This window comes from Centroberyx gerrardi, chromosome 1 (genome assembly GCF_048128805.1).
Source record: "Centroberyx gerrardi isolate f3 chromosome 1, fCenGer3.hap1.cur.20231027, whole genome shotgun sequence".
NCBI lineage: Eukaryota > Metazoa > Chordata > Actinopteri > Beryciformes > Berycidae > Centroberyx > Centroberyx gerrardi.
The window spans coordinates 13,340,106-13,392,661 of record NC_135997.1 but is presented as its reverse complement, the minus strand read 5'-3'; the positions used below and the strand labels follow the sequence as shown (position 1 = coordinate 13,392,661).

General features: G+C 40.1%; 3 protein-coding genes across 7 annotated transcripts; 2 read left to right on the top strand and 1 right to left on the bottom strand.

The window, feature by feature from the left end:
- Positions 1–6,438: 6,438 nt before the first annotated feature.
- Positions 6,439–20,515, top strand: slc39a13 (solute carrier family 39 member 13). 4 transcript variants are annotated; one of them, XM_078285047.1, is made up of 11 exons: positions 6,495–6,606; positions 7,554–7,613; positions 8,534–8,893; positions 10,215–10,322; positions 11,174–11,316; positions 14,336–14,458; positions 15,499–15,588; positions 17,564–17,614; positions 17,800–17,932; positions 18,095–18,194; positions 18,328–20,515. In XM_078285047.1, exons 3-11 carry the CDS (start codon positions 8,578–8,580, stop codon positions 18,401–18,403), a joined length of 1,140 nt encoding a protein of 379 aa, XP_078141173.1. In that variant the 5' UTR covers positions 6,495–6,606; positions 7,554–7,613; positions 8,534–8,577; the 3' UTR covers positions 18,404–20,515. The 4 variants fall into 4 exon arrangements, with proteins under 4 accessions (XP_071773291.1, XP_078141174.1, XP_078141173.1 ...); XM_071917190.2 differs by lacking the exon at positions 7,554–7,613 and having other exon boundaries at positions 6,439–6,606; XM_078285048.1 differs by lacking the exon at positions 7,554–7,613 and having other exon boundaries at positions 6,452–6,581.
- A 2,401-nt stretch (positions 20,516–22,916) lies between these two features.
- Positions 22,917–30,919, top strand: tmem276b (transmembrane protein 276b). The gene is made up of 4 exons (XM_071917208.2): positions 22,917–23,313; positions 29,117–29,230; positions 29,677–29,814; positions 30,672–30,919. Exons 1-4 carry the CDS (start codon positions 22,917–22,919, stop codon positions 30,917–30,919), a joined length of 897 nt encoding a protein of 298 aa, XP_071773309.1.
- Positions 30,920–34,474: 3,555 nt separating this feature from the next.
- Positions 34,475–52,004, bottom strand: gas2b (growth arrest-specific 2b). Of its 2 annotated transcripts, none has more exons than XM_071917193.2 (8): positions 51,866–52,004; positions 47,261–47,526; positions 45,854–45,963; positions 44,841–44,982; positions 41,768–41,831; positions 41,127–41,667; positions 40,902–41,009; positions 34,475–36,077 (listed from the first exon to the last, which is right to left on the bottom strand). In XM_071917193.2, the coding sequence occupies exons 2-8, from the start codon at positions 47,481–47,483 to the stop codon at positions 35,871–35,873; spliced, it is 1,395 nt and encodes a 464-aa protein (XP_071773294.2). In that variant the 5' UTR covers positions 47,484–47,526; positions 51,866–52,004; the 3' UTR covers positions 34,475–35,870. The 2 variants fall into 2 exon arrangements, with proteins under 2 accessions (XP_071773294.2, XP_071773295.2); XM_071917194.2 differs by having other exon boundaries at positions 40,908–41,009.
- Between the last annotated feature and the right edge of the window lie 552 nt (positions 52,005–52,556).

The following is a 52,556-nucleotide window of genomic DNA, read 5'->3' as shown; positions in this document are numbered from 1 at the left end:
GAACTCAACATACTGTGAAGACACATACTGTGCCCTGCAGTAGCTCTGACCAAGCGTTCGTGCACATATTTGGTCTTGTCCCACCACAGGGTGTGACTGAGCACTTCACAGTTTTCTATGTCTGAATGCAGTCACAAGATACATATCTCGGATGGCTAAAACCCCATGCACACCAGCAGTTGTACTGACACCTCTTACTTCACAGTCACACAGCTGGCCCCCGAGTCTCTAGGCCTACTGTTTGGAGGTGTCAGTGCTCTCACCGCTATCTCTGTACACACTTATTTAGAGAGTCTACTAATCATCTCTGTGCAGCGCAATCTACAGCATATCAAATTATACTGTAGCTACATTTGACTTTTGGCTAGATGATACTTAAAAACACAGGGATTACCTGATGTAAGAGGTCAATTGTTTATTCTAGTCAATCAACAGTTAACAGGAGACACTAGACTCACATTTTCCAAACAGACTTGTGGTACTTTTCTTGTGCTATAATACATAGTTTCTGCTGACACACAAAGTTTCCTTCTGTGACATTTTGGAGTCTCCTGTCTGAAGTCTGTGTCAGAAGCCTCGCACTGCAGGGTCACAAGATCGTGCGCCCACAGAACCTCTCAGAGGGGAATGACACGCATGACCACTGACTGTGGAAAACAGGATACAGAGTACGTCGCAACAGGAAGTGTTGCACTCCTCCTCTGCAGAACATCAGTTTGACCAGAATGACTGCAGCTCGATGTCCACACTCTGTAACTCCTTTGGCAGTGTTTTTCTTTCGTAATCGTCTTCGCTCACCATGTCTTCTTAGGTACTTGAGTAATACAGTTTAAAAAAGTTGCTTTCATCAAGGAAAATCTTACAGCCTGTAACATTATTCATGCTGGTGCATGCAAAGAATAATTTACTTGGTTTGGTTTATCCTATACAGCATGTAAAAGTGAAACATTCAAAGCAGCATGCATTAGTATTCCAAAGATTATATTAAGTAGGCTTCTATCAAATAATTTAAGCAAATGGTAACAATGATACCACCCCTAAATAACTGAAGGAAACATAGCATGGACCATTTTCTACTGATGTAATCTATTGTTACTGTATTCAACTAGATAGGCTACATTTCAGGCTTGCACATGAAAAAACCTCAAACATTTAAATAGCCTGTTTTCAAGTTACACACTTTAATGATTGTAAAAGATATAAAATATAATAATTTGAATCAACTTTACTGAATAAACTTCATGGTACAAGGTATGATAAAATTTCTAACTTTTAAGCATTTCTGGTGAATTGATATATAAATATACATATAAAGTAGCCTATTTGTCACACACACAGTAGTTAAATGCAATAGTTAACTGTATGAATTCTCAAAAAAACAACAACAAAAAAACAGACAGGAAATCTTAATAAAATGTTAGTAGACATTGCATGGTAACTACTGTTTAACCCATAAATCAACCCATAAAGACAATACTGTATACCTACAGTAAACAAAGTAATAGTAAAACATCATGGCATATCAGTGTACATAAAAGGGTGCGTGTATAAGGAAAGTCAGGAAACGCCCCCATTCTCACTCACAGAACAAATGTGCTTCAGTCTTACCGTTGCCTTTAGTGCAGCAGCAGCAGCAGCAGCAGTGTGCGCTGTGTCTCATCTGATTTGTATAGGTATCCACCAGGGAGTTGTTGAACTAGTGGAAGCAAATTGCCAAAGATGGTTCAAAAATGAAGGCTTTCTATATATCGCTGAATTAACAGGGGAACTAAAAACTTCCTTAATTCTACCAATTTAGGTTGGTACCGTAAGGCTCCTTCTTCTTCTTCTCCTTCTTCTTCTTCTTGTTTTCTTCTTGTCTTCTTCCTTATTAAAACAAGAAGGTGACAAACTCTTCCTTGAAAACAAGTCTTAAAGGGTGATCCAGTGAGAACTGCTAATGCGGTAGAGTTCATAACAATTGGTTATATTTTGATTGAGCTTATTGGTGATAAAGCCCATGCCCTCCATTAGACTTTAATGCTCTAACCACATATACACAATGAGAGCGACCTCTCAATGTAAACACTGTAGGACAGGTGGCATGTCCACTAGGGACCTGGTTCAACAACACTGTCTTCTTGCTTTTATTTTCAATGGAGAGGATATGCTATGTCCCTGCTTGGAATGCTTTTAGGATGCAAAATGCTAAAGGCTACATGTTACAAATATTTCAGCTTTTAGCAAAAATAAACTGCACTTTCAATGGGTTTTCAATAGCAACAAGCATCTGTTTACCAGCTAAAAAAGGAGATGCTAGCTTTTTTCTCAATGTTTTCAATGGAAAGCACTGAGAGCTTAGCATATTATAGAGTACAGACTGCTAGAAACTAAACAATTTCAGCTTCTAACAAAAGAATACTGTGGGCCCTATTTTCATGAATCAACGCACTGGCGCACTTGGGTGTGACCAAAAGAATTTCGTGACCAGAGGTGCTAGCACAGCGGTGCCGCACCTGTGGCACAGTTGTAAAAGGGGTTGGATAGAAGAAATAAATTATCAGTAGGTGTGATAGGGGCTGCATGGCGTCAATCATGGCCAATCAAATCAGCTCCTCTAATTCCCTTTTGCAAGCAGTGTGCTCCCTGCTTAGGTGCACTGACAGTTTTATAATGGAGAGGGGAGTTCAGACCCACTACGAAACCAACATTGCACTGTGCCACCTGATTTACACTGACACTCCCCTCCAGTGTGCTCCTCCGCCCGGCGCAGGCAGGAAAAAGTCAAGTCTGCTCGCGCTCAATAAAATTGCCAGTTTGTCAGTGCAAGGTCACTGCGCTTCATCTGTGATGGCACAAAATCAGTAGCCTGGTAAGACCATCCTGATCACGTGACCTCACATTCTGTTTCGCTCCACGGATCAGTCTGGACTTCTAGCCGCCCACATCGATTTCCTGAAATTACAATGTAACCGGGCCAATCAGGGACTGCGTCGTAGTTGATGATGTAACCGGGCCAATCAGGGACTGCGTTGTAGTTGATGACGTAACCGGGCCAATCAGGGACTGCGTCGTAGTTGATGACATGAAATACAGGCCGCTGCTGGCAAAACAGTAATGGCGTCTCCCGAAGCAACGAGCGGTAACGTTAACGTTAGTAGAGTAAACACAGCCATAAGTGCAGTTATTGCAGAAATAGACTCAATAACAACAATTAAACAAGAACAAGAGTATGCACTAGCGGAGTTTCTCGGTGGAAAAGACGTTTTCGCCGTTCTTCCGACTGGGTTTGAATTTGGATTCGCTGATTGGCTGAAGGAGTTTGTCTGTCAAGGCAAGTACTCCCGCCCACTGAAATCGATGTGGGCGGCTAGAAGTCCAAACAGAATGTGAGGTCACGTGATCAGGATGGTCTTACCAGGCTACAAAATCAGGTTCCATGCTTCAAATCAGCTTTTAATAGTCATAACTTCTTCAGCCTTTATTTAGTTCTCGGAGGACACACTGAGGGTTGGGACCCTCTTTTCCAGTGGTGGCAAGATTACACATAAATAGAGTAACATTAAAGCAAGTGCAATTAAGGGCAACCAGAGTTGATGTCCTACACTACATCGGTATCCATGACAAAAACTCCCTACAAGCATCTGTTAGGTTGTGCTAGCCTAAAAAAAAAAAGAGATGAATCCAGATTTTCACCAAAAGACGTTCTGTTTCACACGATTCTAGAAACCTAAGTCAGAAAAACACACTTTAGAATCTCGAATATTTCGGGGGTGTGGGTGGACAGTCCACAAGGCCTATGCTTCCTGGCTGATAGTCACCAGAAGTTTCAGTGGCCATCATGTGTTTCACAATGACATGGAGCGGCCTCTTGACATGCGTGCAAGGGGACATCCAGCCCTCTCACTTCTTATTCCTGATTCCTCATTTTCTCCGATACAACGCTGGACTCCACAAAATCAGCTATCAGACAAGGCTGTGGGTATTATTAGACAAGGGTGAATCACAAGGCACATGGAGACACACACACACACACACACACACACACACAGACACACACACACACACACACACACACAACCATCCACAGTGGAATTGTGTTTTTTTACATAATAAGTTAGAGGAAAAAAACTGCTTGACAAACAATAGCAGGCTCATTCTGTTCTCTCAACCTGTTTAATAACTTTGAAGTTGAATAATTAAATTTGTGAATGTCCTTATTCACACACACACACACACACACACACACACACACACTCACACACGCACGTAAGGCCTTAGAGCCCCTATCCCACCAAACAACCAAGTTCCTCTTTCTCTATGTATTGCTCAAGTCAGACAGGGATGACTCAGAGCGTGGATATTAATCATGTTTTTTTGTTATCTTCACATCTCACTCACCCAAACTTTGCCTGTCAGTGCCCCAGTTTGCCATATTATATTTAAAAGGTTGATGACTTCAAGACTTAAACCTTAAAATCAACGTCCTTAAATAACATTTCCACAGTGTGACTCCTATGTCATCCTTACCTCGACAGGAGTTAAAATCTTTGGGTGATTATTCTGTGTTTTCTTCCATGATGTATGGCAGCCATTTTATGCTATTCATTAATACTATAGACTATATCTGAAAATGTAGTTCTGGAACCCCTTGAAACTCCCTTTGAACATCTGCAGATTACATTTTCATTATTGTTGTTCCATTGAACCAAAATCACATACAAGTGGACCATGATAAGGTAGGGAACTCCAAGTCAGGGTGGATTGCTGTTATTTCACTACCTCAATGCTAGGCTACAAGGCTAAACAGATGAAAGTAGATAATGCAGAGGATAGAAAGCACTTGCTGTCATGAGATTTTCGGTGATATTTTCTGGGTTCATGTCAGGGCAAGAATCATACCATAACAATTTATGTGCATTTCTGTCACATGCACCACCTGGTGGCCGGGCAGTACAATCAGAGGACATACTGTGGGACTTTATGGCCTTTCAACTCTGTGAAATAAGTATATGCATATTGGGGTGCTCTAGAGTGGAGGAGGGGTTGGGGCTACTGACAACCTAGGGCCCTAAACTGAGGGAGGGCCCCTTAAGTGTCTGCACTAAAATGCCTTTTGTGGTCCTCAAGTGTATATTTATTAATATTGTATACTTTTATTTCACATTGCATTGGTTTTGAAACCGAGTTTGATTGAAATCTACAAAACTGCAAAAAAAATAAATAAAACTATCTCAAAAATATGACAGCAACTGTTGTGTTACCCGAGACAAACTGGAACAAGCTGGAATAAAATATTCCTAGATTTTTCCTGTGCAGACAAAAACAAAATTGTCCTACCCTATTAGCACAAAAAGGTAGTGCCCAAAACCCATAATTTCAATTAGGGATGTGTCCGATAATCGATCAGTACATGAATGTGTGTAGGTGTGTTTGAGTTGTGGATAGTTGTGGATTGATGGATAGACATAGATGTTTGTCATGGTTGAAATAATGGTGGTGTGTGGAGGGGGGCCCACAGTCACCTCCTGTGCGTAGGACCCATAATTCCTAGCTACGCCCTTGTGTGCACCGCAGCTCTTCCTGAGACATGTCACTCCCAGATATCTTCCTTGGCCAGGATGATTTCCCTTTTGGCTGAGTATTAGATGTTTGGATACCTGCATGGCAGACAAGGGAACAAAAATCCTTTCTGAAACAGCGGCTTCTGTTTCAAGTTTGTGAATATACCTCAATTGCTCCATCGCACCATTTCTATCATATCCTGAATCCTGGGTTCAAATCTGGACTGGGACACTAGCTGTTATATGTGTTTGTACAAAACGTAGAGCGAAAGTAGAATCCACCTACTGAAAGCTTCCCATGATGTATAAATGTATGAACACCTATATGTGACGTGTTTTCAGCTCAGTGCTCCTCATGACGTGTCTGATGAAGAACACTGAAAGCTGCTCCCAAGGTGTAAAAATTCATTAACACCCATGTTTGACACCTATGAGAGGATGGAGGAAAAAAAAGCTGGAAACATCACAAATCGATATGCTCTAATGCAAAGGACTTTATATACGTATGTACCTGTGTGTGTGTGTGTGTGTGTGTGTGTAGGAAGGATATCCAAAGCCAAATTCCAATTAGATGTAGGCTTCAAGTATGTAAATAAACACAAATGTGCAACTGATGTATAAGGATGACTGTTTTGATTTGACTCTCCTCACTTGTTATCACCCCTCCCACTGTATATAGTTATTCAATTCTATACTAAATTATGACTAACATCAAAACTCCTCTCAGACTGGTCTCCTTTGGATGCAATCTTAGCTAATAAGCAGTATCAGTAAGGGACCTTGATGTGAAAAAGTTTAGGAGCCCCTGAGCTAAAAACACTTCCTGAAATCACGGACTGGGCGGGATCTCCATCCTGACTGTCGTCTCCTGCTTTTTTCCTGCAGGATCGTGATACGTGGCTGTTTGGGAAAACCGTGTCACGGCCAGTTTCCTCTGCACGGCCGCGAGCGGACCAGTGTCTTCAGCTGGGAGCCTGGAGAAACTCAACGGCGCAAGCCTGCCTTCACCAAGCTGGCCTGGATGGCAGGGACACACTGGTGCGAAGACTCCCGAAATCACAAGGTTTTAAAAAATTAATCACATGCATAATATCGTGTGATGTTGGCAAGATAGCAAGATTTTCCACGCCGCGGCACTAACTTCAACGGATGCTAGTGCGTAACGTTAAGTTTTGCTGTGATTGCTTTCGTGGTAGCTAATCTTAGCAAGCTTAGATGAGGTTAGCCAAAAGTGAGTGGCTCTGATGTTAGCCAGCTAACGTTAGCTAGCTAACTTTTACTTATGCATGTCTGAGCTTGCACAGTGTGTCAAAACCACGCTTTACCGTGTTAACTGCCACACGTTTGCTGATATGTCAGTTTAACATTAGCACAGCAACGTTTTGATTTTATGTTTTCATCGCATCTCAACTGTTAGGACTTATTTCATATCGTCTCTGCCCTTGCTATATCCCAGCCAGGGTAACGGTGACTTGTTTGAGTGTTATGTGGTTTAGTTCAAGCATGCAGAAAGACCAGTAGTTACATTTTGGTGCAGCTTTTCTGCAAAAAGATGAAGGTAGACTGTTGCATTTTGAACGGGCTAACGCTAACTTGTATACTAGTGCTGAAAGTACACGGCATGTCCAGTGTCCATGGGCAACTGCCTAATGATAGGAAAAATGGTAACAAGCATGTCATCCCTAAAGTATGTGATGTCTTTCCCTGACACATGCACTAACGTTACTTGAACACGTGTCAGCAGCACTGCAGGTCACAATACTCAAAAATGCCATTTGGATCAGTTTCTGATTTTAGGTTACTGTAGGTTAGTTTTTAGGTTACGCCCACTCCCATAACTCGGCCCTGGTGTTACACTGTCTTGTCAGTGATTTATATTTCAGTTAGATATAAATGAAGTTGTAATCGAAATTAAAGTGGTAATCATGGAGGTCATATTTTTTTTATTGTGGCGACGTCTTGGGTCATAACATAAGTGGTCATGTGGTGTTTTTGCACTGCATTTCCCAGAGATCCTCCACCAGTGGTGTCTTTTCCCCTGGATTTTCTGTTGATGAAGTTTGACTTTCTGTTAAGTAATGTACCAGTTGTTTCTTTTTCTGTTCCGCCATGGTGGTTATGCTTGTTATGCTAACTACTAAGTTCTTCTATTTATTTCAAACAAACTGCTTTTACTGTTGGAAACGCAAAATGCATCAGTTAATGTTACAGTGAGGGAGACAATGGTGGCCATGTTGGTAAATCTAAATAATAAAACAATATGAACTCAAAGATGACTGTTAGTGAAGAGAAGACCCTCCTACTTTTACCTACCTACCATACCACCTTTTGAAACACGAGTATAAATGAGGTAACTCTGATGCTACTTCGCTATAAAGACCAAGGTGCTGAGAAAGGTACATCAAAGTAAGCAAAAAAGTGAAACTCCTTGCACACTTGGGTGAAGAATAAAAAGATATTTGTTTTAATTAAAACCAGTGCGTTCCGTCGTATGCCTTCGTCAAAGTTGAATTGGATTACACACATTTCAAAAGAATCCTGGGCTGATCACTTACTTTATTTTTTAAATTTACATGATCTACAATTACATTTACCAAGAGGTGTCAGTCCACTGACCCCAGTGTTGACTCAAGCACGATTCTCTATATCACCCCAACCTGATCATGGTCCGTATCAGTGGGGTTAGAGCCAGAGCATGGATGTATTGATCCAGAGCGGTGTTGGTTGCATTTTCAGTAATTTAAATGTGTTTGATAGTTGCCCTTTTTATTGCCTAAACTGTAATGCTTAAATTACGAACAAAACTGAAGTAGGAAGCAAAACGGCTCCTGTAAAGTGAATTTAATCCTATTCATTTGCATGAGATGTGCATGGCAATAATAACGTGGCAACAATATTTTAATACCTTTTTATATTATGTCTCTGTACTCATACATTGTTAGAAAGATTCAGGTGAAGTCTCACTGACTGAAAGTTCACTCCTCATACAGCATTGTCCTTGTTGGCTGCGAGTGCTTTTTGGACCTTGGGACGGATGAAGCGAGGAGGCTGTGGGAGGCCCGGCTGGGCTCTAGCTGCTCTGTTCATCAGTGTTACCCTGCTGGTGGTCACCTCCAGCAGCCAAAAGATGACACAAACAGCTATGGCTCATGCTACAGCCACCGCTGCAGGACCAGGCCTCGGCCTGACACATGACCTCCTAGGCTTCCAGGCAGCAGCGGACTTCTTTTCCAGTGAACGTGCTCACGTCTGGCTGTTCTCCCTGGTGGGGTCTGTTGCAGTAGGCCTCAGTGGGATTTTCCCTCTGCTTGTCATCCCCATCGAAGCTGGAGCAGCCCTCAAAACAGAAGGTAAGAGATGGAAATATATAGCCTAAGGCAGCGATGACATTGGAGACTTTGAAAGCAGGCCACCTAGCAATCGATGCAAGGCTACCACAGAAAACCCAGTCAAAGATGATGAGAAGCTGGCTCTTTTTCCACAAGACCTTTGTCTTTTTCCTCTACACAGTGGGGAAAGCAGCAGCAGCATGTTGATAAAGTGAATAGTGAGACCTTCAATCCCCTGTGACAACATGTGAAAAGGGAATTTCCCATTGCAGATCAGAAGTAGAGACAAGAGTAGCAATTTGAGTGAAATTAGTCTGTATCCTAAACCTACAATAAACTTTGAGTTTTAGTTTAATGAGCACTTCATTAGTGACCAACAAAATGGCCAGAATGGCCGGCACCTATACTCTATCATACTTTAATGGTTCCATGCAGTAGCAGTTTATTTTGGTTGATTTTTTTCCCCCTTCCACTTATGCTTGAACAGCTGTGTTTATGGGGCGGAGAGAGATGAGCCTTCATTGGCAGAACCATTTAGGGAAACATTGACTAAGTGTTCGCCACAGCCTCATCTACATAACTCCCTTAAATAACCCTGATATGGAACACCTTAACCTTAATTTGATTCTGTTAAAGCCCGTGGAAAGAAGAGTATGCATTTCTCACAGTGACAATTTATGCTGTTTTTATCAGCTAAACAAGACATGGCCTTTTATATCTATTATTTATATTTTGACTAAAGCTAGGATTTATTTTGCATACCAAATGTAGACCATTGGGACTTCTGCTTTCCTCTTGGTGGTGAAACATTATAGCTAGTCAGGTCAAAAGCCTCTGGTTTCTTGAGTGGCCCCACCCATTGGAACACAGCATTCCAGTTTGTATTTCAGGCCGTGGGTTTTCAAGGGCCGTCCTGACATGAGGTTAGTCGTTACCAAGGGAAGTCATAAAAAAGAATTACTGAGTTTCTGTGGCGCACTTGTATAATAATCACTGTGTGTATTAGTAGGCTGAGTCAGAGGTAATGATGTGGTTTTGTGTGTCTTCATTCATGTATTATGTGATTATTTTGTCTGTCATGAATAGAGAAATTAGGCTAATTTGTATGCCAGCATGTTTTAGTAGAAAAAGTGCAATTTTAAAAAGAGGAGAGTACTATTAACTGTAAGTTATGATTTTTTTAATGTTATCTCAAGTCAAAATGAATGCTTCAATGCTGTAATGCTTGATTCATTTTTCTCCTCACATCACATGAAACGAGTGTACAGCTGCAGAGTCTTTCATAAGGAGGAATGGTACTATAATTGTGACCTTTTTTGCTTCACTTTTTACGTTTCCTCAGCTGGATGCCAGAAGCTGAAGCAGCTTTTGAGCTTTGCTATTGGTGGTCTCCTAGGCGATGTGTTCCTTCACCTCCTTCCTGAGGCATGGGCCCTCTCTGGCTGCTCAGGTGGGTCACCTCTCCACCAATACCATCGCTACCTTTTGAATTTCAAGTATTTTTTATTATTTCTTTGGCCCCTTCTGCCACCTCAAACATACATTAGGATCGGATGTTCTGAGCAAAAAGGCTAAATCTGATTAATACTTTGTGGGGAGAGTATACCAAGGAATGAAAATGGGAACTTGCCCCATCCATCCATCCATCCATCCATCCATCCATCCATCCATCCATCCCTCATCTCCTGTAATGACTCCTGACTTCTCCATTGCCTTGCCCCGCCAGTAATCTGCCCAAGACATTCTCACATGCACCACAGACCAGAGTAATGTCAATATCATTTAAAGCTTGCATTTCAGTTTGTCAGAATTTGACAAGTGTGACCACTAGGCCTCTTTTTCCAAGGACTGGTGCTTTTTCAGTTGTTTTAAATAGTGAGAGAGTGCATCCAGCCCTGTATTTTTTGGTTAACACACCAATCACAGCTTAGATAGAATATGGAAATAGGATATTATCATGTTCCCAGGTTTTTTTTACATCAGGACCAACACCTCCATTAACCTTATCTAGGGACAGTATTTGTTCAAATATATCATTTTTTAAAGATATTGATTTTGCAATATTTGAAAATTTTACCCAATTTTCACACAGGGATTATTTTCATCTCATTACTTCTTCTTTTTCTCTGAGCTGGTGTGAAGAAAGGGGCTTATGCAATGATTCTTCATGGCTACGTAATATTCCACACAGCAGGGTGCTAGAAACGGTGTCGTTAATTGCACTACCACTCACACAGTCAGTGCTGTTGCAACGTTTTTACCCGCTCTCTCTTATACACAATCTCTCTGCTACCCCTCTAGCTGGTAGGCAAAACCACTACACGACCCAGGGCCTGTGGGTCATCATTGGTCTACTGTCTTTCTTGCTGCTGGAGAAGATGTTCCCAGACCAGGGCAGCCATGAGGACCCTGCGCCATCTCAAGGCCCGTATCTCAACTCCACTGTAAGTTTCTCAGCTGACATTATGCCTCTTTTGGACATTTTGGAATTATGCTCCATGTCCTCTCACTGTCCATAGGAGTCTATCATATCCTGTTCAGGGTCCCAGGGTGACCTGGTGCTGAGAAGGTCACAGGATCAATCCCAGAGAAAGCTAGAGTGACCATGACAACAAGCAAATGCTTCGTCCATAGAAAGCAGGAGTCTCCAATGTTCTCGCTGCCATTTGGAGCCGCCAACATGCTAAATTGCTTAGTGCAGCTTTATATCAACAAAAAATCAGCAAGGAATTTGCATCCCCAATATCTTACTCCAACCGCCCCAACCTTACAGATAATATAGCAGTAAAGACAGAATTGGAATAACTGGGAAAGGAGAAATTAAATTAAAACTACCAAAATATAAGTCTCAGTAACACGCACTATAAAAAGTTGAGGTAATTTTTAGCCGCAAAGGAAATTATGTCAATATGAAACAAGGGGTTGAATACTACTTCTCTAAATCAGATCTTTCTGTTTATTGAAATGTGTGTATATATATATATATATATATATATATATATATATATATATGTATTTTTTTTTTTAATTTATTTATTTATTTATTTTTTTTTCTTCTAGAATTTCGTTTTGCATTCATCTTAAAAAAATGGCAAATGTATTGGGAAATCCTTTTGTCGCATTTTCTAATCAATAACCCATTCACTGATTGACTGACTCTATTTCTGCCTGCCTAAACAAATATTATTAAGGATATAAATATGGATTTAGCACTGTTTCTGTACAATAGCTGTCTGCCTCACACACACGCACACATATACATACACACACACACACACACACACACACACAAGGACATGTCAATACATGCCTTCACATACTTTTGTTTTCGTCGGTATGTTTAGTGCAGACTTATGTCTGCAGTAAACTTGCTTGTTGTGCATATTTCTCTGACTGGTATCAGTAGTGACTATTTTTTCCATGTGTTGGGGCAGCCGGAGCATCAAGTGGCTGACTGTACAGCCGGCCCGTCTGTGACTGTACACTCTTCAAACAGGAGTACAAACAAGAGTTTAAGATCCCTTTAGTCTAAAATAACTTTGTAATGGATATTAATCAAATTACAAATTCAAACCCAAACCATCTCAGATATTACTACTCTACTATTTAATGGGTTGAAACAGTTGTTCATAATAATTGATTGTGTGTTAACTTGTATTAATAATAAAGAGATGCTTGTCCCAGTAACTGGCAGCCTTTTGGTGGAAATTAAATTCCTCTTTAGTTTGTCGTTTAAAAATTATACTTGCATCCGGTGTGATTTTATACAATGTGACTTATCCAGATCTGCAAGCTAGCTTCACAAGCAAAACTTTTTAACACAACACTTCTTTGTAGACGATAAAGTGCTGGTTATCCTTTTATAGACCTTCATTTCATCCTCCCTCCTGTCTTTGTTGTGCCAATGAGGAGGAAAATTGGCATCCACGGCTGGACTCATCCAGTGTCGTGTCTATTTATAGAGCTGGGGTGAAGCAGCTGCTTTAGCCACATCAGAGTGTCCACCAGAGAACACTCAGCTCATAGACACAGGGAACAATAGACACGGATAGAGACATAGTGTGTGTGTGTGTGTGTGTGTGTGTGTGTGTGTGTGTGCGTGCGTGTCTGTGTGTGTGCAACAGACCAGGAGCTACCTATTATTTTCCTTTAAAATACGTTCATCTTATGGAAAGATTCAGTTGTAAAAAAAATTACCTTAGTCTTTACACTTGCATTAGTTAAATGTTTTAAATGTACCACATGCATTGTACTTGTAAGTGTGGAGACCTAGTTGATGTAAAGGACTGAGAGTTTTGATGCAATCTGTAGTGCACAAATCTTTAAAATTTTATCACTTGTTTATTTTAGGCCGTAATTTGACTTCCAAATTAGTTAATGATCATAACTCACTAGGCGTCATGCTGTCAGTGTAGCTCCAGGCTGCTTTACAGCAGAAGGAGATTGATAGTTCTGACAATTCATCCCACTTTATTACTTCCTCATATTTCAATCACACAAATGGAACAAACATTTCCTGACCACATCCAGAAGACAGTAGGCTATTTCCCTCCCACTTAATTTGACTATTAGTCTAAATGGCAACGTAAGTGGTTTCTGAATGAGGGAACAGGGAAGTTGGCTCTTCTCGGAAAAGGAGACTGGCCTGGGGTGAATAGGTCTTATTATTTTATATTCAAAACATGCAAAACTTGTAGAGCACTAGTGCTGGAATTTAAGGCTCATATCCTGTGTCTGGAAAATAAAGTGAAAATACACATGACTGCATGCTATTCCATTATAAGGAAGTTATCAAAATAGTCTGGAACTTTTCTACAGTATTTAGGCCATCATGCAACATGCAGTTCAGGCAATGTAATAATAAGGGGAAAATATATAAATGTAGATATTGTTGTTATTTTATGTTATATGGAAAAAAACAAGAAGTATATATATCATTTACTTTGTTAGTGTATACACTAATGTGACACGTGTTTCAGAGATGATTTTGTAAACATTACAGGAGTTGGCATTAGAATGACGGCATATCAGTATATTGACCTGATCTGGATTTAGCTCTCTTTCTTGGATCTGTGTTTCCAGCAGAGGAGATCAGACCAGAGTCAGCACCACACATTTTGTTCAATAAGTTTCAATAAGTAAAATGTTCCCAAACCTGACTTTATTTTTTTCCAAGTTTTTTTTTTTTTTTTTTCCACAATTTTTCTGCTGCCAGAAAATAGAGCACTGTATCTGGCAGAGAAGTGGGAGAACAAGAGTGCATTGGTACATAGTGAGAACAATAAAATGTGTGTTCATCACATAAGGATTATTTGAAAATGGAAATTGTATTTGGTTGCTACAATTGCAGGTCAAAACGATGTGACATACAGTATTTGTTACTGACTGGCGCAGATGGGGACTGTATCATGTGTGGGGACAACATGTTTATTGTTGCCTTGGTTTTCTTTCATTTTCTCATAGACATCGTCTAGTTCAGTTTTCAGTGGAAAGCCAGTGGCATCACTCAAGAATGGGCACCACACCGAGTCGTGGAACTCCTCCAAGCCACCGATCAGCCTGCAGGAAGGATCGGAGACAATCAAGGTGTGTTGGCAAACAAAACTTAACAAAAAGGAAACAAATGAAAAAGGAGGAGCACATAAATGCTTGATATGGGTTGCTAATGTAACAGATACTTCTGCTGCGACCTATTTGGCTCTATGAAACCAACTACAAAAGCCTAATACAGCTTATTGGTTACTTCAAACAATGCACCCTGCTCCCCACAGCTAGGACACATTTTCCAGTGAAGACATGCATACTGGGTTCATCATAGTTAACATTAATGCATCTTTGATATCAATAGATATAAAAAATGAAAAACAGCCAGTCAGGAGAGACGAAAGGTCATTCATGAGAAAATGAAATTCTCAAGTCCAATGAGCTGATCACACATTGCAATGTGGTTTCAGAATCAATAGATTTAGACAATCAAAAAACATCCAATCAAGAAAGGGGGAGGAGCTTAAATTACATCACCAATCAATAGGACACTCAAACCCGAGTCCGACGAGCCTCTTGTCATTGCAACAATAGAAAATCAATAGGAAGCTCTCCTGAGTCTGACGAACCTGTGACTGCAACTTTGGGATCAACAGATGTAAACAATGAAACGTCTCAGTGCGACTTGGGGATCAATAGATATAGATGATCAAAATCAAGTCAATCAGGAGAGGGGGAGTGGCTTAAGTCACACCACCAATTAAAATTAAACTCTCTCCCGAGTCTAATGAACCATCACTCAGGTCAATGTGACTTTGGGATCAATAGATGCAGATAATGAAAAACAGCAGAAATGTTTTTTTATTTTTTTATTTCTGGGACGTGGATTTGTGAAGATTAGGGCTTGTCTATGATCCATTACTCAATATGCAACATGTCACACATGGCGTTGGGACCTATTAAAGCCTCCATCTTTGATATAGGAGCTGAAACTGCTGTGTCATTTCAACTCATCGGATTCCACCAGGATTGTTTCTTCAAAGCGAATGCTGTGACTCCTCTGATAAATCATTAAATTCCTGTTAACCGTAGTTGTTTTGAGGGTAAAGAGTAAGAACTGCATTATGTTTCATGTATTATAGACAAGTGGATACCTAAACCTGCTGGCCAACTGCATTGACAACTTCACCCATGGATTGGCTGTAGCAGGGAGTTTCCTGGTCAGCAAAAAGGTGAGTGAGTGAGTTGTGATATAAACCTCCAGGCCAAGAATAAAAATCTACTTTCTTGGATTCCTCATTCCTCTCTGTCATTCAATAATGGTTTGGAGAATAAAGATTTGTTGCCCCAAAGTATGTTGGCACCAACATTATTTCTCCTACTGTGTTAGACCAATATCCTTGTAGTGCGTAGTTCAGATGCTTTTTCTCTAACAGTCCAGAATTTATTTGAACAAACTACATTTTGGATATATTCTCATATCACAGTTTTAATTGCATTGGGTTTTTGGAGTTCTGAAGGTCTATCACAACTCAAAATATAGGTCTGTTTTAATTCAGTGTATAAACATTACAAATGTAAAGCCTCAAAATACATGTCTAGCTGTCTCATACTGTCAGTTCCAACAATAGATTTCAGAGTGAAAAAATGCCCCTAATCCAATAAATTGCATTGTAAACAAAACCAGCCGTGGGGTAACATTATTTTAAATAGGGGTGGCAAGAGTGCTTCTACTTAATTCCAGTTCAAAGTGAGTTGCTTGCACTTGTACCATTTTGCATCCTGAATCAAAAGATAATCAAATGTTTACTAGGAGAGCTGCATAGTGGCCACAGAGGAGCGCTATAATATTAAATGAAAGCAAAGGATGAAAATGTGACAACTTGGGAATTTGCTCACATTATACCTCCCTTGTATTTGGCACAGTGTGCAGACCTCTTGGCAGAGTAGTAGATCTGCTGTATCAGCATTCCTGCAGCCGTAAATAGGCACAACTCACCGGTCATTTCATAGCATGATACTGTAACATTGGCGCAAACCTTTTTAGGGTAAAACATATTATTAATGTGTTCTTATATTACAAACTTGTTCAAAGAGGTAAACTTGGAATTGCAGTTACGTGGAATTGTCGCTTCAGTAAGTTACAATTGTAGCGGTGGGAAGGAGCGAGTCCAGCTGGAGAGGCATAAGGCTAACAGCGTGAACTATGGATCAGTGTGCCAGAGAGGAAGTTGACTAGATGTCTCAAACATACACATACACGACTCCCACTTGGTATTTTCTGTTTACACTCATGCTTATGTATCACACTGTGATGTTGCCACAACTAAATGCACAGAGCAAATGCTGTATCAACGCGATGTAGACGAGACATCACATTTAAGTTGTGGTTTACTGGTAAGAGAGCCGTACTGGCTGGCTCTCTTACAGGTGGGCTGGAGCATGTGATGTGCTACATTAATAGCTTTTACTACACAGCTTTGTTGAACACTTAATTCTGATTTGCCAATGAAAATATCCTGAGGTCTGTTATTCCTGAATAACAGTTTCACATCTAATCATATCACCCCGCAGTCAAGAAGCCCGGCTGATTTGATAGATTTCTAATCAAATTAGCTTGCGACACCTTGTGCCAAAAAGACATTACTCCTTGATTATTGCAGACAGTCCTGCTGCACTGTTTTTTGGAAGCTTGTTAATTACTTGGCTTGTAATAAAATCATTTCAAATTATTATTTAATGTCAAATGATTAATGTCTTCGGTACATAGCTGTGTAATAAGTGGGATAATGCTGGTCATTATTGCGAAACATTACTGGAGTGAGTGAATCTACGTTGACTTTAAAAACTCCACCTGTTACTGCTACTTCACCTGGTAGGTGAATGTAGCGTGCACCAACCTAGAGTTGACTCATGCCTGTGTGACTTCTACCGTAATTCCTGGTGTACGAGTGCACACTGCATTTCCCTTATGCAGGCCTCTTAAGGCTCTGCGCGGCCTAAAGAGTGCATACCGTAATTCCCCTGAGCACTGTGCATTTCAAAAAGCGTTGGGCACAAAAGAACCAACAAACACACAGAGTCCAGCTCTTACTGAGGTGCTCCTGAGCGCCTGATAATGACTGGCTTGCTGTGCATTATCCCTTACGTATTACAGAGCACATTTCTTTACCAGATAAGACAATACTTATGAGACTGTTCTTGCAGGTTGGGTTCCTCACCACCTTTGCCATCCTGCTCCATGAGATCCCCCATGAGGTGAGATTAGGGAATTGTACTGTAAATGCCTATAATGATTCATAAACTATAGAATTTGCCATTTGAGGTTATTCGCTGAATTATTTCATTTTCACGAATTAAAGAACTTTGCTGGAACTGGCAAGAGCCCATTAGATTTTACCATCTTTGGTTATTATTACCATGATAAATGTTATTATCTGCAGGTGGGAGACTTTGCCATTCTGCTGCGGGCTGGGTTTGACCGCTGGAGCGCTGCACGTATGCAGCTGTACACAGCGCTGGTCGGGGTCCTGGGAGCTTGCTTTGCCCTGTGCATTCAGTCACCGAAAGGCACAGGTGAGATAGGACCCTCACACAACATAAATATATAGAACATGCTACCCCCAGATAGGTTTTTGTAGTCTTTGATGCATGCCACTATCAGTCACATTATTGTTAACTGTAGAGTATTTGACATTTACCATAATCAGTCACTGAAGTCTTTCCTATCCTGTCTAGAAAATGCAACTGCATGGATATTGCCTTTCACTTCTGGAGGCTTTCTGTACATTGCCTTGGTGAACGTGGTGCCTGACCTGCTAGAGGAGTCCAGTTTTAGGTATGTTGGATATTTTCCATGCTAATGTTCCAATCTATTCCTACACTGGTCCATAATTGAACCATGGTGCATATGTAAATGGCATGTTTCTGGGATTTCCCTAAGTCTGTTTCTACCTTTGTTTTTTTCCCAGGCACTCCCTACTGCAGATCCTGCTCATCTGCTGTGGCGTGGCTGTCATGGCTCTCTTGTCTGCCATTGTAGACTGACCATGGAGGAAACACCCTCTCGCCTTACGAAACGAAATACACTAAAACCCAGCACTGGAGAGAAATCCTGTACTCCACCAAATCATATCTTCTTGTACCTCCCGTTCCTGGAAACCTAAGCTTCAGCATGATATGAATTTACACCTCTTTGACACTACCATCGCCACCATCCTGACAACATTAAAAGAGAAAAGACTGGCACTTGAGTGGATGGCTGAAAGGAAGACCTACTTGATCTGCTGATAAGAAATGGGTGTGGACACTTAAAAAATGTGCCAGACTTAAAATAGCAAGGGAATCAAGAGTGCTTGTATGGATATTTGTTACCAAATTGTCTTACATTGTTGACCAGACAATCATGTTGTTTTGCACATACATATACACAAGTACACACGACGTACCTGCTCAACACAACAGGTATTATCAGTCCTCTACAGGCCCTTCTCCTTTAAAAAGTACTCAGCCTCTTTAAATTGTTTAAACATAGTATATATTGTTACTGTTGTGCATCTTCTGTCTCTGTTTTTGCTGCAACATATTTATTGAAAAAGAATCAGACAATATACATTGCAATACACAATGCAATATACATTTTTGTCAGTTATAATTTGCACCACTCCATTACCTTACCTTGTTATGAAACAAGTGCCAAGAAGTTGGAATAGTCTGTTACACGAGTGTCTGCTGTACACCAAAGCATGTTTTTCTTTTTGTTTCTGTTTGTATTGCCCATATACAGTACACTAATTGCAATAACCAGTACACCATTTGAACACAACTTGGGGTCATTATAATAAGCTCTGCATAAATAATAAATAAACAATAAAATGAATGAAAAAGATGGCTAATAACTGATAATATTCCATATTGAGTTATGCTTTGCTTCCAACAAACATTTTGTGACAGTGGGTGTCAAATTTTTCAAATAGTGGTTATCTTATTTTTGAAAAACTCTTTAATATATAATGTAAGTGCAATGTGTGGTTTGGATTTTATTTGATATCCTCCATTATGTATCTCTCCTGACAAATATCTTTATAGACATATGGTTATCTGTAAGTAGGCCCCAGTTTAACTGTGATACTTTCAAGTTGTATTGAGGAGAACACAGAATGTAAAGAAGTGTTTCCATGGAGCGACTTACTGTTTAGTTAGCATTTTGACTTTTTGTGGTCAAAAAAGTGTATTTTTCTATGTCCAATTGACTTTCAAGCAGTTCTGTTTATGCAGGTCTGTGTATAGAATGATGGTGATAAATAATAACAGCAACTCTTCTTAGAAAAGAAAACTGTTCAGGATGATGTATATGATTATGGTTGGCGCCTCACCTCTTAGTAAACTTTTGTGCCCCCCATAAAATTAAACCTACTTTTCATGTGAAAAAAAAAGGATTTGACATCCATTTATTTTCAACTTATATGGCATTTTGAAAAGAGTTAGTTGGTCCTATAGTCTTGAAAGTGCTTCCACAGATCGGGGGGGGGGGGGGATAATATGAGAGCAAAGGGATCAACGTACCCTGATATCGATCGATACACCTGTGGGTGAGGTGTTGAGGGACCACATTGTTGAATCGCCCCTGCTACACAAAAGCTGTGCACCGTGAGCATATTTTTTTGCAGCAAAGGTTCTGTGCCTAAAATGTCATATGGGAGTCAAGGGAGGGGGGTATTGATTGTGTGTTCACACTTGTCCAATTTCTACACAGTCTGTTTGGCAAGATTCTGTTGCCATAACGACTCCCCCGCGGGTTGCCTTCCTTAGTCATCAGCCTGTGAGCAGCCTATTGTCTGTGGGAGCCTTTCTCAGAGTCACAGTGCAGAATGACAACAACCCACTACGATGCAGGCTATAGAGGAAAACACTCAATTTTCAGCATAGCAACAGTACTAAAAAAAATACGAGTGACACGTTTAACAGATTTTGATACTATGGGCAGAGATATTTCCACAGTCCATAGAACAGGATGTTCCCATGAAGAGAGAAGGCTATTGATACTCACCTGAGTTCCTATATGACTCAACACTTTAACGGTCACCCCTGTAAAGAGCTAATACCAGCCCAAATACCAACATCCAACATTTTTTTTTTTTTCTTTTTCATTTTGATGTATAGAAGTCTACCGTATGGTTGAGATGTCTGTTTATGGTAAAACTTGCTTTAATTAAATACCATTTCTTTCAATGTTTTATGTGTACAATCTTTTCAAGACCTTATATATTATTTCATAACCTATACTTTACTGACATAATCATTATCTTCATCATTACCCTCCTATTTCCCTCAAACACCATCCCATCATGCTGACTTTGTCTGTCCTGGGTTCTGCCCTTTTTTGGGGAGCAACTAAGGTGGCAAGAATTTCTGACTATTTTCATACTTTTTGCAATATATTTATTTAAGGTATGTTCTACTGGAGAAACATCATGGTTTGTCCCTTGATTGCCAAATTCCAGTTTTATGCACTAATCTTTGAGGGGTGATTTTGGGGTTTCTCCCTGTCATGAAACTGTCTGGATTGTGCGGCCTGCTGCTCAATCAATCAAGTTCTCATATATTTTTTTCACTCTTTTAGTTTGAGTTTAGTCAGAGAGAGTAATTCCTTGAGTGTCTAAATTGAGATGTCTTGGTTGAGGGTTTGTCTGTGACTTGGAAGGTGAAATGTAACCTTTGCTGACAACGAGAATGTCCCCTGGATGTTGTAGCAAATGTTAGGCAAGATCAAGGTTCAATTAGTATGCATTTAGAAGTTACAATTTTACAGTGAATATTTTTGAGCGTACTCCACTGGCTTACTGTTCACACTATCCTGAAATTGTCTAACTGCTATACTGTGATTCAGTGGCTGTGCTAAAGCCCACATCACAGCATTAGGATTCCATGTACCAGGATTATAAAAGTCCCCAATATGACCCAAGTTTTAAAAGTCACAGACACATGAAAGCTATTAGTTATGTCAGTACGCCCTCTTTTTTTTTTTTTTTTTTTAATGTGTGTGTTTATTTTACGTGTGTGTTTATGTGTGCATGTGTGTGTGTGTGTATATATATATATATATATATATATATATCTGGTGGGTGGGGGGAGGGCACTGAATGGAAACCACACACTGCTGTTAGCATTTAGGCATTTTGACATCTCTGTATACCCCCAGATCAGACATTCACTGTTCAACTTTTTGCTTTTAAAGACAACTAAAATGTCTGATCTGATGTTTACTGTATATCCATGTCTTTCATGAACATTTGGCAGTGACTGATGCGTGTGCGAACAGGACGACAGTGCCTCCTGTGTGGTCATGATTAAATTCTCATTAGCCGGGTAACAGACTCTTTCTCTCTGCTGTATATTATTTGGACCAGCTCAGTATCATTAGAATAAAGGATAAGGATTCACTCAAAAGAATGGAAATAATGGCAATTATGAATTAAGCATGTGCACGCCGTGTGTGTGTGTGTGTGTGTGTGTGTGTGTGTGTGTGAGAGAGAGAGAGAGAGAGAGAGAGAGAGAGAGAGAGAGAGAAATCAATCAGGTCTCTGCTGTCAGTGTTTATCAAACATTGTAGGCCTATGCTGAGTAATCACTTAAAAGGCCCATATGGTAAGTCTGCATGATGCATAATTACTTTACTAATTCACAGCACAATTTTTTTTATTCACAATATGAAGTATAGATAAATGGAATGATAAACCAAAACTGGAATTATGAAATATAAATATGTAGTAGGCCTGGTACTACCCGATTTTAAAGTTTTAAAGGAGTTGTACAATACCTTTTTTTAATCAGCATTTGTGGGATAGCCTATACAAAACAAACAGATCAATAAACGTATAGAAAAAGTATAAAACATATTACACAAACATAAAGCCCAATGATGTTCATTCACAACACTGACAAGACTAATAGTTGTACCTAATATACACAGTGACCGCATAATCGTTGAAAATATTAATGGGCTGGCCGAAAATGATAGGTAGGCCCATGTGTTGCTTAGCAACCACTTTGTTTAGCTGCTGTTCAAGAAACCTATAGGTGGAAAAATAACATTCAATTATTATTATTGATTAAAAAAGATTTATTGAATATGAATGAATTATCTTGTCATTACATTGGTGTGTTACAGCCGTTTGATAAAAGCAATATGTGTCCATTTAAAGCATCAAATGACCACTCCCCCACAACAGCACATTCCTATCTGCTCCCCATCCCGCAAAAAACCTGGAGGAGAGAGCGCGCAACTACATCACTCCCCCTGCCTCCTCACAGCGTTGGTCGCCATCCATCCCCTCTCCTCCTGTATCATAACAGATGGTGGGAACAACATTGCATCCACTGGGTACCACAACAATAGACCGCAGCATCGAGTCCAGACGAAACTGGCCTTGCATCATGCTCTCAGTTGCACCGGACTGCGTGAGGCTGTGAGTACCGTCGTGATTTATTTCACGGGGTACCACCACAGCCACGGAGGAACCTTCTTGCGACTGTTTGGGCTCTCCATCGAGTGGGGAAGATGGCCGCTATGAAAATATTAACCAGCACAGGGCTCTTCTTGGCGTTCTGTGCGTTAGGGCTGCTTGCCATGGCGATTTGCACCGACTACTGGTACGAGACCGATGCGAGAAGACATCGAGAGAGGTGTAAAAACTATGCCAACAAGCGAAACGACCCAGGGTACATCTACATTTCAAACCATAACCTCCCCCTCCAGATGCGTCCAAAGAGCGTGGAGAGGAAAGGTAACGGCCCAGATGCTGGTGCTCTCATCAGGGGGAAACGGCACTTTCTGGCCGCAGCGTCGGCCATGGAGTCTCACTGCAGCCGCCAGTTTAATTCTACAATCTCCGGGCTTTGGAGAAAGTGTCACCGGGAAGGATTCGACCTGGAAACCGAGGACCTTATTTACAGAGGTAAAGCGATCTGAAGCCTGTCTGTCTTGCGCGCATCAGGCCGTGATGCTCACCGATGAGCTCACACCTAGCCTATTGGTTAGATGGTTTGGAAACAAACAGTCGGTCCAGAGGCCCGCTGTCTCCTCTTGCTTTAATGTTTGCCTGTCTTTTAAACCTTTAGGTTATAAACTAGATGAGAATGGCACTGGCATAGGCTATTGGCTCTTTATTTTTGGGTGAATTTCGCTGTCCATGGTGCTGAGGGAGCCTTCTGTTGCTGAAGAGAGTGGCTTTCTCCCTGTCAGGGACCAGTCAGTCTCAGCTGCTCCTTGTGTTTGCATCTGTAAAAGGCTAAACGGGATCTTATTAAGGTTAATTGCACAGTAGGCTATATCATAAGGGAAACGGACAGTGCAACAGAAGCTGAATTATTGATAAATATCCGGGTTGGTTGGAATGTGAAGCTGCAGGGGAGAAACACCATGCAGAGGCCTCTTCCTTTAACATCACAACAAGCCATGGTTAAGGCTCCATTCAACCAGGCTGGTTGAATGGGACCTGGTCCAATAACCTGGGTCTCATAATGGACCACATGCATAAAGATGGCAGCCTCCTGGATGGCTCACTGTGTAGAAATATGGGTGACATGAATTGTTCTGAATACAGCTGTTCTTTGGCAGAAGCAGATGAGTGCAGTTATATTCCCCAGTATACCTCAATATACCCCAAATTCTATATTACCAACAATATTAACACTTTCAGCAGCACTGTGTCACTGCATATACAGTATAATGGTTCATCAAAAACCCAAATTTTGAGTACTATATCACAACTTCCCCTATTCTTGGGAGCCTACACAGCTTTATCACCCGAGAGCTATTGTTTAATATTGTTAAATGCCCAGTTTGACCTGTGAAATTGCAATATCTGATTGCAATAAAAACACATTATCTGCATCTAATCTGATATTTTAAGAGATTATTGTACAAAAGTAATGCAGCAAAGTGAGCAAAAATGTACACAATGCAAAATATCAGTAAATGAGTAGATCAGAAAAACTGTGTAGGCCTGTAGAAAAGGCATCTACATGGTGATACCCACAGGTTTTTCAGTAAATCATCATGCAGTAAAACCAGTGTGTATAATCTGTCATTATGTAGTGCAAGTGTACACATATACTGTATATCTGATGAACTGTATAAACTGTAAAGTGTACTGTACCTCTCATTCCTATGTGTTGATAGGCTACTCAGAAACGAATATAGTCACATGACTACAATGTATTTTACTACTATTAATGTGCTTGTTCTTATAGCCCCTACACCTCTGAGAAGCTCACCATACTAAACTCCAAGCAATTAGAATAGAGATGCTAGATTAGAATTTGGCTGAGTTAAAAATACAATGGACGTCTGTGGAGTCCATTCACTATAAGTTGTTTTGTAGCTCTTAAACTACCTGTGCTGTCATAATGAGTACATACTGTATGCCTTTTATTAACTTACTATTCTAAGCCTAGATGTACTTGGATGATGTTTCAACTGTATTCTTAAGCTGATTTATAAATACGTTTCGATAATTAAGTTGAATGATAACGCTGACATTAGAAAACATTTAAAATGTTCAGTCATCCATATCTCTGCAATTTCAGATCTTATCTTAATGCTGTTTTCACAGATTAACTGGTATGCCCACTGGCTTTCCAAAGCCCATTTTAGATAAGGACTAATACCTGTAGTTCAGAAGATACAGATAAATTGGAAAAAATGCAAAAAAATATTAAGGCTTTTTCGCTCTAGCTTTCCAGTGCCATTACTAGACCCATCACACTGAAGCAGAATTTGCATGAGTAACATTCAATGAAAGGTCAACCATGAGCTGGTACATTTTTCAGTGATATAACATTCAAATGAAATATCACTGTAACTGATGAAATGTGGCAACATTTCTCAGCTAATGGCTACAAAAAAAGCTAATAAATCATTCTCAGAGCTATAATGATTCTAACTGTACACACCAGGTACACAAATGGTTCTAATTGTACACAAGCAATTAATTTCCCTAAGTTGAAGGAAACACATGATCGTGATGATGGTTGACCAGTTTGTAACAACAGAAAAGGGGACCGAGTCTGAGAGAAAGAGAAATCAACCACTAACAACCAATCAGATTTTGTGCTTCCTTGTTCCCCTAGCTTGTCCTTATGTTAAAAATAAGGACAAAAACCAACCAGTAATGCAATGAAGATAAGGGTGCATAAACTTTGCTCCAAATTTCCGTCCAAATTGTTTGTAAACTATGTGCAAAATTTTTGCCCTATAATGACAAAATGTGCTCCTAGACAATATCAGAACAAAAACAAACTGTGTAAATGATTGTGTATTCATCCTGCTGAAATTTCCAAACTCTATGACACTAATTTGACATTACCATGGGATTACTTGCACCACTCACATCCTAAATTGCTGGCAGTGAGTATGCAAGAATGACTTGAGTTGGCTCACCAAACCTGGCAGCTTCACACCGGAGCAGCAACCCACCTCACTCTTGATTCCTTGCCCTAAATGGAAGAACCAGAATATAAAAGGAAGAAAGAATTTTTCGGCTAAAAATCACCATAATTACTGTATTTGCATTGCTACGTGAAAGACGTAGTTTGTTAAAAATCATAACGTATACAGTATGTCCAATTTTGTATTTTCATTAAAAGAAACACCTTTTTGTTCCCTCTAGTGGCTCAAATCTCCCTTTTGAATTTTTATATATTTGTGTTCTTCTGGTACAGATGATGTCATGGATATGGGATTTACCATCCCTGCCAGAGCTACCTAGTGTTGGTTAACAAGAACAGACATAAAAGCTATAGCTAGGGGCAACAGACCTGTACTGACAATTGTAATTGATCAAATGTGCACAGCACACTTTGTCATCTTCCATTTAACCTGTGTAAGATACAGCTAATATTTTATCTTAGCAATCAGACTTGCTGAAGAGATGTTTATCTATTATGTATGTCAGGTTAACCTGATCAAGAGAGCTTTGCTGTCGTTATGCTTTTGTATAAAAGATTTCCTGATTGGAGCTATGGGTTTGGTGTGGTTGTGAAGGCTTGCTCAGGCGATCCTCTTTGGCAGACAGTTCAGCTAGAAAGAATGTCCTAGAAAAGATTTTCCCATTCACTTCCTGATTAGTCACATAAGATGTTAATCCGAGTATCCCCCATTGTTAAGATGGCAGTGGAAAGTAAGAGTTGAAAGCCACAGAGTTTTGTGTGAACTTTCTTCACCCAATCACAGATGAACACCTACAAACCTGTTCTCCTTGAGCATTTACACATTCACACATTTGAATTTATTCTTGCAATTTTTTTTCCCCACACATTCAAATATGTACAACTATAAGCCTGAAAACATATGTCTTGACATTGACAAGTGCAAAAACACTATGAGTCAAGTCAGTTTTATTTAAAGTGCAGTTAACAAAGACAACAGTATTACAATACATTTGACAACAAAGAAAGAAAATCAGTTGATCAAAAAATGGGAGAAGCTGTACGAAGTGTTAAGAAATTAAAGGGACAAGGAACCACACAGCAACAAAAAAAGCACAAGACAAGACTAAATATAGACAGAGACAGTGGTGTGGGGCATACAGTAATAACAGAGGCAAAACAGCAGTGGTGATCAGCGTAGGGTGAGGGGTTTAAAAAGCCCTGTGATGGGTTGGGGGACTCCAGTGAAGGGTTGGTAGGTTAGTGTAGTCCAAATCCAGTTGAGACGTGTTGAAATGGGGGCAGGGCAGGTGGGGGTTCCAGTGGGAGGGTTGGGGGTTCCTGATATGTGACCCTGATTTAATGACCCTTTATGACCCTGATTTAATCCCATACTTTGTCTCCTGTGTCTCAGTTTCCCTCTTGACTTTCCAACTGTCTAAATGAATAAAAAATACTATAGGTGAATGAACTGCCCTCTCTACTTATAAAGAAAAAAATCCTTCCTTTTGGTAGAGAAGAAATGTATTTCCAGTAGTAGACACCCAAAAAACACAAACAAAGGATATTAGGCAAAGATAGAGTAGATGGAGCAGTTATTTTGGAATATGAGAAGAGGATTATGGGAGTTGTTGCAGCTAAGGTGTGAAAATTCACAGTTAGAGCATAACTCTGGTGATTTTCAACTCAGACTCTATTTTCCTATCTTTGTCCATCATATTGATTGATTCTGATTAAAACCTTGTCAATTGCTTCACTATAGCATTACATGTCTTGCTTGCCTGGGTGTGCCAGAGGTGTTATTATGGCCATTTTGATCATTTGTCTCTGTTATAATTAGACACACTAGAACAGGTGAGATATTGATGGAGAAATTGATGTATATTAACAAACTTGAAACAGAAGCCACTGTTTCAGAAGGGATTTTTATTTCATTGTCTGCCATGCAGGTATCTAAACATCTAATAGTCAGGGAAATCATCCTAGCCAAGGGAGATATCTGGGGTTGACAGGTCTCAGGAAGGGCTGTGGTGCACACAGGGGTGTAGCTAGGAATTATGGGAGCCCTATGCACAGGAGGTGACTGTTGGCCCCCCTCTACTTTCCTCTCGTGGACACACCACCATAATTGCACCCATGACAAACATCTATGTCTACCCATCCACAACTCAAACACACCTACACACATTCATTTGCTGATCAATTCTTAGACACATCCCTAATTGAAATTATGACTTTTGGACATTACCGTGATAGCACTATTTGTCTGTCATAACCATACTTTCACCAGGAGTCGCAGAATTGAACAGTATGACGAAAAAAGATGCGAAATTAGGAGTTATGCTTTGAGGTTGCTTTGAGGTCCTTTTATTAGATACTCCTTAACAAACAGTACTATAGTGTACAGGTATAGAATGTCTGTTGATGACCACAGTGTCATGGCAACGGCATTTTGGGGGGGGGGAAAAGAACAGCCAACAAACAAAACTGTTGGCTCTCGTCTACCTAGTGAGATACTACACTGCATTCAAGACAACTTGGAATGGGAAGTTTGGCCCTCCAAATTGTGAAACTACCAAGCCATTCAGATGAGAGTTCCAAGAAGAGTGCTGATATTCTTTAGTTATGATGTACTGATGTCATGTTAACTAAAAATACTGTATATGGTATGTGTAGTCTCACTTTCAAAAATCTTTGTTTTGGGTGTGCTGTATCAGAGACTTTTAATGTAATCCACCACCTCTGGCTGTATGCTTCAGATGTTGGACTTGATGAAAACTTTACCGCTGATGCAAAAACTTGCTAGCTAGCTGCAATTGGGTGTTAGTTGCTGGCTTTGCCATACTAGCAAGTTGTGTCCATATGTTGCATTCAAGACACGTTGGAATCATGGACTATTCTGACTAATCACCACCCTGGTGAATAAACACTCCAGTAGCATTGTTCCCAAAATGCTGTTAAGATCAAAGGCTAGAACATGACAAACTTCACTCTCAGAGTGAAAGAGCCCTAAAATCAGAGACTGAAGTTGAGGCTTTGACACCAAAGATCTGGGAATTTTATTTAATTGTATTGTCTAATCTTAAAACAAAGTTTTCATTAAAACATAAAGACGTATGCCCTGGTTCTAACCTGCAGTGATAAATGCAAAGTACATATTTTTTTTAGATTTGGTTTTGGTCTTCAATAAATTGTGAAAAGTTACTAGAACCATCCCAGAACCAAGTGATGATTTGCCATGCTGCAACATAAATACAAACTCTCTCTTCTTGTCTTAAGGATATTTGTATTCCTGTCATAATTGTGCTTTTTCTATCATTGCCTTGCTAGGAATAATTCAGAGATGCACCCCAGTCAAGTATCACTACTCTTCCTCCATCCTCCCACGGAATTTACCCATCAACATCACCAAGACCATACGACAGGATGAGTGGCACGCACTCCGTAAGTCTGAGCCTGGTCCTCCGTCTTTATGGAGAGGGTGACTGAGTCTATCTATCTATCTGTCTATCTATCTATCTATCTATCTATCTATCTATTGGTCTCTACCTGTATACTGATCACTGCTTTCATAGTAGGACTTTGTTAACTATCATCCGTACTATTTTAGGATAGTATAGTGTAGCGGAATAGGCATAGGACTACTGTAATACAAAATTAGTGTCTCTAAATCAACTGCTAGATTATTACTTACACACTTTGACGAGTGAAAAGAGAACAAAATTTGAGTTTTCCTAACAGTTCCTTTCAGGATAGTTTGGCCGTTGGGACATCTTCAGTGGCTACCTTTGTTCATTATATTAGCCTTTCAAACTAATTACCAGTCTATGGGTTGTCTTTATTTTCAGTGTTCAATACGTGTGAGTTAATATTTTCACCTCTCTGTGTAGATCTAAGAAGAATGACGGCCGGCTTTGTGGGCATGGCCGTGTCCATCATTCTTTTTGGCTGGATCATTGGAGTGCTGGGATGCTGCCAGCAGCATGACCTCATGCAGTATGTAGCTGGGCTACTCTTCCTCATGGGAGGTACTGTGAGAGCATACTTACTCTATGTTTGCTCTGTGTGTGTGTGTGTGTGTGTGTGTGTGTGTGTGTGTGTGTGTGTGTGTGTTTATGTTTGTGTTTATGTGTAAGCATGTGTGCTAGCATGTGTGAGATGGTAGGGATAATAGTAAGTTGCACTGGGACTCATAATTCTCTACATGAGTGAGAAGACACACACATACACAGTGGTGGAAAGAGTACTAGAATGTCCTATTCAAGTAGAAGTACTGTTACTTTACTGATATTTTGCTTAAGTAGAACTAAAAGTACTGCTGTAAAAACCTACTTCAGTAAAAGTAAAAAGTAGCTAGTTTAAAATGTACTCAGAGTAAGAGTTACTGAGTTACTTTTTAGAAAAGACAACATGATATGACCTTTTCTATGAAACCCAAAAAGGATGAAAGGACAGAATTCTTTATCTTTTTTAATTTGGAAATTTGGAAATGACAAAATAAAGTGCACAAATTAAGTAAAGTCAGATTACTCTTCTGACTGTGAATGGCTCCACAACTGGTCAATTTACAATGGTCCAGTTTCTGTTGCTTATGACTCTGTAATGGTTCACACAAAAGCTACTCAATTACATTAACATGAGTAAATTTAATTAGTTACTTCCACCCTTGCACATGCACATGCCCACATCCACACACAAACATACTGAGTCCAATTTCTCTAAGTTGGTCGTAGCTGAAGACATCTTTGAGCTAGCTGTTTTCCCATCATGATAGTGGATGCATGTGTTGCAGGGGAATTACATAACATGTACAGTACATATGGCCCGGAACTGAATAATTAAACGGCAAGCATCCTAAATCACCGGTTGTCTCTTCTGCTGACAGGAACTTGCTGCATCATCTCCCTGTGCACGTGTGTGGCAGGAATCAACTTTGAGTTGTCCCGCTACCCCCGCTACATGTATGGTCTCCCTGAGGACATTAGCCATGGCTATGGCTGGTCCATGTTTTGTGCCTGGGGGGGCCTCGGCCTCACCTTGCTGGCCGGCTTCCTCTGCACCTTGGCCCCCTCCCTGAGCACACCCACTCGCACAACGACCCACAAGCCGAGGCAAGAGAATGGAACCGTGTGATTGGACCGAGGCATCATCGAGTGATTGGCCCACGGAACGCACAAGCCACACCCCTTCAACCTTGATGTTTAACTCTAAAACAATCTTTGTCTAATCACCGTCTCACGCCGCCCTCTACATCGCCATCCCTTTCAGTGTTCAGTGTGCCTGAGTTGTGACAGAAGGAGCAAAGTAATGACAAACTTCACTTACCTATTCCTGAAATCCACAAAGGAACTGCAGGAACACAAAGAATAACACCTACTGTATGACTGGGGCATGGCTCTCATAGCACAAACAAGACTTTTTTTTTTTTGTTCAAACTTCTGACTTTATGTGCTAACTTTATGGCGTCCTAAAGGCGACTGTTTTCTCTGAAGAGAATTTGTCTTAAAATGGTGCTCTCTTAAATGCATATACCACACACACACACACACACACACACACACACACACACCAGCACATGCACTCCCACACATGCCCAATTACTCTAGATGAATCAAGAGAAAAATCCTCAAAAAGGAACAAATACACAAACAAGACATCAGGCCAGAGCATCCTGTCAGCATTCCTCTTTCAGTCGAGTGGTCTGTGCTGTGTTATTGTTCGTAATAAAAAAAAATATTCTGGCATTAACTGCCCATTGTTTATCTTTAGAGTAGCACACTTACTGATATCAAGCATTAGCCCCTGGAGAGACTTCTGCAGCTTCTGCAGAGCACAAAATGGAACTAGCAGGGGTGGACAGTACGATAAAATAAACAGAACTAAATTTGCATTGAAAAGCAAATCTTTTGATGCTTCTTTAAAGATTCTATATGTACAAATGCATCTCGTAGATTCAGGTCATTGTTTGTGTAAAGTAGATCTTGAATAAGAATGTTTGTTTTCTGTTTGTTTAGGGGTAACAATGGCTGCCAGTATGGGTGTATGGAGATGTGTGCAGAGTTGAGCCTCACTGCTTCATGCATTGAGGAATAAGAGTAACAGATTTGTTGAATATTGGATTCAGTAACATGAAGGTGTTTTGTAGGTATATACTAAATGAAAAGAACTGATGAGTAAAAGAAAGCATTGGAATACAGTAACTGCTGAGCTGTGAGAATGTTTTACTTAATGTGCTGTTACTGCAGTGAAAGACCTGGAGTTGTTTGCTGACAAGCATTTCATAACCTGGTAAGAGAATAACAAGAAACCAAACAGCGAAGGAAATGTTTGCTTGCTCCATTGTTTACCCTTAATGTTGGTCAGCCTTTTTGTGTGATATTCAGAAAACAAGCAACTTAAAAAAAAAAACAGTTTTTCTAACTTCAGTGATCCCACTAAAAACAAAAGCACAAGCTGCATTCAGAATCGTCATTTCTAAGTAACACAGACATCGCACATCACACAATGGTAGAAGGCCAAAGTCATCCTGTCTCGACTATAACCCAGCTCAGTAGAGGCTAATGTGGAAACAATCAGCACAGGTCTAGTGAAAACGAATGCCATATGGGAGATGCTGTATGTGATAACACTTTGGCTTTATGTGAGGGGTTTACATAGCGCTTTGAGTAAAGGCTCATGACATGTTTCATGACACATTGATGAGCAATCAACATGTATAACAGCTTACACATTTATGCAGCACGACTACATAGCAGATTTTAAAATGGAGACATTTGACAGCACTCAAATTTCAGTATGATGCACCAGTGGACTGACTCGACAGATGCTAGCGCTGGCAGGCTATTCCGTTCTTCTGTACTTGTGCCATTCAATTTGAGAGATTGAAAATGCCTCTAAATCCCATATAGAAAATAACAGAAATAGTAGTTAGGCACAGCTATCCACTGCAGCTGCTCTATACTCCATCAAAGGTTTTTGAGAACTGAATGGAGCAGAGAGGACCTAAGTTTGTAGAGTGGAATAGGGGAAGCAATTCTGCTTGCTTGGATGATGATGACTCATACCCGCTGTTTTTCTATTAGGCAAATAGGACTTTTTTTTTTCAGTCTGTCGGATATTTCAAAATCGACTGCATAATCATATTACATAAATATTACATACATGTGTGATGAAACGATTACAAATGGCGATTATCCATTTGGGAATGAGTCATGAAAGATGTCATCAGCTATGTGAATGAACTTAAAGTGTTATCATGTGTGTTGACAACACTGTATGTGATGTTCTGTCCCTTCACCTTCACCATTAGCTCCTGTGAGGCTTCCACTTTCAGAAGTGAAGGAAATTAACGAAGGCACGGTTGCAATCTTTAACTTCAATGTCTTGTTGAGCCTTTGCTCTTTGCTGGGTCTCCTCGAAGTCCGTGAAATGGAGGTGTGAGCAGATCATCAGCATTTGTGTAGTTATGTATGTGTGTAGGGCTACATATGGGAGCAAAAATGATGAGAAGAGCATGTAATAAGCACCCTGTTGTGTCTTTTACAAAGAAGGGATTGGGTTTGGGTTCAGACCATGCTGTGGGTTTGGGATAAGTCTGTCTGGGCTCATGTGAAAATATCTGTGCCAGCAACTAGGTCATGAATGAATATGTAGTTACATTGACAACTGAGTCAGTGTATTTTCTGATATCCTACAATTCACAAAATGCAATGCTATTTGGTGTTTTGGTTTTATACAATGATTAAGTTATTCTAACACCCAAAGTGATACACAGTAATATAGGTATTACTGTAAGGAGTAAACATGCATATGTACAGGGTGCACCTACCAAGTGAAACATGTATTATTAGGACTGAAGCACAATTGCACACAACTAGGTTTTTTGTGTATCGTTGGTGGGATAATCCAACAATCATCTCCAGTAGTAACAAACTAATAACGTGCCACCACTGCACATGTGCAGAACTTTGTCAAAAAAAAAAAATGTCTGTTAAAATTATAAAGCACATATTTCTATCCCCGTATCTCAAATAGTAAATTTAATTGGATGCATGGGAGATTGCACCAATATATGACAATGCTCAGATAAAAAAAAACAAGGATTTTCTTATTGATTGGATGGAGGTTCAATACCTTGGTACAGTAGCAAACAGTAGCAAGATTACTGAAAAAATGAAGCATATACTGTACATCGGAAAGAGAGAATGGAGTCAGCACAATGTAATCATGTATGCAAACGTGTGGTAAGATTTTCTCAAATGGCAAGGTCCAGTGTTTCATGAGGAACTTAGAAATGTACTCTGTGCAATGAGAGATGCCCTGTAAAAATGCCACCATTTAAAGTGGCACTTGTTTAAGTAGCACAGCTATTATTTTCTACAAGTCATTTATACTGGTTCAATCCACTGCGGATGTTATGTGGGGGCTAAAAAAGACATTATAGTCTTGCATGATATCATTACAGTTAGTTTCTTTCAATATATAAAAACTTGTGTCCATTTTTAATTAATTTATTTTACTGAAATAAAATATGTAATTACTATTGTATTGGGACTTCCAATGTCTGTGTTTTTCAAAGATGTACCCTAATTCACTTGTGCATTCTCACTTTAATGTTACTTAAACTTGCCAGGAGAAAAAAAAGACATGGTCCTCATATTGCAGAGTAAAATTTTGAGTTGAAAGTTTTTTATCCAATAAAGGAAAAAAAAACATGAAAGAGTGAATGAGGCTCACATGTGATCCTCTCCTATTTTTTGCAAAATATTGCAAACCAATCTGTCGATAAATACGTAAATAAAGGCTCTGTCAGACCTAAAGTACAACATTAATTTTAGTAATTCTAAATAATATTAGAGTTTGAAGTAGAGCAAACGTCAGTACATGGTAAAGAAAGGTTTTATTGAATTGAAACAGGCACTCGTCCAAATAGTATGACATGTAGGCAGTTTGTACCGAAAACACATTTCCAAAATATTTCCAGTCCAACTGATGAGAGGGATGAACCAAGAGGGGGAAGAGGCGATCAAAACATCAGAGTGAAGAGCTCCGTCCTCCAAACAACCACTGAGACGAGGTTTGGCCTTTTGTCACTTAGGACATGGTGCCATCTAGAGGGAGGACTTGATGCTTTGTGGCTTTGTCGTTTCAGATCAAGCAGCTTGTGGCTGAGTCACTTAACTCACTGCTATAAGCTCACAATGTCATGTGGAACAAAACATAGAAAAGTGACTTTTTGCATTCATAATGTATTGCAGGATAGGATTTAAATCAATCATTATTCATTATATGCTAACAAACAAAATGTCTTAAGCTGTAATTAAGGCTGCACAAGTTTTACCATATTTCAAACTGCTATCAAAAATAGTTTTGTGAAAAAATAATCAAGTTCACATCAAATAGAAATCAAATCATGGCATTATCCAATAAAATACAGAAATATTATTATACATCTCAAAGTCACTGTATGCACAGATCTTTAGTTACTGTATGCATAGATATTCCATTATGAAGCTTTGGCATCCAAAATATAAAAGCTCAAGCTCAAAATTCTAAAATCCATCTACATTTTAACAAATTTTCACATATATACTGAAATTTTCAGACCCCTAAAACTACTATGATACATAAACATATAGCTATATCTTTACTAACTGTACTCTAACAGTACAAATCACCCAATAGTATAATTTAACCCCAAACAAATTACTGCCTACCACACAAAAGCTTTCCTTCAAACCATTTTTGATAAGGACAAGAATGTGAATCTCAAAACATACATGAAGGCATATTATAACTTCACGGACGGCTTGTTGCAGTGGATACTCCATTCAGATAATAGGCAGGTATAGGTATCAGAGTCATATATTTAAATATTTGTCTCATCTGTAGCTGTTGTCCTTAACTCTGGGACCTTTTTGTTATAAAAAAAAGGAAAGATTTTCTCTTAAACTTGAGCTAAAAGAGAAATATCACTGATTTGAACTATGTTATATCATTGACTCTGTACAGTCTGGTCTGATTAAGTGAATGTTCACTGCTGTCTCCCATAGCAAGAAGCAAAAGAGGGGAGTTTAAGCGTCTACTACTTCTTGCCACGATAATGGGCACCAACCACCATGTAGCTGTCAGGCGAGATGTTCAAACTGAGTGCCTTGGCTTTGGCCCGACAGAGCCTGACCTCAGATCTGCCAACCGGTCCTCCTCTGCAGGGGTCATGTTTCTGCAGGTAACTCATAAAGGTCTCCCAGCCTCCGCCGACGCGCACCATCACATGACGCTCATTCAGCATCTGCAAAGACAAGACGAGACAGTACAGTCAGATTAAATATTCTCACTGTGAAACAAAGCCGGTGTAAACATATATATCCTGACTGACTTATTGGTAAAATGTTTATGAAATCTAAATAATGTAAACATCAAGGAGGAGACTGTGTGATTGAGTCCTCCCTCCTCCCCCTCAATCCCACCCCTCCAACTCGAAGACTCAATTTACTTGTATGACCCCCCCAAACACACACATACACACACACACTGAGGAGAGGTACCCCCCTCTGATCAAATATTTACAAGCTCCTCCCGCCTGTGTAGCAGTGGCTATGAAAGGCAAATGATCTCTAGGATAGCTTTGTCAAAATCTCATTAAGCCAAATGAAACAACGCCTCTCACGGCACCAGCTGAGCACACATGGAGGACTAATCCACATATGTGCATGCATGCGCACACACACGCACAGATGCACAAAGGCACACACACACAGATATACACACAAACCAGCCAATAGGTGTTATTTTGAATAAAATAACCATGACCAGTCTGTGTGGTAGTGTACAGTAGTTGCAGAGAGGTCAGTTGTATCTGAATCCAGTCCGCTGACACATCCTGCACTGACACCCTTCCCTACACCCGCCATTCTGCTGCTGAAAACCAACTGCTACCATGGCAACTACTGCCATAATATAAAGCCGGAAAAAATGAAAGGAGAGAAAATGAGATGAGTTCTGTGCAGACCTGCAAATCCCAGCAGACATTAACATTCCCAGGAGGCCTTGCACAGCCATCCGTTGTCCTGTCAGCACCGGCCCGCCCCCTCTTGCCTTATCGCCCATAAACCCTTCATTATGGAGCCATTAAGAATCTGATAATACAAGCAGATCTACCCTTCCTCTATCCCCTCTACCCCACTATGCATACTTGTGGGGAGACAGAAATCAATGGTACATGAACACACACGCGCACAGACAACACAGACACATATAGTGATACACATCAGATCCTCTCAGACATGCTCTGTCTCAGCTGTCATCCTGCAGATTAAAATGTTGAAGTTGACAGGGGTCAAGTCTGACATCCTAAATAAACCGCTTTCCTTTCAGACCTGGGATGAATATCAGTTTGACTGCTCTTCAAGCACTGGTGAAAATTCTTAAATATTCTTAAACATTCATTCATCGTCTAAAGTTAACCTTCCAAAGAAAATAAATACATTCTGAAATTATTTGAATCTAATGCAGTAACGAATATTTAATATCAAATAACATCAAATTTGTAGATATTTATCCTCACTATTCCTCAACGACACAACTGATTTAAAAAAAAAAAAGGCCTATTTAAAAAAAAAATAAAATAAAAAAAAAAAAAGAGCCAGGTTTTTAAAATATTTTGCTTAGGTTGATGTTAAATTGTTACTTTTTCCTCATGTATTAGATAGTGCTCCTCACTATTGCTATACATGTAATGTTTAGATCTGGTTATTTCTATTAACACTGTTCCTTAAACTGATGCATGTCTGACTGTCTGTTATTTTGAGTTTGGGACAGATAACAATGCTTTAAAAATGTTCAGGTCTATTCGTGTAGAATTCAGATATAGTCAAATTAAATCATACCAGAGTCGTTCTGGACTGTGATATTCTACACAAACCCTCTTTGTCTGTTTGACAGACTCCTCTATTTCTGCACAACCAGATTCCTCCTTGCAGCCCCTTCCCCCCACAGGTCTCCACACAAGTGTGCCATGTCTACAGCCCATAAGCTGCTGGCTGGATTCCCCTGTGTCCTCCTTGGCAGTAACATTGATTCCCTCTCTCCTTTCCTGCTGAAAGATTCATGAGGATACTTGGAGAGGAAGTGTCATTCACATGCCCACCAGTAGGAGTCAGGCTTTAGCCATGTCGGTTGCTTTTGATTCTTTTTTTCAAGTACAGTCAAACCCCTTAAAACATACAGTAAAGAGAGATAAGAAAGTGAGTACACTACTGAGAGATGTGACAGCTTAGCAGGAGCTAGCATATGCGCAGATGCAGGCACATGTATATGTTATGCAATCTGTTTGAGAGACATTGATTATACTGTGGGCAAGCCCTTGCAATGTCTGAAAGTTACAGTGATAAAATAGCAATTTTCTTGTCTTTAAAGGTGAGAAGAAAGATGTTTCATTCACATCATCGGTTCATAGAGGTGGTTTTCCTTGTATTTATCATCACATCAGCTTTCCTCGAAGGTCAAATTATTTATAAATGAATGATGTTTATGTTTAATCATTTTTGTGTTACTCTGTTGATCCCGTAAAAGAAAAAAATATGTATAAAAGTGTCTTGCTCAAGGACACTTCAGAAGGGTGGATGTTTAATCTTACACCACTCTATAGTCATTCTTCTGACAAAATGATAACCTGGAGGAAAAAAACCCAATTTCATCATCTATATTAATGTGATATTGCTCAACAGTAACTACTGCTCAAAGCATGATGTCTTCCTTCCATTTTCTAGATTCATCTTTCCCCTTTATGCAGATAACGAGATAGATAGCGAATAGACGTGGCATGATATTGTGAGATGTTTGAATGTCTTCCCTCCCATTGAGACAGCCAGACAGTATCCCTACTACAAAGCTGGAGGAGAGCCTAATTGGGCGCACAGAAGAAAGAAAAGCCTTCCTCTTTTTTAGCACTAAAGAATGGCAGAGCCCTTCAGGGCCAGCATGATTGAAAAATCTCCAATGGGAATAGGAAAGGGGGGGTGGGGGGGTGGGGGGAGGGGCTGTCATACTCAGCCACTCATTAACAAGCTGTCTGATTAAATCCCTCCACTAATGACTTTGTCTCTGTATAATCAATAGACTCTGCTCTTTAAAAAGGTCTGTACACATTCAGTGGCAAGCCCTCCTAGGAGCAGCACAGGGGTTATCAAGGTATGGTAATGGAGGTTTATGGCGTGTTTCACTCCACACATACAGGCAGTCGCACATCTGTGAAGGGCAAGGTAATGGATGGAGCCAGGGCCAATGGGTTGTAGAGCGCTATTCACACAGCTAAAGTGTGTGGGCTTGTCGATGGCTGGGAGAAAAGGGAAGTGAGCACTGCAAGTAGTGGCTGACAAATAGCAATTATTGCTGAAAAATGGCAGATAAGACATGAGTTATGGTGAAAACATAATCTTTGCAAGGCTGAGTTGAAAGTACTGCATGGAGAAGGTAGACACACAGGATCAAACTATCAGATACTGTAGAAAGATTTAAGGAGACAAGCTGATCACATACTGTACATCAAATCCTAGACATAATGTCCTGTAGTAGATAAGAAACAATAGCAAAATAATTTGAAAACAGAAAACAACAAATGTTTATAAAATCCCTGAGTAAAGACATTTTTTCTCCATTCCCGACATTTAATTCTCTTAAGGTCAAGATGCATGCATCCTGCTGGACGTGGCCATAAACCAGCAACATCCTTTGGCTATCGCATCTTTATTGCCACTGTTTTCTTTGATGTGGTGTTAGGGCATGTTTCCCCATGTTGCCGACTAGGCTGTTATGGAGAAACAGGTGTTCCGTGACTTGAAGGCAACCATTATTTCTAAATGGGCAGTAAAAATATGTTGTCTGTCAGCCACTCAGGAGAAAATAGAAATGTAGCCGTAACTCAGCCTGTGAGCAAATTGACACTGACAGTGTGCATAACATTGATCACCAGTGTAGAGAGTGCCAAGTCAATGGGGCTTTCAATAAGATTAACAAAGCGTTAAATGGGTTTCAGCTAGTGACCAATTAGCCACCAAAGATGTGATACACCTCTGTGTGACAGTGTAGAGGATGCACATTGTTAGTATCCTAACCTGTCAATATGCTTTAAGAGGAGTGTCACAGAAAATGTAACTTTGTGGTTTTAGCTCAAAACATAATTTTCTGATGCTTCGGTAGGTTAAATACTGTAAACTGTGTCTTCACTAAGACAATAGCTACTGTACCACAATGACAAATGTATCATCCAAAATATATCAGTATATTACAGTATATGTGCACAGTATATGTGCACTAAACACATTTTGAAACCTTAAATGAGTCTGTCTTCCTATTATATTTTCTCTTTGTTTAGATGGAGAGGGAGCGAAGAGGAATACAGATATAGAGATCACAATACAAAAAGAGCCTCAGCCCCCTCTGCACATGGATGGACTCAAACATGGATTCCCTAGTGGGCTGCCATTTGAACTGAACCACACAGTCTCGTCTTGGCCAAACCATTCTTAAAGAGACATTTTTCCTTTTCCTTCGAAAGGTTTGAACTCTGTGCTCAACGTCTATGCATTGAATAAAATGGTCGTCAGCCTAGCGTTACCCTGACCACTGGTTGCCAAGCAACCTTGGCTCCCAGAAGGCCATTCCTAGAGCAAGTCTTTGTAGAGATCCACACTAGTGGTGCACGACTCTTGAATGGAAGCTGGAAGGCATCGACTCCTCAATCCCAAATGATTGCAAATCAGTCACTTTGGTGACATAGTTGCTGCTGACTCAGCTGTTAATTCATAAGCTGAGGTCTTTCACACCTCACATCTTGTTATCATGGTATGTGCTGTAGCATCTATAAGGAGTTATTTTCATTGGGCAAGCCATAAATCTGGATGGAAATATAAAAATTGTGGGATCAAAGAATCACTATACTAATAAACAGATACTCACTAATCTATTCTACACATCAGATTCCACATCAAATTGTCTAATTTTACATGATAACTGTTTTTTTCTTAATCAAGGCCTTATGGCTTTATAAAACAGTGTATCAGCAGGTGTATTATTATCAAATAGGTGGAGGAGGGGGATGTGAACACATACATACCCGTACATAGAGAACCTTCTCCCCCAGACGGTAGCAGCCTTTAGGCTGCTTCTCAACAAGGAACCTGGTGGGGCAGCTGCAGGGAGGATCCTCGATTATCTTCTTTACCTGGAACAGGTTAGACAGAGAGAGGCAGTAACTCCCAGAGGACAAATGAAATCCAAACAGTTAAACCTTAAACCTCTGAAAACTGAAGTAGGATTTCAGCGGAGATAAAGTACGTACAATATCATCCAAGATGTTGTTGGTGCCTATGCTCTTCCGGCCTGCAGATTTGCACGAGTGACGAGTCTGAGCTGTAGTTGGAGACGGGGCAGGAGGTGCAGCTGTGGTCAAAGGGGCATTGACAATAGACACCGGGGTTTGGATTGGTGAGGGCTTTGACAGTGGAGTTGCAGTGGATGTGTTTGTGGTGGTGGATGAGGAAAAGAAAGGTGTTTGGGTCGAGGCTGTGGTTGTGCTAGGGTTAGAGGCTGAGAGGGAGGACTGAGTAGAGGATAAGCATGTGGTAGTTGTGGTGGTTGTGGTCGAGGGAAGATCAGAGACGAGGGCTGGAGTGAGGGGTTCGAAGAGGCAGGTTGCGGCTGCAGCAAGGGGCGTTGGTGAAGGAGGAGAGGGGGCTGGAGCCAGGGACCGTGTTGGTGAACACAGTGATGCAGGAGGAAAGAAGGAGAAGGGCAGAGGGGATGATGGAGAAAGGGAGCCCGCCTCCTCCCTCTCAATCTCTCTCTCCAGCTTCACCAGTCCTGGAGGCTCGACTCCATACCTGAGAGAGGGGAGGGTAAAGAAATAGTCACTGAAAGCCCTATCCGCAATATGTTAAGGAGAAAATGCAACTATATACTATATACTTTTGTTTCTGTTACCTGGCTGCAATCCTTCCCAGCTCCATCAGGCAGAGGCACACCTCTCGAGGTTGCTTATGGAGGACTACACACATACAGTATAAACAGAGAGAGAGAGAGAGAGAGAGAGAGAGAGAGAGAGAGAGAGAGAGGGAGAGGAAAGGGGTGGAGGGGTGGAGGGGTGGTGGTGGGAGGGAGATTGCAATGAAAAATCACTCATCTGAAAGGGAAGATGTTTCCGGAGATAAACAGGCCCCTGTCTGTAGGAAAGGAAAACAAGAGCTGCATTCTGAATGGAGAGGGAACATGTCAGGAGGTTTTCTCTGTTTCTGTTGTGCTTCACTATCTTTGAAGCTCAGCTGGAATTCCTGTGGGCTCCAGACATGCGGCTGAGGGCATGTGGGCATGCAACCTGCATCGCTAAACCAGCCTCTCCTGCCTCCAGTCACCTTTCTATATGTTAAAAAAACACTGCCTTGTTTCTGAAGATTTTTGTATCTTTTCTGAGTATGTGTGTGATGCAATGATGAGCTAGTTCTAGTCATAGTTAGTTAATTTGTGAAGATAGCAAATGGAACACAGAAATATGGAAAGAGTGAAGAAACACCAGGAGAGGACTGATAACACTACCAGTCAAAAGTTTGGACACACCACATTTTTCTTTATTTTTACTATTTTCCACATTTTAGAATAATATTAAAGACATCAAAACTATGAAATAACGCAAATGGAATCATGCAGTGACCAAAAAAGTGTTAAACAAATCAAAACTATCTTATATTTTAGATTCTTTAAAGTAGTCACACTTTGCCTTGATGGAAAGGCAAAGGCTTTGGAAAGAAATTCATACATCAGGCATCAACTTCACTATTTATATTTGTCTAAGAAACAAATTTCAAGCATTTTAGCATAAGCCTTTAGATCAAAATGGCTTTAAGATAATGAAGTACATTCAATCAGGTGTATCCAAACTTCTGACTGGTAGTGTATGTATGTTGAGCACGATGATAGTACTGTAACTATATGGCACACCGACACTACAGGTCCACTACGTTCATGATTGAATCAATGGAAGTTTGTATTTACCAATGAAAGACAGACAATATTATATAGTAGGAGAGAATGTAATGAATGAAATATAAGGAACAGAACAGAATGCTCTCACTACTACAGATGCTAATTTATGTTCATTCACCTGTATATTCGACATCCACCATTACATCATGGCTGCAGCAAGGAAAAGGAGACAGGAGAAAGGAAAAATAATAATAATTTGTGCCTACATATGACTGTGGAAGTAAAAGTGAAGCCTGTCAAAGTACAGAAGGTTTACCTTTCTGTCATTCAATTAGTCAAGTGAAGTAGGTTAGTCTGCCTTGGGGGGGAAACCTATTGTTGATGGAGATTAACCTACACATTATCATTCTCACGCATCTGCCACCATGCCTAGACATGCCCAGGTAGGAAGTGCATAGAAAGGTGCACATTTAATATTACAAAACCAGGTCAGCATGCTAACTGCAAGCTGTCTTCCTCTCCTCAGGCACACCGAGCATCAGAGGTGTCAGTGAAAAATGATTCAAAGACTCTGAGAGTGGCAGATAGCATCGCATTCAATCCCTTTGCACTGGAAGTTCTGAGTTGACCTGAATTCTATTTCTATTTCTATTTCTATTTCTATTTCTATTTCTATTTCTATTTCTATTTCTCTTCTGTCTCTCTTCAATATATCTCTCATCTCATCTTCATTTTTCCTAATCCTTTTTTTGTTTCTCAGTAGGTTATATCCTGAGCCTGTGAGCAGTGTTGAGTGGTAACATGTTACAGTAATATGATTCATTTTCCCACTAACGAGTGGTGCAACAAATTACTAAAAATACTACAGCTCCCAATCAAAAAATAAGTTGTTACTTTTATTATCACCACCTTTAAATATCAGATTGAAGTTTAATTATCCAAAAACTGTATCCCACCCCAATTCATTCTCTTTCTAATTAGTTGCTGTCCTCCCATGTTAGACTAGCTTAGATGACAAATGGCAGAAAAGTTTACTCTTCAGGTGGAAGTATTCACATTACTTTTAAGGATGAGTTATCCCAACTTTTGAAGGTAAGAGAGGATGCAGTCACCAAGTAATATAACAAGTAGTAGGCTACATTTGAAACAAATTATTGGTCCCAGGGAGTAATAAGTAAAGTAATACTATTATTTGATGAGCAATCTATTACTTTTTTGAGTAATGAGCCCAACACTGCTAGTGAGACGCCATATGTTGGTTTTGTCACATCTATTAACACATGAAAGCCAGAGGGTCAGTGGGAGATAAAGAGAGGTCTCAGTGATAGGATCTGGTATTGAACACCACAGTGCCGGAGTAACAGACAGATACAAAGAGAGAATAGAAAGATTACAAAAATATATAAGGGACATGATGCCCTCAAAGCAAAGCAACAAGTCAACCCCAGTCTAGGACTCACAGACTACTCTCTGTGTTTTTATAGGCTCTACACTGGTCAAGAGAGAGATCAAGAGAGATACACTGCAAAAAAAGTCTCATATTCAGCCTTCAAATCTTATTTTTCGTAAACCAAGAGAAAAATTCTGCCAATGAGGTGAGATTACTCCACTTGTTTCCAATGCAGTTTCACTTGTTTCTGGAATTTTCTAAAAATGGGTGTCAATATCAGAATAAGTTGATTTGAAGCAAGTGAAATTATCTAACCCCACTGGCAGTTTTTTTCCACTTATTTTAAGAAAATTACAATTTTAGGACTCAATAACAGACTAAATGACTTGTTAAGATGAAGATTTTTTTGCAGTGTAGGGTGAGGGCCAAGGGAGAAAAGGTTGAAAGGGGTGAAATGCAATATTTAGCATAAAAGACAACTGTCTGCAGTTGACTTGTCATATGGTTACTTCCTCAGTGAGATGAAACTCAGAGTCTAAGGCATTTAGTTTTATCAGTATCACACTACGTGTCATGATTTACATTAAGCCATTATTGTTAATTGATTGTCTGAGATCCATAACTACATGAAAGCAGGTAAAATATATTTTCAGGCGATGGTGAGCACATGTTTAGGCCTTAACTCACCCAAATCCTCTGACTCAAACAGGTAGCTCTCATCAACACCAATCTTGCGACACCAATAGACGAAGTTGGCAGTGTTGTCTCTGGCGAAAAACGATCCGGAGGTAGCATCAGCTCGCCAGTGGATCACTCTGCGTATGAAGGGCTGCACTTGCATTCAACACACACACACACACACACACACACACATACAAACAAAAACATATGTGCACGGACACACACCCATGAGCAAAGGCACATATACACACAGATTTTGTAAGCAGTTGAAACATTGTCTCATATTACTGCAGTATCAAAAAAATGCATTCAAGTTGATTTCCTTTCTGCCCCAAAACTATTACCACATTTAAAATAAAATCACAAAAACATTAAGTTAACAAGGTTTTGACATGGCAGTCCTTACTATGCAATTGCATAGTATTTAAAATTAATAAAAAGTCATGTTTCATCTAACATAAAATCTGGGAGCATATAGTCCATATTTACAAAGTGAACACCATGTCCAAGCCTAACAGTAAAATTAAGTTTTACCTACATGTTTTTAGTGGTTACAGGTGTACATCAAATATCATAATTAGGAAACATCACGAGTATCTGTTATGTATATGTGGAAAAATGGTGAGTAAAGTATGTTTATTTTAAGTATGTTAATGAAACATAACAAAATAAATCTGACGGTGTTGACATTTGCTCTGTTGACAAAACACCACATTTTTACGTATCTATGTTTTGTACACAGGAGCCATGTTGTTTGATGGCAGAGTCACAGTATCACCACCTTCTGAAATATGCTACACCATGTTTGATTTAAGTGAGCGAGCACAGTTCAGTTCCACATGTTGGTTAAGTGTGTTTGCTTTTATGAGTTTGTTGTTTTGTTTTCTGAGGATAAATGCTTCCGCTGCATGGTAATGTGTGTTTGTGTTTGCATGAGTGAGTGCAAGCTCTCCTCTGTACATGCATGTGTGTGTGTGTGTGTGTGTGTGTGTGAGCCTGTACATGTGCTGTTGCCGCACCTTGCCATTGCTGACTTGGATCATGCTCTCCTGCAGCAGCTGTGCCAGCTGACAGAGGAGAACGCCGTTATCCAGCCTCTCCATCAGACTGTCTGCTGTGAGACCCACATCTGGGGAGGAAACACACACACATGCCACCATGAAACAATACACCATGCCATAACCAGGCATTACATTATAGTTAGTGCCTATACTGCATTTATTACTCTCATATGAGAAAGAAAAGACCAATAATATTGATACAAATCAGTTGCCTAAACAGAGCTGAAGCCAAACACCACTGTAATACCTGGGCCTTTGTATGTGTTCTGTGTTGATAAACTGTATAAAAATGAGACTGGTGAGCCGATGCTTTTTGTGTAGAAATAAATCTTGCTTTATTATTTGAAAAAAGAAAAAAAATTGTTCCTGAATAGATGTATGACTGCATGCTATAATATAATCTACATGCATATTGCAGTTTTGGTCACAAATCTTTTGGACTCTGCACACCTACCTCTGTCTCTTGTATCATTCTATAGGTTGGGAATCAACAAACTATCAACAAAATACCAAACCTAGCCACAGGAATGCTTAGTCTGAGAAAACCTGTGAACCGGCAAACAATTAGGGACATCAGATTTCAGCTTTTAGGCGCTAGCCCTTACCCACACAAAGTGGCACGCTGCTTTGACACGTTGGAGTGTTTTTGTTGTAGTAAAACTTGTGTCAGTCAAGGAGACTGTCTCGTCACCTCCCAGACTCCAACAGGTTCTGACACGTGCAAACCCTTTATGTTTTCCCTCACAATGCAGTAAAGTGGGAAGAAACAACCCTTTCTCTGGAGTCTCAACACATTTGCCTTCGTGGAGAGGTATTTCAAGGATTTGGGATAATGAGAAGGTTAATGTGCTTGTGTGTTCAATTTGACTGTAGCTTATTTAACTATTGTTCCAAATAAAAGAGCCAGTTCCAAACTCAAATTCTCAAGTGCTTTCATCTGTGTATGACTGTGAAGACAGACACTCTGAATTGATGCTTTGATGTTATGATAATGTGACAAATATGTTACACTAAAGTTTTTCAATTCAGGAAAACAAAATAATTTACCTTAGTCATGTCCTGAATTCATTATCCAAAGGAAGCGTCTCAAAGACTTTTATAGCCTTTTATAGACACTTATAGTTTAGCTGCACAAACCCCTGTAGGTATTTTCTAACAAAAAAAAATGTGTGTATCTTTTGTACATGGTTTTCAGCTATAAACAATAAACACAACTAAAACCAAGTGCTATCCTTCATAACTTGTTGATTTAAGTTTTTTTTCATTGCTATCTTGATATTGTAGTAGGCACAACAACACATTGGTTTATTCAGTTCCAGTGGAAGACAAAGGATCAACACAGAATTCAAACAAAAACTCTCTCACCCATGATGGTGTTGAGCCAGAGAGCCAGGTCTTCCTTCATGGGCAGCAGGCCGGCATCGTGGCGGCAGGGCAGCCACTGGTGGTACTCCTGGGGACTGGCGAGGCCCGGCCCAGAGTGCCTGTACTTCTGGCCGAGGAGACAGTTCATGCCCAGCCCAGTCAGGTGCCGGGGGCTCAAAGGGCTGTCAAGACTGTTGTTCATCGCTCCCACTTCACTGCTCATGCTTCCCTCCTGTCTTCTTCGATGGGCAAGAGACCCTGGTGGACTAAATAAAGTAAAAAATAATGGATATGCAGTTTTGGATGCATCATGCTCTTGTCATGTTTTGTTTTTGACATTTTGTGTTGACCTGCGATTTTGAAGTAGGGGAGACGTCTGCCCTGCCCATCTACGGTTTCCATGCCCTTGGTTTATACTTTGCTCTTTTGCTATTTCCATACAGTAAATTGTACATAGTCCACATCTTATTTATAATTCACCCTACAGATGTTTTAATCACGAGTAGGATTGTTCTATTTTTAGTTCAACTTCACAACAATAATTAAAATCCACTCAACTGAACCCCCGGCCCCTGTACAACTGACTGCTTACTTAATTGTGTGGAAGTCCCTCTGGTGATCCTAACAAGGCCAGGGATAAATTAAGCATCATAGTCGGGGCAGAACGAGAGTAGCACACTGGGGTAAAAGCCTAAGACTGTAAACATTTAGTAGGAGATCTTCACAGCAGATTCACTGGTGTAAAATGAGGGAATCAGGAGGGAAAGGGCTGAGGAGCATGAAAGTAAAGGATAAATGGGTGATGCGTTGGTACATGATGGTTTTAGGTGGGTGTAAGTGCTTTGGGGTGGAAACATGGAGCTCTACATGTGCACAAAAACAGCAAAGCATGATTAAACACATTTAAGCCGACTCACAAAAGAACACCCACATCAACAGTGGGCTTCCATGCAAAAACCTTACTCACAACCAAACAATACACACAATCATTTATCAAAGGGGTTAAACTAATTCATTGCAGGCTGGGATTTAATAAGATGTACACCAAGCCCCGAGCCAATCCCCTGGTGCTGCTGCATGGCTCATTTGTCCTGTTCCCAGCGCAGTCTCCATCATAAAGCGCAGCCCCATGCAGAGACATGCTCTGACTACCAGCTATACTCAGTCAGCGCGCTGCTAATCAGCTGGAATTAAGACAACAACACATGCACTGGGTCACTGGGTGTGCTGAATGCTGTGTAATATGCAATAGAGACAGAGGCTCAATTCTCAGTGTTTTGCTTGATGACTGACTTCAAAGTTAGGTTGTGAAGTTAAATTTTCATGTTTACAATGAGTCAGTGTGTTTTCATGCGCATTAATATTCCAAATATGAGCTTCATCTTAGCAGGGATATAGCGTTTACATGGAATGATCAGTACGCATTTTTTTTCATATACATGTATACAAGGAGATAGTCTAATGTTTAGTTTTGAATAGTTACTAGATAGTGTGTGTTATTTTGATGGTCATGACTCCATGGAAATAGTGCTTGTACTGTTCATCAAACCCAATAATAAACAGGATATGGTGTTTACATGCCAGAATATACAGATTAATATCTTCATATCCCGGCTAGCATATTGAGGTTTTTCATATTCAAGATATGGGATTATTCCAGTTATTTTAAACGGGATATGGCGTTTACATGTGCCAACTTGTAGAGAGTATTTAAATATTTACAATATTTATTTAAATATTTACAATATTTCTGTTTATATTTGGGATATTTAAATATTTACAATATTTAAATATCCCAAATATAAACAGAATAATAATGTGCATGCAAATGCATTCATTGACAGTGGATTCTGTCCTCCATCCTGGTAGGTCTTATCTCTAGCAGGATAGCCAGGTAAAGGCAGACACCTGGAGGACAGATGTTTGGGACCCAGACAGGTTGTATAGCTGGAGCAGCTGTTTTTTTTAACACATATATATATATTGTACACCACCTGTGTTTTTGCTCTGAGTACCTGTAGACGGATGATGCAGAGCATCATTACAAGTTCAGTTGGATTTTGTTATAAAGCTCCCTTGCACTTGACTATAGAGGAAGTAGGGCAAACAAACAGAGGTTTTGGCACACTTATGTGTGCCAGTGAATTCTGGGCTTACAGTATGTGCACACAGTACACAACTTACAAAAACAGCTCAGCTCAGAACAGATCAGTGTGAAGATGTTGTAGACACACGGGTGCCTCAAATTTGATACAATCCTCCCGAGTGAACTTAGTGAAAAGGGTCTTTTGTAAACACGTCATGCAGACTTGGGAAGGAGACGAGGTATATGGGAGGGGGGCTGCCTGCCAAGTATGAGGCTGGTTTACAGGTTGACCAGCGGGGCACGAGAGCCTCTCTCTCTAACAAAACATCCAGGTGCTACATTCACATCTCCGCTGCGGGATGGCTCTGCTGGGAAGTGAAGGCAAAGGTCACCCACTGGCCTAGCTCTTAGACACAAGCACCCTTTATACTCTGGCAGAGCTGAGTGCCCATACCTGTAAATACACACACACACACACACACACACACACACACACACACACACACACACACACACACACACAGTAAAGTGGTACACTCACAGGCCCATACATGTATTGATGTTGCTATTCCAGCTCATTTACTTTGCCCAACCTACAATGTCTCCAAAGTAAGATTTGCTTCAGTGGCATTTCACAGCCTTTAATTGTGTTCCCATATTATGTGCCTGCAAATCCCAATAAAAGGGAACATCTTCACAGCCTAACTGACTCTAAGGGGGGAAATGGCTGAAATTACAAACAAGCCCACCTAAAAAATGTGTGCAAAATTATGGGATCTGTGTTGAAGCTTTGACTCAAATACCTGTGCATGTGTATAAGATGACAGAATGATGGATGATTTGGCTCCATGCGGCTCTCAGCACAGCAACACTGCTCTCTCCAGAGGATGAGCCCAAAGTCTTCCTATACATCTGTGTCTGGCAAACAACTAACCTCACAACTAGTTAACAGAATCCTATTTCCTGACATGATGGGCACTGTTCTCGTGTTTGCTTTTGAATACGAGTCTAAGTAGCACATTTCTCACTGAAAGAGACAGCTGTTTGTCCGGACACAGTTCACTGCCGTCACCAAGAACAAACTTCAGCAAAAAATGGAATCCGCTGTTAACCTGCAGGCTTTTCATCCCTGTGCGTTTTTACTTTTGTCTTCAAACTGTGTTCGACATCCACTCTCAGTATCAATTTACTAAACTGTTTGAATAAACTATTCATAAAACATCAAGATCAATAACCTCAAGTGGATGTCCAACAGCATTTCTGGCAGCAACAGCTTTCTGTATCAGCTTTGGAACACAGATCTGCTGTCTCAGGTATCAGCTGTAGGAATGAAACAGCCTGAAAGAGGTAATGCAAGACTGGTGAATGCTGAATAGGTAACAAATGGACACGATTGCACAGCTGAGGTATAGGTTTCAGCTATAGGTGGGCTCTAACCCCACGACTTTCCTCTAGTTGCCTCTAGACTAAATAAACCTCATACCGACACAGAGGATGGAAAGGTCTATCGCCTGCTGCTGTTTACGCACCTTGAACAGTGGAGCCTTGCTCTACAGCTCCACTGGAAAACAATAATAAAAGAATTTTGGCAGCTGGGATAAAAAATTCTATCCATGACTGTTTTATGGTTACTTTTATCAAATAAACAATGATCACCTCAGTACAATCTGTTCCTTGAGTGAAAGTTGGCTCAGCTCTGAAGCCTTGTGGTCTACAGATATGCCAGTGCAAAGCACATAGATCTATGTTACTGTGTCTCCCTGAGGCCATGAAGCATGCAGGGCCGCCCAGGGTCACATAGCTTGTACATGTTGGAGAATTCATATCTGCACGCTAAAAATTGACTACAATGGAAATGTTTGTGGTTTTTTTGGTATAAATAATTTGGAAACATACATTTACTTTGACTTATCTGACAAAACAAATTACCTTGTTTGTTTTTTTTCTTCACAAAAATTAAAAAACTTATTAAACAAAAATGAATTGGGGAAAAAAACAACCAGAGTGCATCACTAATGTTTTATAACTGTGATCATCTAAAAAATGTATAAGGGCATACACATATTTTTGTGTGTTGGGTCAGAATGTAAAGAATATAGGAAGAGCAACTTTACTACGAATGTTTTCATCTGTTTTACCAACTGGTACCACAGAAATGGGCAACTACAATTCTAACTAAAAAAACACGTTTGCTTATAGGCTACAATTATTGATCTCACACGTGGTATCATTTGAATATAGCCTACTATGAACATGTAAAAAAAAAACATTTGTACCAGTAAGTAATGAATCTTACTAGCAACTGCACCATAAAGGGAGATAAACTTTCATAGTAGCTTAAAGTATATTATTTATCATACTATAGCGTCATAGTATATCATATTATAGCCTAGTATAGCATCATCATTGTCATCATCATCATCATCATCATCATCTACATCAAGAACATCAGCAACAACGGTAACATTAGGCTGCATTCCTTACTTTTAGGGGGGGAAAACATCATGAAAGATACTTACAACACAGTCAAACGCAACAGAAAGTTCAGTTCGACAGTTCAGAAAGTTCCTTTTTCATACAAGCGTCTTCACACAAGTATTTTCCTTTCATACAAATGCAGAAGCGCGCATCACTTGCAGCCAGATGTTCATCGCCCTCAGGTCCGCCACATGGAAACACACAGTACTGTAACAGGGGGAGGCTGCCGTCACTCCTAAACTAAACACCACTATACACGCCTTGCAAGTTTCTGGTGTCAACTTACACGTTACTTACTCGGGGGGCCTGGGATGCTCGCGCAGCGCCTACCTACCGCTGGCTGAGCCAATAAAACTGTCAGCTCAGAAGTTTGTTCACTCGTCATTTGTTAAAGTTATGAGCGAATTTAACACACATGGAGAAAACTCCGGGGATCCGCGGATTCCCAAATGAATAAGAACTATAAAAATCCTATTCTAAATGTTATAGCTATAAAGGACACTATAAAATTAAACTATTAATCTCTATAGTAGTATTATAGGAATATTATAGTTATATCATAGGAGATAAACCAGAAAGTATAAAGTCACTATGAACTCACTCACAGACACACTATTCCTATAGGAATATAGTAGCAGGCTAATAGATAAAATAGCCTACCATAAAGTAAATAAGGTCACTATAAACACATTCACAGACACATACAAGTCGTATAGGAATATAGGAGATAAA

Bases quoted from the DNA above. Each gene is read 5' to 3' on its own strand.
- tmem276b (XM_071917208.2), top strand. From the start codon at position 22,917: ATGGCCGCTATGAAAATATTAACCAGCACAGGGCTCTTCTTGGCGTTC. The intron at 23,314-29,116 runs GTAAAGCGATCT...TTGCCTTGCTAG, and splicing joins CGAGGACCTTATTTACAGAG to GAATAATTCAGAGATGCACC. The intron at 29,231-29,676 runs GTAAGTCTGAGC...CTCTCTGTGTAG, and splicing joins GGATGAGTGGCACGCACTCC to ATCTAAGAAGAATGACGGCC.
- gas2b (XM_071917193.2), bottom strand. From the start codon at position 47,483: ATGAGCAGTGAAGTGGGAGCGATGAACAACAGTCTTGACAGCCCTTTG. The intron at 41,668-41,767 runs GTAACAGAAACA...CCCCTCTCTCAG, and splicing joins CTGGGAAGGATTGCAGCCAG to GTATGGAGTCGAGCCTCCAG. The intron at 41,010-41,126 runs GTACGTACTTTA...AACCTGTTCCAG, and splicing joins ACAACATCTTGGATGATATT to GTAAAGAAGATAATCGAGGA.
- slc39a13 (XM_071917190.2), top strand. From the start codon at position 8,578: ATGAAGCGAGGAGGCTGTGGGAGGCCCGGCTGGGCTCTAGCTGCTCTG. The intron at 8,894-10,214 runs GTAAGAGATGGA...ACGTTTCCTCAG, and splicing joins AGCAGCCCTCAAAACAGAAG to CTGGATGCCAGAAGCTGAAG. The intron at 18,195-18,327 runs GTATGTTGGATA...TTTTTTTCCCAG, and splicing joins CTAGAGGAGTCCAGTTTTAG to GCACTCCCTACTGCAGATCC.